The 64,601-nt window shown below is 43.0% G+C and overlaps 1 protein-coding gene across 2 annotated transcripts; it reads left to right on the top strand.

The window, feature by feature from the left end:
* Positions 1 to 6,616: 6,616 nt before the first annotated feature.
* On the top strand, positions 6,617 to 46,108 carry CA13 (carbonic anhydrase 13). 2 transcript variants are annotated; one of them, XM_027561630.1, is made up of 7 exons: positions 6,617 to 6,711; positions 11,796 to 11,993; positions 22,144 to 22,262; positions 29,324 to 29,419; positions 30,696 to 30,758; positions 31,275 to 31,430; positions 43,930 to 46,108. In XM_027561630.1, the coding sequence occupies exons 1-7, from the start codon at positions 6,675 to 6,677 to the stop codon at positions 44,047 to 44,049; spliced, it is 789 nt and encodes a 262-aa protein (XP_027417431.1). In that variant the 5' UTR covers positions 6,617 to 6,674; the 3' UTR covers positions 44,050 to 46,108. The 2 variants fall into 2 exon arrangements, with proteins under 2 accessions (XP_027417431.1, XP_027417432.1); XM_027561631.1 differs by lacking the exons at positions 6,617 to 6,711; positions 22,144 to 22,262 and having other exon boundaries at positions 11,797 to 11,993.
* The last annotated feature ends 18,493 nt before the right edge of the window (positions 46,109 to 64,601 follow it).

Below are 64,601 nucleotides of genomic sequence, written 5' to 3'. Positions count from 1 at the left end.
CATTTCTATACACCCATTATATCAATCAATACACTGCCAAGGACACAGTAGGTAAGGAGTATGGAGACTTAGCAGTAAACGTTGGCTCAATAAGTGAAAAACCCTTCACCAATACAATTTCTAATTAATCTTTTAACTACTCAAAAGAATCTGTGTTTAGACAGTTTAGAACATCTCCTGCCTCTCACAGTTGGGAGGCTCTGGACAATCACATGTGGCCGGAAAAACCTATTCACGCAGGCTAGAGGATTTCCAAAGGAGTTTGTAGGTTGAAACACTGTCGCTCTTTTTTCAGAGAGAGGTAGTGGGGGACAGCCCCCCTGTGAAGTCAGAGGTGTAGGTGAGAGCACAAAGCAGAAAGTAGGCAGACTCTGGTTTGGGGGTAGATGCTCGAGAATTTCCAGGGAGACTCCTGAGGCTTGATCCCGCCTTTGCGTATGCCAAGCCTCCTTCCTCATGACCTTTGCCACGGGCGGAGCTCACTCCCCACAGTTCTCCATAGTGGCTGTACTAGTTTGCATTCCTGCCAACAATGCAAGAGCGTTCCCCTTTCTCCACACCCTCTCCAGCATTTATTGTTTGTAGACTTTTTGATGACAGCCATTCTGACCGGTGTGAGATGATACCTTATTGTGGTTTTGATTTGCACTTCTCTGATGTGAAGAGCTGACTCATTTGAAAAGACCCTGATGCTAGGAAAGATTGAGGGCAGGAGGAGAAGGGGACGACAGAGGATGAGATGGTTGGATGGCATCACTGACTCAAGGGACAGGAGTTTGGGTAAACTCCGGGAGTTGGTAATGGACAGGGAGGCCTGGCATGCTGCAGTTCATGGGGCCTCAGAGTTGGACACGACTGAATGACTGAAATGAACTGAACTGAACTGATAATGAGTGATGTTGAGCATCTTTTCATGTGTTTGTTAGCCATTTTTATGTCTTCTTTGGAGAAATGTCTGTTTAGTTCTTTGGCCATTTTTTGATTGGGTCATTTATTTTTCTGGAATTGAGCTGCATGAGCTGCTTGTATATTTTGGAGATTAATTCTTTGTCAGTTGCTTCATTTGCTATCATTTTCTCCCGTTCTGAAGGCTGCCTTTTCACCTTGCTTATAGTTTCCTTCATTGTGCAAAAGCTTTTAAGTTTAATTAGGTCTCATTTGTTTACTTTTGCTTTTGTTTCCATTACTCTGGGAGGTGGATCATAGAAGACCTTGCTGTGATTTATGTCAGAGAGTGTTCTGCCTGTGTTTTTCTCTAGGAGTTTTATAGTTTCCGGTCTTACATTTAGATCTTTAATCCATAAAAATGGAATGTTTTCTTTATGTTTACATAGAGAAATAGGAGTTAAGAAGGTTCTTTTCCGCTTAATTTATGTGGAATGCAAACATCACAGTGATAAATATAACCAAGCTGGTGCAAATGATATTCAACACTTGATTTGGATATTTTGAGTATGTTGGCTATCTCCTGCACAGCACAATGTTGATTGTTCTCAACTAATGTCTGATTTTGATCGCTATCAACTTCAACAGGACTATCTGACCTGCCAGTGAGAAATCTTCAGCATGAAACTTCACAAACCACTTTTGACATGTTTGATCAGTCATAGCACCTTCTCCATACACAGCAGAAATCTTTCTTAAAATTTTTGGTTGCATTTTTATCTTTCTTGAAATAATGAAGCATAATATGCTGAAAATGTTACTTTTTTCTTCCATCTTCAATATTAATGGCTACACAAACACTCACCAATTTTGATAATTTTTAAAATGTATGTTGACACAATTCAACTTACAAAATTGTTTCAAATGAAGTTAAAGACAACCAAATGGTACTGTATGAAGTGCTGTAAATGAAGTCAAAGACAACTAAGTGCTACTACAGCCATCTTACAAAAAAAGTGAATGAAACTTTTGGCCAACCCAATAATTTTGGAACCTGTCTTTTTTAAAAAGAGGAATGCAAAGTTGCAAATATAAAATCAGGCATTCAGCCTTACAAGAGGTCCATAAACTATGAGCTATAAAGTTTGTTTTCTTAGCTTCCCTGTCATTGTGGTATTATTGCTTTCGGCATCAGTGAACAGAATATTCAAATCCAGTACCACAGTGTTCATCTTAGCTTTTGCATTTCATATTTGTATTAGCCAGAATGAAAATCAATGTGGAAAACAATATATTTATTTATTGGTCTTAACATAAGAAGTGTACACAAAAATGATTTCTCAATTACAACACTAACAGTATGATCAAAATTAAATCTGGCAGTAAAGTTCAAGACTGTTTTGTTGTTCTTCTTAGTATGTAATATATTCTACTAAGGATATACAACCAGAGTACTCTATTCAAAACATACTTTTTTTTCTGTGTCATTACATTATCACATTAATATACAGTTAAGTTCATTAGTTTCTTCCAAAATTCAATTTTAGGTTTTGCTTTTTATCTTTAATTTTTCTGAAAATATAAAACATGTATGACCAGAAAGTTAAAAAGATGTACTGAGAAATCTCACTCTCATCTCTATACCTACACCCCATCCTCAGCCATCCGCTATAGGGAACTGTTTTTGGTAATTTGTGGTTTATACTTTTTTTTTTTTTTTTTAGAAAATTTGCAAATATGTATGTGTGGGTGCATGCTCAGTCCGTCCATCCTATAGGACTCTTTGCAACCCCATGGACTGTAGCTCACCAGGTTCCTCTGTCCCTGGAATTTCCCAGGCAGGAATACTGGAGCAAGTTGCCATTTCCTTCTCCAGGGGATCTTCCTGACCCAGGGATTGAACCCATGTCTCCTGAGTCTCCTGCACTGGCAGATGGATTCTATAACATTGAGCCACCTGGGAAGCCCATGATTATTTTAGTATCATTTACTAAAGAAGGAAAATACAATAGTTTTATATATGTTTGTGTTAAAGTGAAAGTCACTCAGTCATGTCCAACTCTTTGCGACCCCATGGATTATATAGTCCATGGAATTCTCCAGGCCAGAATACTGGAGTGGGTAGCCTTTCCCTTCTCCAGAGGATCTTCCCAACCCAGGAATCAAATCCTGGCCTCCTGCACTGCAGGCAGATTCTTTACCAGCTGAGCCACCAGGGAAGCCCAAGAATACTGGAGTAGGTAGCCTATCCCTTCTCCAGGGGATCTTCCCAACCCATGGAAGCCCTGATAGCTCAGTTGGTAAAGTAGTTAAAGCTAAAATCTTTAGAAGGTCAGCCTCTATCATCCAGCAGATGGTTGTGAGAATACCATTCCCTAAGCTACAGATGAAATGGTTGGATAGCATCACCGACTCAATGGACACGAGTTTGAGTAAGCTCTGGGAGTTGGTGATGGACAGGGAGGCCTGGCATGCTGCATGCAGTCCATGGGGTTGCAAAGAGTCGGACACGACTGAGTGACTGATCTGAACTGAACTGAAGCTACAGATAACCAAGGTATGAGCTTATGAGTGTGATAAGCCCCTTATTTTCCACTTGATAGTGATCCAGAATGAAAGAGGAGGCTTGAAGATGCAATCAACCACTGATATTTTTTAATGACAAAAGGCAGGTCAACTGTCATTTACACGTAACGTGTCCTCACCCAGAAGTTCTGCTGATAGTACTTTCCTGGTCTTGACAGGGCTTTTAGACCGGCCCATAAACAGCGGTGTCACCCCACACAAATCTAAGGTTGACGGCGTGGCAAGACACGGCCAGTCCCACGCATGACCTATGAGTGGTCGACAGAAAGATCAACGTGCTCCGTGACCTACTCTTTCCCATCACTTCCTTTCAGTGTAACTACCCAACCTAACCCAGATAGTCTGAAATTCTTTTCTTTTTTTAAAGATAAGAAAATGTAGCATACTACATACATTCTTTTGCACCTTTGCTTATTTTTCCTCTTCTTTTTTCCCCCCCATTGGATCTGTCCCAGGACTCACCCTGTCTCTGTTCATGGAGATCTTCTTCATTCTTTTCAAATATTGACAGTAGCTGATTGTGCGGATGTTCTGCGGATTATCTAACCAGTATCTGTAAACGGCAGTCTGATTCCAATGGTTAGCTTGCTCTTTTGGAAAACTGGATAGAGTACACAATAAATTCAAGCCAGAGGACACTGTGAACCTAAGCAGTGAAATGAACAATTTGGGAAGGATTTTAAGCCCACTAATTGGAACTTCTTTAACAATTTTGGTCCATTCATTCATTTATTCATTCATCCAAGGATTATTCTTGAGCACTAGGAACTGACCAGATAGACCATCATTAACCTTGAAGTGCCAGGTCATCTGTGTTGCTGGAAACGGGGACACCAAGCTCCTTACAGAGAGGATCCTTGAGTTTGTAAAATACGAGACAGTTGATCTGAGACAAGGACACCATGAGAAGGTGGCTTATGGAGTTTTGAGCTTTCACAATCTTCTTCACAACATTCATAATATCCCCAACTATATCTATAGTAGACTTAGGGCACTTAGCTGAGTAACCCAGACTTAACTTTTCAAGACAACATTCTTAAATAGGTTTAAGATACTTATATGTATCTTACACATGTATATGTTATAAATACTTTTATATCTTATATACACCCATGTATGCGTCCTAAGTCACTTCAGTTGGGTCTGACTCTGTGCGACCCTGTGGACTGTAGCCCACCAGGCTCCTCTGTCCATGGGATTCTCCAGGCAAGAAGACTGGAGTGGGTTGTCATCCCCTCCTCCAGGGGATCTTCCTGGCCCAGGGACTGAATGCACATCTCTTGCATCTCCTGCACTGGCAGGCAGGTTCTTTACCACCAGCACCACCTGGGGAGTGAAAAGTGAAAGTGAAGTTGCTCAGTCGTGTCTCATTCTTGAAACCCCATGGTCTGTAACCTACCAGACTCCTCCGTCCATGGGATTCTCCAGGCAAGAACACTGGACTGGGTTGCCATTTTCTTCTCCAGGAGATCTTCCTGGCCCAGGGATTAAACCTGGGTCTCCCGCATTGCAGGCAGATGCTTTACCGTCTGAGCCACCAGGGAAGTCCCTGTATGTACCCATATATGTGTGAATATTGTCTTCTGTGGTGAAAAATGAATATCGATTAGACCTTATTCTTGCAAGTCTGGTTCCTATTATATTAGTGGCATAAATGAATCCAGTTATGCCACAGAATATGGAATACGAAAGCCTTGGCCTTCTCCTAGGTGCAAAAGAAGCATCGTTTATTGTATTTCGTCGCATTCTCTTCTATGCCGCTGCATTCTAGCCTCATTAAGATCTGTACAAGCAGAAGGAGCCACTGGCTGACCACAGAGCATCTACCTCAAGTCCAAAGAACACTTCAAACCGGTCCTTAGTTAGTGGTCCCTGAACAATGAGCGGTTTCCTAAAGCTGGACCTCCGGGGACCTGCCATTACCACTTTATGCAGCAGCCACGTGGATGGCAAGAGAAAATGAAAGATTTTCAAACATTCTTTTATGCAGTGAGTGAGTGAAAGTCGCTCAGTCGTGTCCGCCTCTTTGTGACCCCATGGACTACACAGTCCATGGAATTCTTCAGGCCAGAATACTGGCGTGGGTAGCCTTTCCTTTTTCCAGGGGATCATCCCAACTCAGGGATGGAACCCAGATCTCCCGTATTGCAGGCGGATTCTTTACCAGCTGAGCCACAAGGGAATTCCAAGAATACTGGAGTGGGTAGCTTATCCCTTCTCCAGTGGATCTTCCTGACCCAGGAATCAAACCAATGTTTCCTGCATTGCAGGCAGATTCTTTACCAACTGAACTATCAGGGTTTACCCAAGGGTCATGCCAATTAGGGGCTTCCTTGGTGGCTCAGATGGTAAAGCGTCAGCTTGCAGTTGGGGAGACTGGGTTCGATCCCTGGGTCGGGAAAATCCCCTGGAGAAAGGAAGGCTACCCACTCCAGTATTCTGGCCTGGAGAATTCCATGGACGGAGGAGCCTGGCGGGCTACAGACCATGGGGTCACAAAGAGTCGGACACGACTGAGAAACTTCACTGCTACTGCTGCTGCTAAGTCGCCTCAGTCGTGTCTGACTCTGTGCGACCCCACAGACGGCAGCTCACCAGGCTCCCCCATCCCTGGGATTCTCAAGGCAAGAACACTGGAGTGGCTTGCCATTTCCTTCTCCAATGGATGAAAGTGAAAGTGAAGTCGCTCAGTCGTGTCCCACTCTTCGCGACCCCATGAACTGCAGCCTAGCAGGCTCCTCCGTGCATGGGCAAAAGTACTGGAGTGGGGTGCCATCGCCTTGGGGTTCATGCCAATTACGAAGCTCTTTGCATAAATCTGTTCATAAATTACACTGCATTTGAACATTAAGTGAAACTGCATTAAACAGCCCGGGGGATTCCCCGGTCCCCGACGGCCCTGGGGCAGCCCTTCCCTTCCAGCAGGACCCCTGCTCAGAAGCAGCCCACCGGGCAGCCTTCCCCTCCTCCCTCTCCGTCTCTCCGTCTGCTGCCCCCGCCTCCCCGCCGAGCACAGTCTCTCCCCCTGGATCAAACCGACCGGACGGGCCCCGCGCCCCGCGCCCGGCCGCGGCTCCAGGGCGCCCCCAGCTGAACCCCGACACGGCCCCGGGGCGGGCGGAGCAGGGCCGGGCGGAGCAGGGCGGGCGGGGCCGCGGGGCCTGGAGCCGGGCCGCCGTCCGCTGGCTCCGCCGCAAGGGGCCATGTCGGGGTTCAGCTGGGGCTACGGCGAGAGCGACGGTGAGCCCGGAGTGGATGGACGGGGTTCCGCGCGCCCGGGGGCTTCTGGGGTCCTCCTTGGAGACGGCGGCGCTCCGCGGAGCCGAGCGCGGGGCCGCAGGGGGCTGAGCGCGGTGCAGACGCGGACAGCGCCGGGGACCGCGGGGGGCTGAGCGCGGTGCAGACGCGGACAGCGCCAGGGACCGCGGGGAGCTGAGCGCGGTGCAGACGCGGACAGCGCCGGGGACCGCGGGGGGCTGAGCGCGGTGCAGACGCGGACAGCGCCAGGGACCGCGGGGGGCTGAGCGCGGTGCAGACGCGGACAGCGCCGGGGACCGCGGGGGGCTGAGCGCGGTGCAGACGCGGACAGCGCCGGGGACCGCGGGGGCGGGGGGGCGGGCGCTGCGGGAGTCTGGACGCCGTGTAGACGCGGACAGCGCCGGGGGTGACCCCGGTCCACACACCCCGGCCCCCCACCTTCAGACGCGTCCGCTCCCTGGCGTTCGACCAGCGGAGAGCTGCCCCCAGCAGTAACCAGCGACCCGTCAAAGGCTCGCAGTTCACAACAGATCTGACGGCAGACTTCTATGAGCTGAGGACAAGCTTGCTTTTTTGCTCCTTTAAACTCGTTATTCATTTAGGGGAGGCAAATCATGGCCAAGATGTGACAATATACTTAAGAAATTTTAATGACTTGAATCGCAGCACTGAGATTTAAGTTGTCTTCCTGGCCACCAATGCCCCGCAGGTTTCTTAATAGCTGTTACTATTAACTGTTCCCCCAGCAGCCTGCAGGTAGTTGTCTGGAACTGCTGATTTTAGCAAGATTTTAGGTTCTTTTTGAGAAGTGAAGTTATATTTTAAACTACTTTTCCACGCTTTTTCTTTCTCCTTCCACTCATTCTTGCAGAGACTGGCGGTTAGCAACGGATCATTGATATTTTAAAGCGTTGGTCAAAACATGTTTATTGGTGGGAGCAACAGTTAATAATATGTATACTTTTCTTCTTGTATATTCTAAGTTATCAAAAGTAAACTATTTTTTCTTATTTTTATATTAAACTGATTATTTCAAATAGCCATTATGTGCAAAGTGACACCAAGAAAGTCTTACTCTCAATATTAGATCTGTGAATAATAATAGTAATAATACTTTCCTTGGATCAACATGCATATTATTGAGCAGTAGTATACACTTAGTTTTATAGAAAGCTTACTTTCACAAAGAAACAGAAGAGTTTCATTTCTAATTGTAGCATTTTTGAGACTATGATAAACTTGCCAGTTGAAAAATGGCAGCAAGTGAGAGTTTTAATAATGAAAAATATATTTAGGTGGATTTCTCTTTGAGTGAGACTACAATTATAGTCTTACATTTTGCTAATCTTCAATTTATGTTTGGGAAAATTGAAATTTCTTTTAATTTCCCTCTGCTGGAATAATTTTTCTTGTTATTTAATAGTTGGGTGGCTGCATGCTCAGTCCTGTCCAACTCTTTGCAACTCCAGGGACTGTAGCCCACCAGGCTCCTCTGTCCATGGGATTTTCCAGGCAACAATACTGGAGTGGGTTGCCATTTCCTACTTCAGGGGATCTTCCCTGTTTAATAGTTTCTAGGTGTTAACAGTGCCCTCACTATGATTAGGAAGGGAAGGGTATTTTCAATCAATGAATATTGATTACTCTTTAATAGGTTAGAAAATATTGGTTCCAGTGAAGTGCATCTGAAGTTTTAAAAATCCATCTTAGAAATATGTGAGGGAGATTAAGAGGTACAGACTTCCAGTTACAAAATAAATGACTCATGAGGATGAAATGTACAGAGTGGGGAATGTGGTGAAACATCATGTCATGTTTTTGTGTGCTGAGAGATGGTAATTAGACTTATGGTGGTCATTTTGAAGTGTATAAAAATATCAAATCGCTATGTTGTGTACTAGGTACTAACGTCGTGTTGTAGATAAATTATGCTTCAGAAACAAACAGGCGTATAGAGAAAGAGGCCAGATTTATGGTTGTTACCAGAGTGAGTGGGAGCGGGGAACTGGATGAAGGTGATCACTCCAGTTATAAAATAACTGAGTACTAAGGATTTAATGGACAACATGATACATATAGTTAACATTGCTATATGTTATGTATAAAAGTTAAGAGAGTGAGTCTTAGTTCTCATCACAATGAAGACATATTTTGTCTGCTCTTTAATTCTGTATCCATATGAGGTGATTGATGTTCACTAAACTCGTGGTAATCATATCATGGGTTATGTATTGTAAGTCAAATTGTTATGCTGTACACCTTAAACTTACATAGTGCTGTATGTCAATAGCATCTCAATAAAACTGGAGGAAAAAATTAAAAATTGAAAGCATAAAAGAAAGATCCTTTGTAGAAAAGCCATTAACAAGGAATTATTTTATATTTCCACTAAGAATTGTAGGGCTGTTCTCTGCTTTTGACTTCCCAGTGGCTAAGACAGTGAAGAATCCACCTGCAATGCAGGAGACCCAGGTTCCATCCCTGGGTCAGTAAGATCCTCTGGAGAAGGAAATGAAACTCCAGGATTCTTGCCTGGGAGATCCCACGGACAAACAAACCTGTTGGGCCACAGTCCCTGGATTTGCAAAGAGCTGGATACTACTAACACTCCCTGATTTTAAATTCAGTAGCTTTCTGAGGACCACGCCTTTAAGTAGATCAACTTTGGCAAAATCCCATTCATATATTGTTTCCTGACTGGGCAAGTTCTGTTGCTTGTTTTCAGTTTAGACTGGCAAAAGCAGTGAATGCAGAGATTAAAGGAAGCAAACTGGAAATAGTAGCAATGATAAATGGAACATCAGAAGGGGAGGCATCAGAAGATGCCACCACCTTCACAGACGACTGAGAACTTCTTCCAGGAACCTTTGACAATTTTATTAGTTTGGTTTAGGAAACATGACAGTCATGGAAAACTACACATCTCCAAGGGTCTTCAAAAGTTCCTGAATCAATGAAAGAACTACCATGTATCTCTACACCTGTGTTTAGATGAGTTTCAAAGTTGCACGTTATGGAGAATTTATAAAAGAGGAAGGGGCGTTTTTAAGAGGCAGGGAAATGAACATACCATCGTGTTTAATAGATAATATTGACTGATGCAAAATGATATTATTTTTGTTTTATTTTGGTTTTCCTCTGTTTTAAAAAGTAGTTCTGGCTGTAAAGAACTGGGAATAGAAGCATAAAGGGATTAAGAGTAGAAAGAAACTCTTTCCTAATTAGAAAAATAGTTAACAACATACTATGACACATGTATATTTGAAGTCTGATTCTCAATAGGTTAATGCATACTTGAGGGCAGTGAAATAGAACATTTTTTTTTTTTCACATTGGAAAAGGACTGGCTTGTTTATAAAAAGAGTGCTAGAAAGGTGAATGACAGTACCTAGTAAATAAGGAAATGTAGTACCTTTCCTCAGAAAAGGCGATGGCACCCCACTCCAGTACTCTTGCCTGGAAAATCCATGGACGGAGGAGCCTGGTAGGCTGCAGTCCATGGGGTCGCTAAGAGTGGGACACGACTGGGAGACTTCACTTTCACTTTTTACTTTCATGCATTGGAGAAGGAAATGGCGACCCACTCCAGTGTTCTTGCCTGGAGAATCCCAGGGACAGAGGAGCCTGGTGGGCCGCCGTCTATGGGGTCACACAGAGTTGGACACGATTGAAGTGACTTAGCAGCAGCAGCAGCACCTTCCTGTAATAAGATGTAACCAAAGAATTTTGGTTTTCAAGTTGCTTCCAAGTCCAAAGTGTATGATTCATAAGAGAACAACGTCTAAGTTATGTGTGTGGTTCTGTATTCGTGTTCTGACTTTTTATACCTGATGCATGTATGAAGTAAAGAATTTATATTATCTCCTTTGCAAAGAAGATGAATAAGAAGGAACATTTGATTTAGACTGAAGCTGTTGATAACTCTGATATATTTGCACTTCTTGAAATTTCATTCTAAATCTTATCTTTAAAAAAATATTTTGTGTTGTCAGTAGCAAATGCTTAATTCATTGTCATGCTGTGTCATTTTAGTAAGTACTTGAGTTTTAGAAAAATCAAGTAAGTTGCTTAGTGAGCAGGGAAAAGCTTAGTCAGCAGCCTTTTCTACTGGCCTGGTAGAGGTTGTGCAAATTGCAGGCAGAGGAGAGAAGGTGAGAAGAACCTCTAACCTGTAAAGTCTGGAGGCTAGCTTGGAGCTTATTTGAAGTTGCGTCTTGCTGTTGATTTTGGTTCACCTCAATTTACCAAACATGCTTAATTTGGGAACTTAATGCAATTTTGACTATAAATGCAGAACTGGGATGACAGTTGTTCCTTGGGTGGGAACTCAAATGTAGTATTGGCAAAACAACCGTGGAAGGACCTTCTGGAATATAGAAAGAGAAATAAATTGTTACTTGACTCTATTGCAGAAAACCAACCATATTATATTTCCTGATATGGTGGAGTCATTTTATATGGATTATACTATGTGAAAAATTTATATATTTCCTTAGTTTGTCTGTTGCACATTATTTACAGGAAATTAAATTGAGGCCTTGGTGATACCCAGGGATACAGTGAATGAAGAGAAGTGGGAAGAACATTTGAAAGAACGACACCCTTTCTTCACTAGACCGCTTTCTCCGCGACGTTAGTTCTTTTAGCTCATGAGCCTGGCCTGTGGCATGGTCACAGTTCGTTCCTGGAGCTGAGACTGAGTCTGGCTGTTTTCAGTGATGAACTGTGCTGTTGTTTTTAGTTTGATAGAAGGCATTTGCAAAGTACTTTATGAAATTTACATACTCTTTTGTCAACAAGGGTGAGTTTAACTCTGAAGATGAATTCAGGCAAACCAAGAGGTTTGCATACTTATAATAAAGTATGCAATAAAGTATGCAAGACCAAATACTTGATCTTGTAAAATGAAGCAAAACAGTTAGATGTTAAAGTCCTGAAGGTAAAGGTCGTTGTTTACTCATCTGTGTGTTTTCGTCAAAGTCAAGTACAGCATGTGGTACTCAACAAGCCTTTGGTTGAACGAAATAACTTACTGCTTCCTTTTTGCCTGGTCCTGTGTATTGAAGGTCCTGTTCATTGGAATGAATTTTTCCCTATTGCTGATGGGGATCAACAATCTCCGATTGAGATTAAAACCAAAGAAGTGAGATATGATTCTTCCCTCCGACCTCTTGGTATCAAGTACGACGCCAGCTCAGCTAAAATCATCAGTAACAGTGGCCACTCCTTCAATGTTGACTTTGACGACACAGACGACAAATCAGGTTGGCGTTACCTTTTCTTTTTTCTTGCTTGGGGGTGAGGAGTTTGAATGATTGGATGGTGCGTTCTTCTTCTCTTTTAAAAAATTTCTTTATTTTTAATTGAAGGATAATTGCTTTACAGGATTGTGTTGGTTTTTGCCAAACATCAGCATGAATCAGTGGATGGCTCATTCTTATCTTCCACATTTGAAACACTTGTGTGTTCCTTGTTAGTGTTCTGCTAGAACTTGTAATAAAGTTGTGTTTGATTAGTTCACAGGATAAGGTCTTATTTATTCACATTGTGAATAAATAATGGGCCAACCGGAAAAAAAAAACAAAAACTAGTATATTTGTTAACTGAATGAAGTAGAAAAGAGCGTTTCCTGAAAACGAACATTTAATCCTCCTTCAAGTATACTTCTTGCCCAAAGAATAGATGATACCAAGTTTAAAAATAGATGAAAGAGAAAATTAGAGAGAATCATATTTTGGAATACCTTTAAAGGTTTCTGATAATTTTTTAATTTTATTTTTAGTCTAACGTTAGGATGATGCTGTATTTATTAATGAAAAATACAGTTAGATTATAAAAATCCTTATTTAGAAGTCTTCATGCATTCGTTATTTTGGCCTTGCCACTTGACTTGAGGAATCTTAGTTCCCCAACCAGGGATCACACCCAGGCCCTCTTCAGTGGAAGCCTGGAGTCCTAACTACTGGACTACTGGGGAATCCCCCATTTAGTCATTAAGCTTAGATTTAGATAAGTAATAAGGTCTTCATGTGTTTATATAATGTTACGTTGTTAGCAAAAATGAAACGCCCATTCCATTTCTTCCTCATCTTTCTTAACTTCATAAAAGTGATTCATTTTCATCAGAACATTTTAGTAAATGTGTAAGGGAGGGGAGAAGCAATGTCACTTTTTACATTTATTAAATTGTATTTCAAGCCCTCAACTTTATGAACCCATATTAACAGACATGATTGATGTGGTAGGTACACTATAGTAGTCCAAGGTTTCTAAGTACAAAGTTTATACCCCCTATAGTAGTTTGATACTGTTTATGATATCTCAAGCAAAAAACTGAGGCTATCCATTCCGACTTTTAGAGTAAGAACTGATTAGCTTGTACTTCATCATAAAAACCTTAGTTATGAAAAATTCTTCCTCTAATTTGTGCGGTGATGATCTGGGTCTTCTCACTCCCTCTCTTCCCCTCTCTCTTCCTCTCTCATTTTCCCTCTACCTTGGGTTAATCAGTGGAATCAGTTTGTCTGTTTCCACCTTTGACACTGGGTCTGTGATGGGTAGCACGTGCCTTCACCCATAAGCGAGGGTCTCACTGCTATCTAATGAGATTACCAGGGTTAACTGGAAATCACCATAAGGGGCTTTGTATTCCTCTGATCCAGAAGCTGCATAAATATAGGTCATGATTCTCATTCTTTTTTTTTCACGATAAATGAGGGGGATGTTTCATGGTGATTTGAGGGGTTAAATTATTTAAAAGGTGGAGACCACCATAGCTAATACAAGCGATAAAAAACACAGATACTTCTGTAGCAGGTCACTTTAATTTGAATAAAGCAGTTTCCATTTTGTAAAGAAGCAGTTCTTCCCCAAGCTAACTCTGAATCCCACCAGTCACAGAACCACAGGCAGAAAGCTTTCTGCACAGTCCTGGCGGGGCTTCTTTGGTTGGGCTGCTGCACAACCAAGGTTAACCTGGGGGAGCTGCCTTTCAGAATTTTAATGGTCCTATAAAAGGGGGACAGGTGGACACGAAATTCACCCAGGAAGGAATTTCAGAGGAAGAACTCCTATCGGCCATAGTAAGGGAAATAGTAATCAGATGAGGAAAGACCAGAGTGCTCTCACCGGAGCGTCTGGTTTTTCTGAAACCAGACAGGATCCCGTCTCTCTGGGAATCTCACCTGGCTGGCTCCTCCAGTCAGGTCCTGGAACATCCCCGACCTCCTTCCTACAGAACTTCCCACACTGCATTGTGACTGCCAGCTGTTTCTTTCCACTCAGCTAAAATGAGCAACAGCCGTGTCTTACTCATCTACCTAGCATGGCACCTAGCACAGAAAGTAACCAATAAATGTATGTTTCAGTTAAATTGAAGTGAAATGAAGTCGCTCAGTCATGTCCGACTCTTTGCGACTCTGTGGACTATAGCCTACCAGGCTCCTCTGTCCATGGGATTTTCCAGGCAAGAGTACCGGAGTGGTTGCCATTTCCTTCTCCAGGGGATCTTCCCAACCCAGGGGATCAAACCCAGGTCTCCCGCATTGTAGGCAGATGCTTAACCATCTGAGCCACCAGGGAAGTTTCAGTTAAAAGCATATTTTTGGGGGATGATTTTTTTGGAGGATATGGAAAATACCGTGATACGGCATTATGCTATATGTAGGCGAAGGTGGTGGGCTTAGTTGCTCAGTTGTGTCTGACTCTTTGTGACCCCGTGGACTGTGGCCCGCCAGCTCCGCTGTCCGTGGGGATTCTCCAGGCAAGAAAACTGGAGTGGGTTGCCTTTTTCTTCTCCAGGGGAACTTCCCAACCCAGGGGTTGAACCCAGGTCTTCTTCATTGCAGGCGGATTCTTTACTGTCTGAGCTGCCAGAGAAGCCCTATATAGGCAAAATCTCAATAAAATTATAAACCACCAGCAATCAATTAATATTTACCATTTGACACATAAATAGCTTAAACATTGGTGGATTATTCATTGTTCAAACATTGAATTTTTTATAGGCTGTGATACTAATTTTGAAATTTTAAAAGGTGAAATAGCTCTTAGAATATAGTAAATAACAGCCCTGTCATGACAAAGGGGCTCATGTAACTCAGTGAAGCTGTGAGCCGTGCCATGCAGGGCCACCCAAGACAGATGGCTCGTAGTGAAGAGTTCTGACAAAACGTGGTCCACTGGAGGAGGGAAGGGCAGCTCATTCTGGCATTCTTGCCACGAGAACCTTATGGACAGTCTGAAAAGGCAAAAAGATAGGACACTGAAGATGAGCCGCCCAGGTTGGGAAGTGTTCAGTATGCTACTGGGAAGAGTGGAGGGCAATTACTAACAGCTCCAGAAAGAATGAGGCTGCTGGCCCAAGGGGAATTGATGCTCAGTCATGGATGTGTCTGGGGGTGAAAGTAAAGTCTGATGCTGTAAAGAACAGTACTGCGCTGGAACCTGGAATGTTAGATCTGTGAATCAGGGTAAACTGGAAGTGGTCAGGTAGGAGATGGCAAGAGTGAACATAGATATGTTAGGAATCAGTGAACTGAAATGAATGGGAAATGGAAAACTTAATTCAGATGGCCATTATATCTACTGCTGTGGGCAAGAATCCCTTAGAAGAAATGGAGTAGCCATCATAGTCAACAGATGAATCTGAAAAGCAGTACTTGGGTGCAGTCTCAAAAACAACAGAATGATCTCGGTTAACTTCCAAGGCAAACCATTCAGAATCACAGTATCCAAGTCTATGCCCCAGTCACTGATGCTGAAGAAACTGAAGTTGACCAGTTTTATGTAGACTTACAAGACCTTCTAGATCTAACACCAAAAAAGATGTCTTCATCATAGGGGATTGGAATGCAAAAGTAGGAAGTCAAGAGATACCCAGCATAACAGGCAAGTTTAGCCTTGAAGCAGAGCAAAGGCTAACAGTTTTGTCAAGAGAACATGCTGGTCATAGCACATGCCAAATGCCCTTTTCCAACAACACATGAGATGACTCTACACATGGATATCACCAGATGGTCAACACCAAACTTAGGTTGATTATATTCTTTGCAGCCAAAGATGGAGAAGCTCTATACAGTCAGCAAGAAAAAGAGACCTTGAGCTGACAGTGGCTGAGGTCATGAGCTCCTTATTGCCAAATACGACTTAAGTTGAAGAAACTAAGGAAAACGACTAGGTCATTCAGGTATGACCTAAATCAAATCCCTTATGATTATACAATGGAGGTGATGGATAGATTCAAGGCATTAGATCTGTTAGAGTGCCTGAAGAACTATGGACAGAGGTTTGTAACATTGTACAGGAGGCAGTGACCAAAACCATCCCAAAGGAAGAGAGATACAAGACGGCCAAGAGGTTGTCTGAGGGGGCTTTACAAAAAGCTGAGGAAAGAAGAGAAACAAAAAGCAAGGGGGAAAAGAAAAGATCGACCCAACTGAAGGCAGAGCTCCTGAGAATAGAAAGAGAGATACGAAGGCTTTCCTAAATGAACAACGCAAACAAATAGAGGAAAACGATACAATGGGAAAAATTAGTGATCTCTTAAGAATACCTGGAAACATCAAGGGAACATTTTGTGCAAAGATGGGCACGATAAAGAATAGAAATGGTAAACAGAAGAGATTAAAAAGAGGTGGCAAGAATACACAGAAGAACTATACAAAAAAGTCTTAATGACCTGGATAATCACAATCGTGTGATCACTCACCTAGAGCCAGACGAATTCTGGAATGTGAAGTCAAGTGGGCCTTAGAAAGCATCACTATAAACAAAGCTAGTGGAGGTGATGGAATTCCAACTGAGCTATTTCAAATCCTAAAGATGATGCTGTGAAAGTGCTGCACTCAATATGTCAGCAAATTTGGAAAACTCAGCAGTGGCCACAGGACTGGAAAAGGTCAGTTTTCATTCCAGTCCGAAAGAAAGGCAATGCCAAAGAATGTTCAAACTACCATACAGTTGCACTTACTTCACATATTAGCAAAGTTATGCTCAAAATCTTTCAAGTTAGGCTTCAGCAGTATGTGAACTGTGAACTTCCAGATGTACAAAAGGATTTAGAAAAGGCAGAGGAACCAGAGATCAAATTGCCAGCATTCATTGGACCATCGAAAAAGCAAGGGAGTTCCAGAAAAACAGCTACTTCTGCTTCATTAACTACGCTAAAGACTTTGACTGTGGATCACAACAAACTGTGGGAAATTCTTAAAGAGATGGGAACACCAGACCATCTTGCTTATCTCCTAAGAAACCTGTGTGCAGGTCAAGAAGCAGCGGTTAGAACCAGACATGGAACAACAGACTGGTTCCAAACTGGGAAAGGAGTACGTCAAGGCTGTATATTGTTGCTCTGCTTATTTAACTTATATGCAAAGTGACTCAGTGCTGTGCTAAGTCGCTTCAGTCATGTCCAACTCTTTGCTACAGTATGGACTGTAGCCTGTGAAGCTCTTCTGCCCATGGACAGAGGGTTGCCATGCCCTCCTCCTGGGGATCTTCCTGAACCAGGGATCGAACCCACATCTCCTGTGCTGGCAGGTGGGTTCTTTACCACCAGCACCACCTGGGAAGCCCTATAGGTAAAGCACATCCTGCAAAACGCTGGGCTGGATGAATCACAGCTGGTATTACGATTGATGACTGACGTGAGAAATATCAACAACCTCAGAAACGCAGATGACACCACTCTAATAGCAGAAAGGGAAGAGGAACTAAAGAGCCTCTTGATGAAGGTGAAAGAGGAAAGTGAAAAAGGAGACTTGAAACTCAAAAAACGAAGATCATGGCATCCAGTCCCATCACCTCATGGAAAATAGAAGGGGGAAAAGTGGAAGCAGTGACAGATTTTGTTTTCTTGGACTCCAAAATCACTGCAGTCAGTGACTGCAACCATGAAATTAAGAGACAGTCGTTCCTTGGAAGGAAAGCTATGACCAACCTAGACAGTATATTAAAAAGCAGAGACATTACTTCCTGACATAAGTCCATCTAGGCAAAGCTATGGTTTTCCAGTGGTCATGTATGGATGTGAGAGTTGGACTATAAAGAAAGCTGAGTGCCGAAGAGTTGATGTTTTTGAACTGTGGTGTTGGAGAAGACTCTTGAGAGTCCCTTGGACTGCAAGGAGATCCAACCAGTCCATCCTAAAGGAGGTCAGTCCTGAATACTCATTGGAGGGACTGATGCTGAAGCTGAAGCTCCAGTACTTTGGCCACCTGATGCGAAGAACTGACTCATTGGAAAAGACCCTGATGCTGGGAAAGATTGAAGGCAGGAGGAGAAAGGGATGACAGAGGATGAGATGGTTGGATGGCATCACCAACTCAATGGACATGAGTTTGAGTATGCTCCGGGAGTTGGTGATGGACAGGGAGGCCTGGTGTGCTGTGATTCATGGGGTCGCAAAGAGTCGGACACGACTGAGCAACTGAACAACAAAGGAACACCAGTCACTTGGTGGATTCAGTGGTTGTAGTTTGATTTTTCAACTCTAAAAATTGTCAGTGTCTCAGTTATAATCCTGTTATCTAGTTCTAGGTAACTGCCCAAAGTCAACCAAGTGTACAGGATCTCAAATTACACATTAAAAAGGAAGAAGAAGCAGGAGCAGTTATGGGGCGTGTGAGCACACCTTAGTCATGCTCTCCCACCCCTTCCCAGCCAAGATACAGAGATGGCGCTGCTCATGTGTTCCTACCCCAAACACAGTTGCTGGCCCACTGTAAGCTCTTAAGGGTTGCTGTATGAATGAGTGAGCGGAGAGTAAGTTGACGTGCATGTGCTCAGAGCAGAGGAAGCCAGACTTGTGAAGACTTCCTGGATCCAGAAAGAATTCAAGCCCCAGCAGCTGGGACCATTCCTGTCTCCTCTCTCTCTCTCTCTCTCTTGCTATAATCCTGGTGGATTTGTGCTCTCTGTTTCCTCTTTTCCTAGATTCCAACCAAAACATAAGCGTGCTGTTCATTTACTTTTACTTCAGGGAGCTGTTCGCCCCACCACGACCAGGCCACGACGTTCATTAGATTCTCCGGGTCCTAAGACTTTGCTCTTTAGCCGTGCCCCGGCTGATTCAGTAGCATCCTTACGGACTGAAGGTTGTGAAGGAGTGCTTCTCTTTCTTACTTTATAAGGTTCACTGACCCGGGCACTGTCATCCACACTGGTTATCCAGGAGAAGGAGGTCAGTGCTGCCCTCAGGGGAGTTGTATTCTAGCGAGATAGACGGTAAATGCGTTAACAGATAAGTGTTTTGATTAAAAAAATTTTTTTTTTAATTTTGTTTTGCCAGCCTTGCTTGTCATTTTGGGCAACTGACTACTGTGTGCTAACAATTTAAAAAAGTTAAGTTCAACTGAATAATGTGTACGTTTCTCGTTGGTCTTTGCAGCATATAGCAAATGACTGATTTCTATCTACTAAGTTATTACAATTTCCCAAACTTTAAAATTAACCCGGCTTTCTTAGTCAGTATAGACCTCTTATATGAGTTTTACTTGAAATAGTTTTTTAAAATTTTATTGGAGGCATATATACATGTATAAGGCTTCCCTGGTAGCACAGATGGTAAAGAATCTGTAATGTGGGAGACCTGGGTTTGATCCCTGGGTCTGGAAGATCCCCTGGAGATCATATATATATGATTTGGGTGAAATAATTGCTAATTTTAAAATTTAAGATGGCAACAATAATATATTTATTCATCTAGGTTGAAAAGTAAGATGAATAATTTGACTTCTGCAAACACTAAATCAGCCTCATTAAAAATAATTTTTGTCACCATTATTTATCTTATAGCATTGTTTAGCTGTTTTCTTATAAACCATCTCAACACTTGTGATGAGCCTTGGTATTTGGACTCATTTTTTCCCACTCTGTGTTTCTTCGGTAGAGCACTGCTCCTCGAGCATGGTCTTCGTGATTAGACATTTGCTGACTATAGTCCCAGGTTGGACATTTTAATCGAAACAAAGTCCAGATACATATAGAGTAAGGCGGTCTCCATTGCGTAACTAAGCAGAGTTGTGCTAATCTGGCTTTTAGACCCTGGATTCAGAGCAAGCTTTCAAGAGATCACCCAGTGTTCTTGGACATTCCCTGATAGCGTGTGTGTGATTTTTATATCACTGTCGTTTCCTGAGCCAGCTTGTTTGCATCTTCTTCCAAAGTTAATTCTGCATTGATCCCTCAGGCTCTCTCATCCGCTTTTTATATGTGAAGGAAAGACTTCATGGTTCGGCTCAGGTCTTATGCAACAGCAAGGGAAAAAGAGACAATAGGAGTGTTGATTTCTTTTTGTTTGAAATGCCGCTACATCCATGCTGTATGGAGTCACTTAGGGAAATGTGCCTTTTAAACTAATTTATCTGTGAATCATCCTTGAAACTGTTTGTCTACATACAAATAAAATATTTTATTCATTCCTTTGTCAAATATTTACCACTCATCTCCCCTGTGATGGTTACCCCGCTGGGTGAGGGTGTGGCAGGGACCCCAGCAGACAGCCTCTGTCCTCCTGTCCAGTGGGAGGTGAAACTACAATTTGCTCTTTGTGTCAGAGTAACAGAAGAGTGAGCTCTAGAGTGTGGTGTAAGTGGTTCTCTCTTCCTTCTGTTTTTCAGATGGCTCGAAACACAACCATCTTTATCTATCTTAAAGAAATCTGGACATAAATGAATCTAAAGGAAGTCCCAACCATTCAGTCTTACAAAAGATTTTATTACATATGCCCCCAATTTGTTTTTCCTTAGGCAGTTTTGGGGATCGTAGAAGTTAAAGAACATTCAGTCCAATCTCCTAATTAAAAATAGTCAAACAATTACAAACAGACAAGAGCTGAAGCCCATAGACGCACGCTTAAGTGAGTTTTGAAAGATGGCACAGTTTAGTTGCTGCTGCTGCTGCTAAGTCGCTTTAGTCGTGTCCGACTCTGTGCGACCCCATAGACAGCAGCCCACCAGGCTCCCCCGTCCCTGGGATTCTCCAGGCAAGAACACTGGAGTGGGGTGCCATTTCCTTCTCCAATGCATGAAAGTCAAAAGTGAAAGTGAAGTCTCTCAGTTGTATCCGACTCTTGCGACCCCATGGACTGCAGCCCACCAGGCTCCTCCATCCATGGGATTTTCCAGGCAAGAGTACTGGAGTGGGGTGCCATCGCCGTCTCCGATGTATGTGTTAATATACAGTATTTGTCTTTCTCTTTCTGACTCACTTCACTCTGTATAATTGTTTTGTCTTTTATTTATTGTTGTTTGTAGAAAACTTCATGATGCTGCTTAACATCTTTTGCTGCTTATATGAGGTGGCTCATTCTTGATGAGTTTTGAGATATATATGTATATATATTTCTTCTGAAGAGGAGGGTCATTTAAATTAGCTACCGTTTAAGGCTGTACCTCACAGATCCACACTCAAGCCTATTGGTGTTGATGAAAGATTAGTTGTGCTTTTGATGTAATCAGCCTACCCTGCTTTCTTATCCTCACATATCCTTTGAAGATTTGCCCAATAAAGATTAATTGGGAGGAGACAGGTTAGGACTGTTTTCTACTAAGAAGCTTATACTTAAGATATGATTCTGTTGGCATGGTTTTAGAGATCATATGTGTTGAGGCAAAGGACTAAAATATACTCTGCCAAAGTGACAAAGATGTGATGGATTAATTTAAAAGAGTTAATTTTGTTTTGTATTTCATGTTTCTCCAAGAGGATGGGATTCGAGTATAGAAGATGTGTTTACTCTGCCAGTTTCTGTAGTGATCGTAACCACAGTGAAAAAGCAGCCACAGCTAACGTGTCTGGCTTGCTGCCTCTCTGCCAGGCAGTGATAAGTGCTTTGCCTCCAGTTTTTGTTCTGTTTTCACAGCAGCATTAGGAGGAGGTATACTCTTCTTGAAGTTATAGACATAAAAGCTGAGGTTTCAAAACTAGAGGATGTGTGCAAGACGACCCAGTAAATAGAGTGTGAGCCCAGGACTTCTAACACTGAGGCCTGTTCTCAGACTGGAATGCTGGGCTGGTCTACCGAGTTCAAGGTGGGCCTCTTTACACTTCACATTCTTATTTAAACAGGCTGACAGCCTCCATTTCACAGAACAATTCTTTACCTCGATGAACTCCCAGTTTTTCTACTTTCTAACCAGCATGTCTGTTTCCCAGGTATTCTGTCTCCCAGGCATCTGATTTCCCAGATATTCTGTAAAAATCTATTGTGGATTCTCTAACCTTTTAAAACACTTGGTTTTATTCCTTGCATACCGAAAAGTTGTATTCTTGTCAGCAAACTGAATGACACATTTATAAAAAAAATCCCTTGGAGGACATGGAGATGTTGAATGATCCAGGACGATGCTGTGGCTTGTGGACATTCACATGTTTTTCTTTCCTGCTAACAATTTGAACTGTATTGATGTGTAGTTCTTCGTGGGGGCCCCCTCACTGGAAGCTACAGGTTACGGCAGTTTCACCTTCACTGGGGGTCCACTGATGATCACGGCTCTGAACACGTGGTGGACGGCGTGAGGTACGCTGCAGAGGTGAGTCAGCAGCCCTGTATTCGTGGCCCAGAGTTGTTCCCTTCTGTTTTAGTTTGATTTTTATTTCCTATTGGAATATAGTTAATTCACAATGTCATGCAACTTTCAGGCATACAGCAAAGTGATTCAGTGATGCACGAGCATATATCTGTTCTTTCCCAGATTCTTTTCCCAAGTAGGTTATTGCACAGCATTGAGTAGAGTTCCTTGTGCTGTACAGTAGGTCCTTATCATTTAAAAATTTGATTGGAGTACGGGAGTACAGTTGTTCCAGGATGCTGTTAGTTTCAGGTGGTTCAGTTATACATATTCACGGAGCTTGTCTATGTGATGGGATTTAAGGGACGCACGAGACAGCTCTCCTTACACCAGATTCGTTTATCTCCGTGGCTGAAATTGCTTTATTATGTCAGCATGAGAGTTTATCAACATGAGAGCCACAAATTTGCCCCTTCTGAGCCTTAAAGCTTAGGGTTATTGTGCCCGTTTTAGAAATGAATAAACTGCAGACAGATTAAGTGGAAGGAAGGGAAAGAAACATTTGTTTCAGGCCCAACTGTGTACACACATGCAAAGTCCATATTATAGAGTTAATTGTAAATGGCAAAATTCCTTTAGGGACAAAAAGTAAAGTCACAAACTCTCCTGAACTCTACCTTACCTCTACAACCTCAAGTATTAAAATGCAGTCTCTGTTAATTCTTCAAGTCCTTGGTATGAAGTGTTCATTGACTTGTTTTTTTCCATTGGGGAGTTACTTCCTTTCCTTATACCTGATATTCATTAATTATATTCTGCTTTTTCTAATCCTCTGGTTAAAGGATAAAGCATAATATTCTTTAAGTTTTAATTAAATATTCTTCAAGTTTATAGTTAAATATTGCTAACACCTAGTTTTACCATGAGATGAAAGTGAATCATTGTATGATTCAACCAAAGCTACTTAAGTGAAAATATATAATGCGTCAAGGAAAGTTATGACCAATCTAGATAGCATATTCAAAAGCAGAGACATTACTTTGGCAACAAAGGTTCGTGTAGTCAAGGCTATGGTTTTTCCTGTGGTCATGTATGGATGTGAGAGTTGGACTGTGAAGAAGGCTGAGCGCTGAAGAATTGATGCTTTTGAACTGTGGTGTTGGAGAAGACTCTTGAGAGTCCCTTGGACTGCAAGGAGATCCAACCAGTCCATTCTGAAGGAGATCAGCCCTTTCTTTGGAGGGAATGATGCTAAAGCTGAAACTCCAGTACTTTGGCCACCTCATGCGAAGAGTTGACTCATTGGAAAAGACTCTGATGCTGAGAGGGATTGGGGGCAAGAGGAGAAGGGGACGACAGAGGATGAGATGGCTGGATGGCATCACTGACTCGATGGATGTGAGTCTGAGTGAACTCTGGGAGTTGGTGATGGACAGGGAGGCCTGGCATGCTGCGATTCATGGGGTCGCAAAGAGTAGGACACGACTGAGCGACTGATCTGATCTGATCTGATAATGCGTCTTGTAAGTAGTCTCAGCAAGACAGAGCAATGTTACCAGCCATGTTCAATTTTTCTTCATTTTTTCTCTTAATTACTGAGTTGTGGAGTTGAGGTATGCTTTCATAGCCCTGCTGATGACAGAGATTCAGATTCAGACTTCTTTCCAGTTTTCTTTTCCCACTGGCGTGCACAGCTGCTCTCTGAGACCATCAGTCGAAGCTTCCTTTTTGCCTACTAAAGCACTTTTGTTTGAGGCTGAGTGCTTAGGGTATGTGACCTGCCCTGTCCCTGGGCTGGAGGAATAAAATCTACGTTTAAAATGGACAAAAAAAAAAAAAAAAAAAAGCCTGGAATGTGGAAAGTGGGACTCCTGAATCTGTATGGCGTCTCAGTTTATATCACCTACTGAATAGTTTTCGTGTTTGCTTCCTAGAGTTTTGTGTTCTAAATTTGACATCTTCTTCTAAATCTCAGAAGCTTTGTGGGGATTGAGAGCTGGCTTTGCATCACTGTCGTAATTTTCCTAAGTCAGGCAAGTTAGTCGCATTGCTTTATGGTTAAGCCTTCTAGCCTCCTATACTTGAAAGCACACTCTGAGAGAGGCCGACTGTGAGCTGGCAAGTGGCCTCCTGAAAAGGGCTCTCAGATCCTGCAGTTCTCCAGCGGCTCAGAGTCCTGACTTGTAGAGCAAGGACCATCTTGTTAGGTTTTCCTTCTTGACGTGGCTAAAGCTTTGACTGGAATTTCATGCTGTTCTTAGTGTGTATTTCAGGCTGTTTAGTTCATCTGCTCACGCATGCGCTCATTCATTCATTCTTTTGAGATCCTAGCGTGTCCCCAGTCAGGGCCCACTTACCCGCGCTCATCATGAAGGGAGTACTGGGAATGAGGAGGGGTGGTCAGGGAGCACTTCCTCACGGTAGAGGTTTCTAACCGCAGGCCTGAAGGAGGAGCAGGAGTGAGCCAGGCAACGCGGAGAGGGAGCTGCAGAGAATCGTGCGTGAGCACTCGGGGCGGGGAACAGTATCACCGATTATCACACATTTGAGAAACAGAATGGCCGGTGTGGTTGGAGCATGAAGAACAAAGCGGGGTTGTCAGGGGTAAAATCAGGGAGGCCGGAGGGGCCTGATCGTTCGCAGATGAATCGTGTACGGATCGCAAACACTTTCAGTGCAGCGGGAAGCCGCTGACTGTCTTTGAATCAAGAGGTGGTCATCTTTGTGCTTTAAAAATACCAGTTTGAGCTACAGTTTGAAAACGGATTGGGTTGAAGCAGAGGTGGGTCAAGGGAGTCAGTGAGGAGGCTCTGGGGGCAGTTCCAGGGAATAGAAGAGGGTGCCCTTGGAGCGTTGGCCGGCGAAGTGCTGCTTCCTTGGGGTTTGGTGATTGATCGGAGGCGAGGGGGAGGCGGGGGAGGACTCAGTGTTTCTGTCGAGAGACAGGAAGGCTACTGGAGGGAGGGGCGGTCTGGGTCAGACCTCGGGGTCGGGGGTGTTCAGGGCTGACAGTAAACAAGTAGATAAGTCGTATGCGGTAAGGTCTTTAACAGGAACACCACATGATCTGGTGGAGTGACTGGGTGCTTACAGAGGGCCTCTTTGGGATGACATGTGATCATCTTTGAGACTGAATGGCCGGAAGAAGCCACCTGGAGGAGATCCAGGGAGATCTTTCTAGTGACTAGGAACAGCCGGTACAAAGGCTCTCAGGCAAACGACGAGGTTGGCATGTTCAAGAAGAGAGACCTTGGCTTCCAGGATTAGAGCGAATGAGAGAAGTTGTAAGTCATGTCCCAGAGAGGCCACCGGGACCACACCGCATCGGGCTTGGGGGCTTAGCAGGCAGTTTGCAGTTTATCTCTGTGTAGCAGGACCAATCAGTGGAGGGTTTCGAGTAGGGCAATGGCATATTCTGGTCTATACTTTATAAACTATAACTAGCTGCTCTGTGGCAAAGAGGTTGGGCAAACGTGGAGGAAGCAGGGAGGCAGACTAGAAGGCTGTGAACGTGTTCACATGCGCAGTGATGGTGACTTGTGCCATGGGGTAGTGGAGGTGAAGAGAGTTAAACACGTGCGGGATATGTTTGGGAGGTAAAATCCCTGCTACCTGTCCAGGAGAAGGGCGTCCAGACTGAAGGAAAGAAAAGAGAACTCAAGCCAAAAGACTATGGCTTGAGCAGCTGTGAGGATGGTTGTGCTTTTTGCTGAGACGGGAAAGCTCAGGGAGGAGCAGGCTGAGACAGGAATTAACTGCTGGGATGTGTTAATTTGGAAATGCCTCAGGCTTGGCTTCCCAGGTGGCTCAGTGGTAAAGAATCCGCCTGCCAGTGCAGGAAACGTAGGAGACTGAGGTTTGATCCCTGGGTGGGGAAGTTCCCTTGGAGAAGGAAATAGCAAGCCACTCCAGTATTCTTGCCTGGAGAATCCCGTGGATAGAGGAGCCTGGCAGGCTACAGTTCATGGGGTCACAAAGAGCCGGACGTGACTTAGCAGCTGAACAGTGACAACATAGATATTCCAGGCTTGCGTTCAAGTAGGGTGCTGGATACAAACCTGGGTCTAAAGAGGTCAGAGCTGCCCGTGGAGGCATTTGGGAGCCATTTGCCTTTGATTTCAGTTCAGAAGTATCCCTTTGTGCTTGGCTATAGAAGTGATTCCAAAGAATTTCCTTAGTTTCTCCAGCTACTTTTGTACCTAACTTAAGGATTATTGTCAAGTTGTATCCTCTTAAGAAATAAAAATATGAAGAAACAAATGAAAGGGAAAACCATTTAAAGCTGTGAGGGAAAGTCGCTCAGTTGGGTCCGACTCTTTGCGACCCCATGAACTATACAGTCCATGGGATTCTCCAGGCCAGAATACTGGAGTGGGTAGACTTTCCCTTCTCCAGGGGATCTTCCCAACCCAGGGATCGAACCCAGGTGGATTCTTTGCCAGCTAAGTCACAAGGGAAGCCCTTTAAGGCTGTAACCTATATAAAAAGTTTAATTTGGAGCCTAATCTAATGATTTGTGACATTACAGAGATTAAAATAATCTAAATCATGGAAGACTTTATCTCGAGTTGCATATCTATTAATAAAAAAAAGTAGGCTAATAGTCCATTGCATATTTAGAACTTTATCTGATTATAATTTATACCAAATATATGATAAGCAGATTATGTAGTTGATAGTAAAATTATGATTTCAACATTAATGGGGACTTTCATCATCATGAGCTCATTTTATGTATCCGTATGCAATTTAAAAACACTAAAGTTGAATAATGCTGTTATTTAGAAACTGCTTTTCATTAGGGGAGAATCTTATTCCCATTTATACATCGGCTGCAATGACTTTTTGTCATTCAGTTCAAATCACTGTGGCTGTCACTGTTCGGAAATGTGCGTTTGTTATTTGTTTGAGGTTCAGTTCATCTATGAATGCTAGTAAAAGTTGTGTCAGTTCCCCTTAGGTGACACTTGCAGTTAAGCAAGGTGTGTGGGAGCGAGAAGGACTCGTTTGAAAGAACAAAAGATTTCTCTTGCTTTAGTTTCCCATAGCACTTCAAACACTTGTTGCTTTTTAACCAGTGGAAAGATGATAGACGGATTCACGTCTCCTCAGCGGCACGTTCCTTTTCTAGTCCTCTGGGGTTGTGAACCTCAAGAGGGCTTTTCACATCTGTCTGCCTCTGCTCTCATCTCTTACCAAGTGAACTGCTGTGCTGCCTTGGCGCCGGCTCAAACAGCTCCAGCGTGCCTGCCTGCCGCTCCCTCAGTGTGGCACAGCGCTGGTCGCCCGTGAGCCGATGGACTTTGCTTCATCATCCGATGCTTTGAGGCGCTTTGCGCTTCCCCCGACTACCTCAAGTCAGCGAGGAGCAGGGCACCGCGAGAATCCGAGAATCCGCGCTTGTGTTTTCTGTCTGGATATTCCAGTCTGCCTTGATGGTTTCTGGGCGGTGCACTATTTTAAGTTGCTATAGTTCACAGTTTAGGAGAATTCTTATTTATCTTACAATCCTCCCGTATTAGTTGCCTGTAAGATGGGAAGTTATGGTTAAAAGAACGGATAAAACCATTCCCTTGAGGGTACTAAATCCTCTCTGTAACAGCTAGAAGGGTGATCTGTGCAAGAAACCCTTCACAGGCGTTTGCTCCCTGAGCGCCAGAAAGGCTCCTTTGACGGAGGTCTTACCTGAAGCCATGCTTCAGGGAGGGTCCCTGCTGAGCAGGGCCGAGCTGTGACCGTGGCCGAGTCAGGTGGGTGCCTCGCGGCCCTCTGGCTTCTGCCTCAGTTTGTCCTTCGCTTAGCCAGGAATGAAGATCCTCCAGGAAGGGTTTTCCGCCTTGCTGTCACTCTACAACCCTTCACACTTGTTTGTGAGTTGGGGATTCTGCACTGCGCCCCACGGTGGGACACGGAGCACACCTCTGGAGTTTGCAGTCAGCCGCTGCTGCGGGGGAGCTGCAAGTGGGTGAAGCCTGTCTTCTAGAGTGCCAGGCCCTCCACCTGCTTGTCTCCCCGATTTTCCTTTTCCCCTTGTCAGTGGCAGCAGCTGCCTCTGATTTTCTTCCTGAGATGCCTCTGTTTGGAACACCCTGAGGCCTCTTTTTCCTGTTAAAACTTCCTCTCAGCAAAGAATTTGAACATTCATAGAAAGTAGAATATATGTAACTATTGCTGGAAACAATTATAAAGGTGAATTTACATTTTCAAGCCATAAATAGTCTTAAACTTTTAAGACTTAAAACTTTTCATGGACAACTGAGCACTGCCCTTAGTAGCAGGATTGTGCCCGATCACCTTCTTCACAGGGTTGACTTCCCCACCCATCTGTGAGTGTGAGCTTGTGTGCTGGACTCAGCCACCAGCGGGGGTCTGACGGAAGGCTGCACAATTGTAGTTCCATCTGTGGACGTGGGTGTTTTGAACTGTGGTGTTGGAGAAGACTCTTGAGAGTCCCTTGGACTGCAAGGAGATCCAACCAGTCCATCCTAAAGGATATCAGCCCTGGGTGTTCATTGGAGGGACTGATGCTGAAGCTGAAACTCCAATACTTTGGCCACCTGATGTGAAGAACTGACTCTTTGGAAAAGACCCTGATGCTGGGAAAGATTGAGGGAAGGAGGAGAAGGGGATGACAGAGGATGAGATGGTCGGATGGCCTCATCGACTCGACGGACATGGGTTTGGGTGAACTCCGGGAGTTGGTGATGGACAGGGAGGCCTGGCGTGCTGCAATTCATGGGGTCGCAAAGAGTCGGACATGACTGAGCGACTGGACAGAACTGTGGACGTCGGGGAGCCCCAAGTCTTTTGGAAGCAATGGTTGGAGATTTTGGGGGCTAGAGAGGCTTGGCAGGATGCTCCAGAACCTTCTATGATGTAGACCTCAGCACAGGACACCACAGACCAGCTAAGCGACAGGGTCCTTCCCTTGTGTAGTTTTCAGACCAAAGTAAATAGGAGGATTCTGTCCAAGGTTCTCGTGCATAGGACAGGAAGATATATAGAAATGTTTTATTTGCATTTATGTTTTTAAAGGTGTCTAAAAAATAATGTTTGAATTATGTCCTGTTCCTCCCTTTCAGCTCCACGTTGTTCACTGGAATTCAGACAAATACCCCAGCTTTGTTGAGGCAGCTCATGAGCCAGATGGACTAGCTGTCTTGGGAATATTTTTACAGGTGAAAAAAATCCATTGATTTCGTTTTGAATAACTAGTCAGTCGTGTTGGATAAAGAGTTTCATTGTGGAGTAGATAGTCTACCACTTTTTATTCAATAATAGTAAACTTGTTCTAGGCTTACTGTTTTCCTTTTGAAGTGAATATTCACATTTTATGTTAGTTTATGGTCCATCTAAGGGCCCAGAACTACCCTAGGAGGGTTGTCTTATGATTCATCTTATTGTCCACGGATCAGTTTTATGTAGCTGCAATAACAATAATATCAGAAATATTACCTAATAGCAGAAGTGTTACACTGATATCTTGAGAAGGCAATCTTTATGATAGGCTCTTCCTGATTGCTCAATATTCGGAGATACAGCTTAGGGTAAAGTTCAAGTTCCTGATTCTTGAAGCACTAGTTTGACCACTAGTTTATTATGGTTTATTATCCCAAACGCACTGATCGATTTTAAAGATTTCTTTGTGTTTTCCTTTGTCTGGTATTCATATGAGGTTAGACAAGTGCCAGTGTCCTGATACCTGTGCAAGGGCTGGGCGGCTCAACCCCCACTGTGCCAGATTCTTTAGGGTGTGCCCTTTCGTGATGCCAGCAGCTCTGTGTGTGGTATAACTCGTTGCACGGGGGCTGGGGGAAGCCGGGGGCAGAGAGGAGACCAGCGTGCACAGCAGCAGCTCCTTCTTTGGGTCCCCAGGTCTGGCGGTGGCTGTGAAGGCCAAGTGGGGAAAGGCATTATACTTGAACCCTGAATGACCTAAAACCTTCAGGTAATTCAGGACACCCCAAACAAAGGAAAATAAGTACGTATATATTTTCTGAAGGCTTCTCCTCATGATGACATAGTCTGTTGATTCAGAACCTCAAGTCATCTTAAAAGGAAAGTGGGAGATGTTTTCCTCTAATGTTTGATGTCACCAAGAATCAGGGTCTGAAAGTCACATCTAGTTAAACAGTGCAGGTATTATGGAGGAGTTTCCTAAGCAAAGTTTCTCTCGAGAGAACCTGTACCCTAAATGTTCATAAAGCTGGAAGAATGTGAAGCTATTACTTCCAGCTTTGGAATCAAAGGTATGGTTCAGCCAAGGAGCCCTGTAATATTATCTTGTTTAGATTTTTCTGGTGTGATACGGCTGGCAGGTGAAAGAGAGCCTCATTATAGAACAATCACTGCTTGTTCTCAGCTGACTTAGGGTTTAAAAAAAAAACAAAAAATAGGGACTGAAATGGAGTGAGTCAGACAGTAACCATTTCTTTTGCAATTTCATGTTTTCAGATTGGTGAACATAATCCCCAACTGCAAAAGATTACTGACATTTTGGATTCCATTAAAGAAAAGGTAAAGTTAATTACTGTTTACCAGTGACTAATATGTTCCCTGTTTTCTCCTGAATTCTCTTATCTTCTGTTAGACTTTGACGTAGCATATGCTGCAGGCTTGGAAGCGGGTTTGAAACATCCTTGACCAATAGAGCGGAAGTAACATTGCCACTTATCTCTTGAAAATTATGACAGGATCTTAAATTATCTAAAACAATAATGTAAATTATTAAAATTTACATTAAATTTTATGTAAATTATCTAAAATTTCTAAAATTATCTAAAACAAATAATGTCATGCCACTTACATTAAAAAGAAATCCAGCGCTGCTTAAATAAATCTAAGTGAGGTGCTACTTCATCTTCAATTTTTAGAGTAAGGCAGATAGTTTTTTTAAAGACCTAACAGCAGATACTAAATCGTTCCATGAATTACAGAATTCCAGTGAAATAGCATTTCACGGGTATTTATTTTTTTGAGGTCTGTGTAAAGCTTTCCCACTGTCATTTATGAGAATTCTTTTTTCTTCCTCAGGGTAAACAAACTCGGTTTACGAATTTCGACCCGGTATGTCTACTTCCTCCATGCCGGGATTATTGGACATATCCTGGCTCTCTTACGGTCCCACCTCTTCTGGAGAGCGTCACTTGGATCATTTTAAAGCAGCCCATAAACATCAGCTCTCAACAGGTACATCGCTTCCTCCACGCTGACCCTGATTCTCTAGAGGGGCTGAATCGTGTGTGTGTGTGTGTGTGTGTGTGTGTGTGTGTTTCAAACCCTGCCCTTCATTTCTGCTGTTATGAAGCCTGTGTTTTCCCTTCATTAGTCAGATGAGTGGTTGAACCCAGTGAGGTTTCTCTTTTCTTATTTGACCTTCTATGATTAGATTATTTCTTTCCCATTTCCTAGAAATGTAATGTGCAGACAGGCATGGATGGACGTGACGTGCCCCCTTGCGGGCTCTGCTCTTTCTTCTCTTGTGTGGTCCGAGGTATTAAAGGTCTGCGATACAAAAGGGAAAATCAGGAGCGAGTCTTCCTTCAAAGGGCGACATTCTCCTTTTTGACCTTGGTGTCTGGACCTGCTCCTCCTGCAGATTTCACGTTCAGAAAGGGAACAGTGAGGACAGCCGTGGGCCCAGCACTCTGCCCTTGCTAGATTGAGGAAATCCGTCTGATCTTTTGGCTTTTGTTGACAAAGCTATTGTGAAGCTGGCTGAGGGGCTTTAAAGCATTTGCCTAGGAGCTGTGGGTGGCCGCCTGTGCTCTTCCTGGGAGCAGATTTCCTCTGATCAGGCTCCCGGGGTCGGTGGGCCCAGCAGTCTGCAGGTTCAGTGTGTCTTTGATGCTTAGAGACTCCAGATAGAGCTGTGATCCCCCATCGTGGTGGTTTAGTCACTCAGTCGTGAACCACTCTTCGAGACCCCGTGGACTGTAGCCTGCGGGTCTCCTCTGTCCCTGGGATCCTCCAGGCAAGAATACTGGAGTGGATTGCCGTGCCCTCCTCCAGGGGATCTTCCCGATCCAAGGGCCAAATCTGCATTTTCCGGGGAAGCCCACCATGGGACTGACCAATCTGTTGGGTGATGCTGTTTGCCTAATGGATTTGGTTTTGGTTTTGTTATTGTTTTCTTTTTCGAATTATATGCTGCGAAATCTTGGCAAGAACACAGCCTGGTAATTTTTGCAGCTAATGATGTTACTCCCGTTCTGGGCTGACCCACACACCTAACTGATTCATCTTTCCCCTAAGCAAAGACTAGAGTTGGTTCACCTTTACGAAGGTTGCATCAGATAACGTTTCTCCTTGTGGTGTTGAATCATCCAACTTCTGTTGACCTCGTGTTTAGGATGAAAGCCAGATAATAATCTGGCTCATACTTATTAAAATATTTTATAAAAATCTGGGTAGATAGCCAGAGCTTGACTGACATGGAAATTCCTGTGGGTTTTTTCCATCATAAATTATAACGTGAGTTGCACCATGAGAAAAGTGGCCTTCATGGACTCAGCGGCCTTGTTAATGCAGCTCACTTTTCTCCCCTTCATGCACTAAGTGGTTTGCTTTTACTTTTCTTTATTAAATTTGAACAGGTTAATAGTAAGAGTTAACAAGGTAGTAATAATAAAGGAATCGTGTTTTTTCTCACATTTTAAGAATTAATTTATCCATTAAAACCATTTGGAAAATATATATTTTTAACCCACCTGTGATTTGGAAAAGAAAATATCAAAATATTATTTAGTCATATACAATACATGCTATGCTATGCCAAGTCACTTCAGTCGTGTCCGACTCTGTGCGACCCCAGTGACTGCAGCCCACCAGGCTCCCCCGTCCCTACCTAATCAAAAATAACACCCTGCAAATGTAGGAATGACTGCCTAGATGTGAATTCACTATTGTATCTCACTTTAATCATTAACATTAATTATTAATGTAGCTCTTATGCAGTTTATAAAATAATAGCTGTATGTTAGAACTTTAGTGTGAGCAACAATTCATTTTGAGGTTCCATTTGTTAAGATTAATTATTAATGTGGTTTTTATGCCGTTAGAGTTTATAAACTAATAGCTGCACTTTAGACGTTTAGTGTGAGTGATAACTTATTCTGAGGCCTTCACTGAAATCTGCTGTGGCAGGAACACTGACAGACATTTTCAGTCAGATTGAAATGATTATTTGAGTAGTAATCACAATTATTATGATGACTGTAATAGCTTAGTAATCCAAATTATTATGGTGATTTTAAGATTTAAAGAATGAAGTAAAAGATATTTTAAAAGTTCAGTACCATGTTAACCATGAGAAAAGCATCAGGCAGTGCCCAGTTCTCAAAATATCTGATCAATAATCCTCAAAACTGACAAGGTTGTGAAAAACACAAAAGACTGTCATAATCATGAAATACTCAAGCAGACAAGACAACAAGTATGAATGTATTTCCTGATAGGATCCTGGAACAGAAAATGATATTAGGTAAAAACAGAAGAAATTGAAATAAAGGGTGGATTTCAGTTAATAATATTTGTACTGGTTCACTAATTGTTAAAAATGTACCATAGTAATGCAGAATGTCAATGACAGGGGGCACTTCTGTGTGAATCCTTTAAGAGTGAAAGAAGGGAGAAAAAAACAAACGGGAAACTGAATTGTGGGATGTACAAGAATTATTCTATCTTTGAAGTAATTCGGTAAATCTAAATCGGTTCTAAAATAAAAAAGCAGATTTTAAAATATTCCAACACATGAGAGGGTTGATAAGATTATTTAGTTGCTCAGCTCTTTTGTATAAAGTAAAATGAAGGTCCTTTTTGTGTACACCACTGACTTGAAAGTTACTTTACTAAAGGTAATTTTTAATATCAATTTTAGCGGTCCTTATTTTAGAAGAATCTGGAAAATATTGTTTTTATTTCATTTCCAATTCCACCATATAACGTCACTAGTTGTGAAGATTAAATCCTCTTTTTAGTAAGTTGGTGCCGATTTTTTCAACGTTTTTTTCCTGATTCTATTTCTTGCCAAGTCACTGTTTGACCTAAAGGGCAAATCAGATGGTTTCCATTTCATTTTTCTTGATTCAAGTCCATTTTTCTCCCTAGAGTCATTTACTGAAATGCTTGATTTAACTGCCAGGCCAGTAAAAAGATACACTGTTTTTGATACTTCTGATAACAGATCTGTCATCCTTTGGAAGGCTGACCTCTCTTGCCACATCTCTGTGGTTTATCCCAGATTATCTAAATTGGCTTCCTCATTTGCTGAAATTTGATGTGCAGAATTTAGTTCTGAGCTCCTTTTTTTGAAAAAAAAAAAGATCTTTGTTGTTTATTATGATATTTGCATCCAGTAAGATTCATACATTTTAGTATGCAGGTGGGGATTTTGATTATTGCAACAACTACAACTGCCATCCAAGTATGGAATAGATCCCTTGGCTGAAAAAGTTTGCTTGTGCTCCTTTATATTCCACCTTCTTCCTCACGCATGCCCCAGGCAATGGCTGAGATGTCACAAGAATTTTGTCTTTTTTAGAATTTTATTAAAATGGAATCATATAGTACACAGAGGTAAAGAATCCACGTGCCAGTGCAGGAGACGCGGATTCCATCCCTACGTCAGGAAGATCCTCTGGAGAAGGAAAGGACAACCCATTCCAGTATTCTTGCCTGGAACATCCCATGGACAGAGGAGCCTGGTGGGCTACAGTCCGTGGGGTCTCAAAGAGAGACGTGACAGAGGCTGAGCGTGCTCACACACACACAGGACACGGACTTCTGTGTTGGACTTCATTTCACAGATGGCACCCCACTCCAGTGCTCTTGCCTGGGGATGGACAGAGGAGCCTGGCGGGCTACAGTCCACGGGGTCGCAAAGAATTGGACATGACTGAGCGATTTCACATAATATTTTTAAGATATATTGATTTCCTCTTTGTTATTGAGTAATATTTATGGGCCTTCCAGGTGGCGATCGTGGTAAAGAACCAGCCTGCCAAAGCAGGTTAGATAATAAAGAGATGCGGATTTGATCCCTGGGTTGGGAAGATCCCCTGGAGGAGGGCATGGCAGCCCACTCCAGTATTCTTTCCTGGAGAACCCCATGGACAGAGGAGCCTGATGGACCGCAGTCCATGGGGTCACAAAGAGTCAGATAGGACTGAAGCAACTTAGCACGCATGCATGCAGTATTTATGGTATGGATACAGCATTCTTTTTTAATCTGTTCACTAACTAATTAGCCATTGGGTTGCTTCCAGTTTGGGACCATTATAAATAGCAACTACCCATGTTTAGCTGTTAGGAATAATTGGCATATACACTTCCATGTGGACCCGTATGTTCACTTCCTGTGGCGATTTCTAGCACTGGGTTACTGGGTCACGTCTACTTTTATAAGGGACTGCCTTGCTGTTTTCCAATGTGACTCTTCCGTCTTCCATTTGCACCAGCAATGCAAAAGATTTCTAGTTTTTCTACATCCTTGTTACACTTGGTTCTGTAAGTAATTTTAACTTTTAGCCATTCTAGTGGGTATGTATCACGTGTGTGATTTTTGATTTGTATTTATCTGATGACTAATGATGGTGAGCACTTTTTCATATAATTATTGATTATGCTTATATCTTCTTTTGGGAAATATTTGTTCAGATAATTTGTCCACTTTAAAATTGGACTGTTTGTCTTCTCATTATGGAGTTGCAAGGGTTTTTTTTTTTAATACAATCTGGATAAAAGCCCTGTTTTCAACATATGCTTTACAAAACTTGTCTTTTTTGCCCCCACCGTGTCTTTTGAAGAGCCAAAGTTAAAGAAAACCTCTTAATCTTGATGAAGTTCATTTTATCAAAATACCTTTTATAGTGTGTGTTTTGGTGTCCTATTTAAGAAATCTTTGCCGAGCTATATGCCACAAAATATTTTTCCTACTTTAAGTAATAGTTTTAGCTCTTACCTTTAAGTCTTGTATTATTTATGAGTCAATTTTTGTGTATGCTATGCTCCATTCTCTTTCCTCTCCTTCTGATATTCTTTTTTACATTGAAGTATAGTTTGCTTACAATATTGTATCAGTTCCAGGTGTACAGTGTAATTATTTAATATTTGTTTGTGTTCTGTGTAAAGTTGCTGTGAAGTGTTGGCTATATTCCCTGTGCTGTACCTTATACCCTTGTAACTTCTTTATTCTGTGCTACCTGATGGTTTGTACATCTGATCACCTTCACCAGTATCGCCTCTCCCCCACCCTTCTACTTTCCATAACCACTAGTTTTTTCTCTGTATCTGTAAATTTGTTTCTGTTTTCTTATATTCATTCATTTATTTTGTAGATACAAATATGAGTGTAAACATACAATATTTGTCTTTCTCTGACTTATTTTTCTAAACATGATACTCTCCAGGTCTATTCCTATTGCTGTAAATGGCATTTTCATTTTTAATGACCAAGTAATATACTATTGTGTATGTGTGTGTATACACACACACACACACACACACCATATGTATATATGTACCATATATAATATACCCCACACCTTTATCCATTCATCTCTTGATGGACTTATAGATTGCTTCCATATGTGATATTCTAATTATGCATACATTTGACCTGTTCAAAACAGATCCTCCAAGACTCTATTAGTTTCAAATTTTTTTTTAAATTTCTGCTCTTCACAATGGATGCCGGGCTGGTTGAAGCACAAGCTGGAATCAAGATTGCTGGGAGAAATATTAATAACCTCAGATATTCAGATGACACCACCCTTATGGCAAAAAGTGAAGAGGAACTAAAGAACCTCTGATGAAACTGAAAGAGGAGAGTGAAAAAGTTGGCTTAAAGCTCAACATTCAGAAAACTAAGATCATGGTATCTGGTCCCATCACTTCATAGGAAATAGATGGGGAAACAGTGAGAGACTTTATTTTCTTGGGCTCCAAAATCACTGCAGATGGTGACTGCAGCCATGAAATTAAAAAACGCTTACTCCTTGGAAGGAAAGTTATGACCAACCTAGACAGCATATTCAAAAGCAGAGACATTACTTTGCCAACAAAGATCTGTCTAGTCAAAGCTATGGTTTTTCCAGTAGTCATGTATGGATGTGAGAGCTGGACCATAAAGAAAGCTGAGTACAGAAGAATTGATGCTTTTGAACTGTGGTGTTGGAGAAGACTCTTGAGAATCCCTTGGACTGCAAGGAGATCCAACCAGTCCATCCTAAAGGAAATCAGTCCTGAATATTCATTAGAAGGACTGATGTTGAAGCTGAAACTCCAATACTTTGGCCACCTGATGCGAACAACTGACTCACTAGAAAAGACCCTGATGCTGGGAAAGATTGAAGGCAGGAGGAGAAGGGGAGGACACAGGATGAGATGGATGGATAGCATCACCAACTTCATGGACGTGAGTCTGAGTGAACTCCGGGAGTTGGTGATGGACAGGGAGGCCTGGCATGCTGCAATTCATGGGGTTGAAAAGAGTCGGACACGACTGAGCCACTGAACTGAACTGAACTGAACTGAGTCTGACTTCACTGATTTTTCTTTCTTTGATCATGTTTACATTTTCTTGATTCTTTGTATGTTGAGTAACTTTGTATTGCAACCTAGATGTTATGAACATTAAGTTGTGGAGATTCTGGATCTGTTGTTTTTCTCTGATGACTACTGTTTCCTTTGGATTCAGTTCAGTTCAGTCACTCAGTCGTGTCGGACTCTTTGCGACCCCATGAATCACAGCACGCCAGGCCTCCCTGTCCATCACCAAATCCCAGAGTTCACTCAGACTCACGTCCATCGAGTCAGTGATGCCATCCAGCCATCTCATCCTCTGTCGTCCCCTTCTGTTCTTGCCCCCAATCCCTCCCAGCATCAGAGTCTTTTCCAATGAGTCAACTCTTCACATGAGGTGGCCAAAGTACTGGTGTTTCAGCTTTAGCATAATTCCTTCCAAAGAAATCTCAGGGCTGATCTCCTTCAGAATGGACTGGTTGGATCTCCTTGCAGTCCAAGGGACTCTCAAGAGTCTTCTCCAACACCACAGTTCAAAAGCATCAATTCTTTGGCACTCAGACTTCTTCACAGTCCAACTCTCACATTCCATACATGACCACAGGAAAAACCATAGCCTTGACTAGACGAACCTTTGTTGGCAAAGTAATGTCTCTGCTTTTGAATATGCTATCTAGGTTGGTCATAACTTTCCTTCCAAGGAGTAAGCGTCTTTTAATTACATGGCTGCAGTCACCATCAGTAGTGATTTTGGAGCCCAGAAAAATAAAGTCTGACACTGTTTCCACTGTTTCCCCACCTATTTGCCCTGAAGTGATGGGACTGGATGACATGATCTTCGTTTTCTGAATGTTGAGCTTTAAGCCAACTTTTTCACTCTCCTCTTTCACTTTCATCAAGAGGCTTTTGAGTTCCTCTTCACTTTCTGCCATAAGGGTGGTGTCATCTGCATATCTGAGGTTATTGATATTTCTCCTGGCAATCTTGATTCCAGCTTGTGTTTCTTCCAGTCCAGCGTTTCTCATGATGTACTCTGCATAGAAGTTAAATAAACAGGGTGACAATATACAGCCTTGATGAACTCCTTTTCCTATTTGGAACCAGTCTGTTGTTCCATGTCCAGTTCTAACTGTTGCTTCCTGACCTGCATACAGATTTCTCAAGAGGCAGATCAGGTGGTCTCGTGTTCCCATCTCTTTCAGAATTTTCCACAGTTTATTGTGATCCACACAGTCAAAGGCTTTGGCATAGTCAATAAAGCAGAAATAGATGCTTTTCAGGAACTCTCTTGCTTTTTCCATGATCCAGCAGATGTTGGCAATTTGGTCTCTGGTTCCTCTGCCTTTTCTAAAACCAGCTTGAACATCAGGAAGTTCACAGTTCACATACTGCTGAAGTCTGGCTTGGAGAATTTTGAGCATTACTTGACTAGCATGTGAGATGAGTGCAATTGTGTGGTAGTTTGAGCATTCTTTGGCATTGCCTTTCTTTGGGATTGAAATGAAAACTGACCTTTTCCAGTCCTGTGGCCACTGCTGAGTTTTCCATATTTGCTGGCATACTGAGTGCAGCACTTTCACAGCATCATCTTTCAGGATTTGGAATTGCTCAACTGGGATTCCATCAGCCAAGAAGGAATGCAAAAACCATGTGGGTATCTTTGCACCTGTGGTTCTCAAAGTTTGGGGTATGCAAGAATCACCTGACAGGGCTTCCCTGGTGGCTCAGTGAAGAATCCGCCCACCAGCGCAGGAGACACGGGCTCAGCCCTGATCCGGGAAGATCCCACATGCCTCGGAGCAACTAAGTCCGTTTACCACGACTACTGAGCCTGCGCTCTAGGGCCTGCGAGCTGCAACTGTGGAGCCCGCGCGCCCCAGAGCCCTGCCCTGCCATGAGAGAGGCTGCGCAATGAGAGGCCCGTGCACCGTAAGTGGAGAGCAGCCCGCTGGCCACTGCAATAGAGAAAGGCTCACAGCAACGAAGACCCAGCACAGCCAAAACCAGATACATAAATAAAGTTATTTATATATGTAAAGAGTCACCTGAGAAAGCCATGTGGGTCCTTGAGCCTTATTAGAAAACTGCTTTAGTGGTCTGAGATGAGGTCCGGGAATCTAAAGTTTTAAGAATAACCCCAAAGTCTTTTCATTCGGATTCTCTGGGTCCCCCTCCCCACCCTCTTCATAAGACTGCCTTAGACTGGGACCTGTGTGTGGAATAACAGGAGACGATTTAGAAAGATGATTTGGAACCAGGTGGCCAAGAGGCTTAGCAGCCATGCTCACAAGTTTGTTTTGGGGCCTGAATAAAGTTCAAAATGTCATATATGTTAGAGATATATTTTGAAATGTTTCTACCTGAAATGATAGTTGAAATTGGCTTCAAAATAATACAATGTGGGCAGGATTCAGAGATGGAGAGAGAGAGTGGGTGAGAATCTGGATGAAGCAGAATCGGCCATGTGTTGATGACTGCTAAAGCTGGGTGATGGTTTATTATGTTGCCCTGTCCACCTTTGCATATGTCCGAAAGTTTCCATAATAAAAAGTAAACAAGAAGAGATCAGAATGAAATGGTGAAAAAACACAAAAAAACAAGAAAAGCACTTAGAGATGCAGAGTAGTGCTGTGCTTAGCGCATGTCTTACTTACCAGATGGTTCATTTGTAAGTTCCTCACCTTTAGAATAGGATAATAGTATATTATTGATAGGGTTGTTCAGGGGATTAAATGCAATCTGTAATGTGAAACACTTAGCATAGTACCTGGCCCATCATATTTTATAAGAGAGCTTATTTTTATTATTACTCAACTTTGGCAGGCAATGGACAGCTATTAAAAACATTTGAGCCCGAGAGTGACTAATCAAAACTGTTTCCAAAGCATTAGAAAAGCTGTTTCTGGTTACTGGGGTTACTACAGAAGAAATGTAAGCTTTCGGTATTAGAGCCCAAGAAAACAGTAAGACTGGTCAGACCTTCCTCAGCCTTCCGACTGAGCTGTGGAGGTTCTTGCAGGAGCTGTGAAGATGCTGTGTCAGCCTTAGGAACAGAGGGACAGCTTTTCTGCTGGAATGAAGCCAGAGGCCTGGGGAGGGCAGGGGGCCAGTAGCGGCCAGTCAAGGGGCTGCATTTTGCAGCCAGTGCGGCAGTGGAGAACCCCACAGCCAAGAGAAACCAGTGTAAGCAGGGCCTGGGAGATGCAGGGTCTACCGAGCTGGACTAAGTGACTGGGAGGGCGAGCCAGAGCCAGAAAGGGAAGGAGCTTGATGAGACATCAGGATGGGCTCAGAGACTTTCAGCAAAATGAGCAACTGGTCAGAGAAAGATCCAGAGTTAAGTTCCAGTTCTAAACTGATGAGGCTAAAACACTGCAGAGGTAGGGAGCCACTATCAGTGTGCAGAGGCATTGAAGAGGGCTAAGGGTATATATTGGGCTTCCCTGGCGGCTCAGCAGTAAAGAATCCTCCTGCAATACAGGAGATGAGCGTTTGATCCCGGGGTCGGGAAGATCCCCTGGAAAAGGAAATGCAACCCACTCCAGTATTCTTGCCTGGGAAATCCCATGGGCAGAGGAGCCTGGTGGGCTACCGTCCATGGGGTTGCAAAGATTTAGATACAACATAGCAACTCAACAACAACTTGACTTTCAGTTCACTTCAGTTCCTTCGCTCAGTCATGTCTGACTCTTTGCGACCCCATGAACCGTAGCACGCCAGGCCTCCCTGTCCATCACCAACTCCTGGAGTCCACCCAACTCATATCCACTGAGTTGGTGATGCCATCCAACCAGCTCATCCTCTGTGGTCCCCTTCTACTCCCGCCTTCAATGTTTTGAAGCATCAGGGTCTTTTCAAATGAGTCAGCTCTTCACATCAGGTGGCCAAAGTATTGGAGTTTCAGCTTCAGCATTAGTCCTTCCAATGAACACCCAGGACTGACTTCCTTTAGGATGGACTGGTTGGATCTCCTTGCAGTGGGGACTCTCAAGAGTCTTCTCCAACACCATAGTTCAAAAGCATCAATTCTTGTGCGCTCAGCTTTCTTTATGGTCCAACTCTCACATCCATACATGACTACTGGAAAAACCATAGCCTCTGCTTTTTAATATGCTCTCTAGGTTGGTCATAACTTTCCATCCAAGGAGTAAGCATCTTTTAATTTCATGGCTGCAGTCACCATCTGCAGTGATGTTGGAGCCCCCCCCAAAAATAAAGTCTGTCACTGTTTCCCCATCTATTTGCCATGAAGTGATGGGACCAAATGCCATGATCTTAGTTTTCTAAGTATTGAGCTTTAAGCCAACTTTTTCAACTCTCCTCTTTCACTTTCATCAAGAGGCTCTTTAGTTCCTCTTCACTTTCTGCCATAAGGGTGGTGTCATCTGCATATCTGGGGTTATTGATATTTCTCCCAGCAATCTTGATTCCAGCTTGACTTTACCAGATAATTACTTATGTCTCATCTTGCTTTTGCCATAGTGATGTGGTCTAATGAAACATGAGTAATGCCAAGTTGTAAATACTCCTCATATCTCTACTCTTTGAAAAGACACCTCAAAATATCACTGTGGAAACACATGACTGCTTGTATATGATACTTGAACTTATCTCCGTAGAGCGTGGTTATAAATTGTTGCCTATTTATTATGAAGGACAGCTATCGCCTCTGTCTCCTATCCTGGCTAGTATCGTAAGAGAACTATTTTAGGCTTTAGATAAATGGTAAGGATGGAAGCCTAAGTGACGTGTCCTGGTCTGAATTTCTGTGACTCTTTGATTAGATGACTATCAAAGCTTAGAGAATAGAAGCTGTTTTCAACAGTTTAATAAAGCTGTGCACACACAAACAGCAAAACAGCAAAAACTTGCTCATGTGGCAATATGGTTTTAGTGAATGTTTTTGAGACAGCAGAATTATTCAGATACTTTACCCAACTTTCATTTTACTACTATAAACCTGTCCTTAATCTTAGTAGTGTTAAATCACCAAGGAATTGCTGAATAACTCATAAACATGCTTATAACATAAACTTTTCAACAATTAAAAAAAGTGACATAGAATAATATCTATTGACATGCAAAGGATATATATTAAGTGAAAAACTAAGGTTTCAGACGAGTAAATATATTGAGCTTATTTTGCACGAAAACTTTCAAATGCGAACACCAATGCATAGTGTTTATACACAGAGAAACTTCTGGAAGGGTATACTCCATAATGTGAACAGTGGTTAAATTTTGTGACATGATTACTAGTAATTTCTATTTTCTTCTTGACACTTGTGTACTATATGAAATTTATAAGGTAAGTAAGCATTTTGTTGCGTGTGTGATAAGAAAAAGTAAACCTTTGTGTTGAGAAATATGCCTGTATCACTTAAATTGTATTGAAATATTGTCAGCAGTTGAAGGACTGGGCTTTTCCCCTAGTTAGTTGCTTATAAGGCGCAGTTATGGTGAGGGATAGATCACTTTTATAAAGTCCATAAAAGGTGAACATTCTATAGGATGAACAGCACGTGGTTCCCATTATATTGGAGTGTTTTAAATGTTGAGTGTAAATACTAAGAACCGATGGCCCCTGTTGAGGTAATCTAATCCAATGCTTCACTTTATAGCGGAGGAAACTGAAGACTAAAGACAGTAAGTGAATTTCCGAGGTCACACAGCTCGCGCTCGTGGCAGAACTAGGAGTGGGACCCCTCCTGGAAAACTCTTCCCACTCTCATTCTGCCACTGGAGGTCACATTTTCTGATTTCTACATATGTTGTCTTTAAACCACATCCTGACTGTTTTTTCTCCCTTATTTGATCTTCAAATGAAGAATGCTTCTATACTTATTTTTGAAGCCATAGAAATTTGTATGATGGACATGTTTGGGTGAACTCCTGGAGTTGGTGATGGACAGGGAGGCCTGGCGTGCTGCAATTCATGGGGTCACAAAGAGTCAGACATGACTGAGCGACTGAACTGAACTGAACTGAAGACTCTAGCAGAAGAGTTGCATTATGATATATGAGCCATAACTTAGAAAATTTTCATTGAAATACATTTAATTCCTAGTAGAAGAAAGCTTATAAGCTTCTTAACTTTCCAATCAGGGCAGTTCATTAACGCTGGTGTGACTTTCTCTGCTAATAATTCTCCTCTTTTCTTCAACAGCTGGCCGCATTCCGCACCCTCCTGTGCAGCAGGGAGGGTGAAACGGCGGCTTTTCTGTTGAGCAATCACCGTCCACCACAGCCTTTGAAGGGCCGAAAAGTGAGAGCCTCTTTCCGTTAAAAGTCGTGGCCAAGAGACCACCCCAGACACGCCTGTGGAGAGAAAAGAAAACAAACACAAAACTCCCGACTTTCCTAGAATTGTAATTTATGGGGTGACGTTTATGGGGTGACATAGCCGTTTTGCTATCAGCTTGTGCCCAAAGAAAATCAGATCTTTTGAATCAAACTGACTTAAGTCACCTGTCTCAGATTCGCACTCTTAGGTTTATAAGCAGCAGACACTGTTTGATGTGTATTAAAGCCTGTGGAATACATCTGTTTCCACCTGTGTGACCGCATGGCGGGCATCGTAAACCTCAGAATGTGTTAGGAATCGTCTCTTGCCCTAGAGGCTGATCAGTCACATCTCTCAGTGGTGTTGGTGATATACCTAAATTCATTCCCAGAATAATAGGATTGTGGTACCTTTTTCTAAACAAGTGATTCTGCTGGATATCTTGATATCATTCCAATTCATAAAAGTAGATACTATTTCCTTTTCAAGTGAATTTTCATTTGGATTATGTTGCTGGTTTTCACTGCAGAGTACTTCTAATAAAACAAACAGAATGAGAGCTATGGAGACATGGGATATAGTGAATTAAAGCATCTATTCCACAGCTCAAGAAGAGCCCATCCAATTTTGGAGAGGACTTCCCCGGGATATAAGTAGCTTTTAAACTTTAATGCCTTACACCACCTATCTCATTCACTTGGTGATGCTAATAATAAACTGGCTAATAATTGATCAGACACAGTGATTGTCAGTATATGGCATAAGCGGTGTTTATGACGTGGTTTGAAACTGATGAGGTGCCACTGATGAGGGCAGGCAGAGCTGCCCATGGGCTCGAGGGACAGACTGCCTAATTTTGACCTGTGTTTTGGCAGCAGAGCAGACAGCAGTCCTGTGAAGATCATTGTTTTATCAACTAATGGGGAAAGTTACTTGAGTCTCAAATATTTGCTCAGTCCACAGTCCCATTGACCCATTTCCATAGCAACACCTGTCTCCCCTGACACACGTGTCCCTCCATCTCTTAAGCAGTTTTGTAAGCTGGCTCTTGACATTCACTTTAACCTGTTATCTCACATATCTTTGCCTGGTTTTGGTGAAGAAGAAACGGAGAGGTCCTTCTGCTCTTTCTGGTTCAAACAGAGTGACTCTCAGCATTAACTTAATAATCAAATTTAAAACGAACACATACTCCACTCTGCCACCTTCTGAAAGGAGTTAATTGAGTTTCCTTAATTGTGATGATTTGTTTCAGACACCCATCTTCCTCTGGATATAGATTTTCATAATTGAAAGTATCCAGTAAATTGTGTAATAAAGACATATAAATTTGAATTAAGATGAGTTCCTAAGACGAAAGCTCCATTGATTTTCTTTTTCACTTTACATTTTCTAGCTTGAGGCCTTGTAGGAGATTGACATATAATAAATACATAATTAATTGAATATTTAAAAACTTTTATTTTGTATGTTTGGTAATTATCTTGCTGCTTGCAACCAAATGCACTGTTAATTCATGTAACAAGTAAAGTGCAATTTATCTCTTGAAAATTATTTTCTTCTTAAAGGAATACTTATTAAATCTACCTGTGTATCCAGAAGTTCTAATGGCTTTAGAAAGACCGGTGTTGAATGAATTTCTTTAGTTTGGCAAGACATGCTGTCTCCCTCACTAGTACTCTAGTGAGTCAAAGAAGTCTGTTTTCTCAGAGAAAGTAACTAGCATGCAAGACAAGGATTCTAATTACTGTGTATGAGCGTTACCACTTTGTAAGTCACGGTTCCTGCCACAGTATTCCACCAGTTCTATGCTACAAATTGGACTTTAGTAGACTGAAAAAGTCTGCACAGCACTGATTTCCTTGAAGATTGTCTGATAATTTATCTCTCAGAGGCAAAAGGTCTAAGTGTTATCCAAAATTGTTATCTTGTGGAAAGATTAAAGAGTTGTAAATACTAATATTTTGTTTCCCACCTAGATTGGATTTATATTTGTTAAGCATTTTGTATTTTAACTTAAATTGGATTCAATCGTAATAAAGATAATGAGACAAACTTTGAACTTGTTTATGCAAGATACAGAATGAAATTACACTTTTACACTCTGTATTTAGAAGGCAATTTCAAATCCACAGAAAAATTGTAAACACCTTTGTTTTTCCCTCTGGATTTGAGAGGAAACTTACCAACAGGTTACTGCATCATCTCAGAAACTGTAGTGTATATTTTCACAAGTTAGGACATTATCCTACAGAACTGTGTGTGTGTGTGTGTGTGAGTGTGTGTGCGTGTGTATGCTCAGTCACTCAGTCATGCCCAGCTCTTTGCAATCCTATGGAATATAGCCTGCCAGGTTCCTCTGTCCATGGGATTCCCCAGGCAAGAATACTGGAGTGGGTTGCCATGCCCTCCTCCAGGGAATCTTCCCAACCCAGGGATGAAACCTGTGTGTCTTATGTCTCCTGTATTGGCAAGCAGAATCTTAGCATTGCACCACGTGGGAAACCCTACACAACCGTCAGTTCAGTTCAGTCAGTTCAGTCGTGTCCGACTCTTTGCGACCCCATGAATCGCAGCACACCAGGCCTCCCTGTCCATCACCAACTCCCGGAGTTCACTCAGACTCACGTCCATCGAGTCAGTGATGCCATCCAGCTATCTCATCCTCTGTTATCCCCTTCTCCTCCTGCCCCCAATCCCTCCCAGCATCAGAGTCTTTTCCAATGAGTCAACTCTTCCCATGAGGTGGCCAAAGTACTCGAGTTTCAGCTTCAGCATCATTCCTTCCAAAGAAATCCCAGGGCTGATCTCCTTCAGAATGGACTGGTTGGATCTCCTTGCAGTCCAAGGGACTCTCAAGAGTCTTCTCCAACACCACAGTTCAAAAGCATCAGTTCTTCAGCACTCAGCCTTCTTCACAGTCCAACTCTCACATCCATACATGACCACAGGAAAAGCCATAGCCTTGACTAGACGGACCTTTGTTGGCAAAGTAATGTCTCTGCTTTTGAATATGCTATCTAGGTTGGTCATAACTTTCCTTCCAAAGAGTAAGCGTCTTTTAATTTCATGGCTGCAGTCACCATCTGCAGTGATTTTGGAGCCCCAAAAAAGAAAGTCTGACACTGTTTCCACTGTTTCCCCATCTATTTGCCCTGAAGTGATGGGACTGGATGACATGATCTTCGTTTTCTGAATGTTGAGCTTTAAGCCAACTTTTTGACTCTCCACTTCCACTTTCATCAAGAGGCTTTTGAGTTCCTCTTCACTTTCTGCCATAAGGGTGGTGTCATCTGCATATCTGAGGTTATTGATATTTGTCCTGGCAATCTTGATTCCAGCTTGTGTTTCTTCCAGTCCAGCGTTTCTCATGATGTACTCTGCATAGAAGTTAAATAAACAGGGTGACAATATACAGCCTTGACGTACTCCTTTTCCTATTTGGAACCAGTCTGTTGTTCCATGTCCAGTTAAAACTGTTGCTTCCTGACCTGCATACAGATTTCTCAAGAGGCAGGTCAGGTGGTCTGGTATTCCCATCTCTCTAAGAATTTTCCAGAGTTTATTGTGATCCACACAGTCAAAGGCTTTGGCATAGTCAATAAAGCAGAAATAAATGTTTTTCTGGAACTCTCTTGCTTTTTCCATGATACAGCGGATGTTGGCAATGTGATCTCTGGTTCCTCTGCCTTTTGTAAAACCAGCTTGAACATCAGGAAGTTCACGGTTCACATATTGCTGAAGTCTGGCTTGGAGAATTTTGAGCATTACTTGACTAGCGTGTGAGATGAGTGCAATTGTGTGGTAATTTGAGCATTCTTTGGCATTGCCTTTCTTTGGGATTGGAATGAAAACTGACCTTTTCCAGTCCTGTGGCCACTGCTGAGTTTTCCAAATTTGCTGGCATATTGAGTGCAGCACTTTCACAGCATCATCTTCCAGGATTTGAAATAGCTCAACTGGCATTCCATCACCTCCACTAGCTTTGTTCTTAGTGATGCTTTCTAAGGCCCACTTAACTTTACATTCCAGGATGTCTGGCTCTAGGTCAGTGATCACACCATCATGATTATCTGGGTCGTGAACCATAGTATGGCTAAAATAGCTATGAGATTCAGTTCAGTTTAGTTGCTCAGTTGTGTCCGGCTCTGTGCAACCTCATGGACTGTATCATACCAGGCTTCCCTGTCCATTACTAACTCCTGGAGCTTGCTCAAACTCGTGTCCATTGAGTTGGTAATGCCATCCAACCATCCAACCATCTCATCCTCTGTTGTCCCCTTCTCCTCCTGCCTTCAATCTTTCCTACCATTAGAGTCTTTTCCAATGAGTCAGTTCCATGAGGTTAACCTTGCTTTTTTATCACTGCCTATGCCATTTGAAAGTAACTCAATCATTTCAGTTCAGTTCAGTCACGCAGTCGTGTCTGACTCTTTGCGACCCCATGGACTGCAGCACGCCAGGCCTCCCTGTCCATCACCAACTCCCGGAGTTCACCCAAACTTATGTCCATTGAGTCGGTGATGCCATCCAACCATCTCATCCTCTGCAGTCCCCTTATCCTCCCACCTTCAATCTTTCCCAGCATCAGGGTCTTTTCCAATGAGTCAGCTCTTCACATCAAGTGGCCAAAGGATTGCAGTTTCAGCTTCAACATCAGTCCTTCCAATGAACACTCAAGACTGATTTCCTTTAGGATGGACTGGTTGGATCTCCTTGCAGTCCAAAGGACTCTCAAGAGTCTTCTCCAACACCACAGTTCAAAAACATCAATTCTTCTGCAGTCAGCTTTCTTTATAGTCCAACTCTCATGAAGTGATAAATGGGTCCTTTCCCCCAGGGAGAAGGAAGAACAGAGGTCGGCAGATGTGGTACCCAAAGTGGAGCCGGGAAACCTGGCCTGTGCAGGACAGAGACGCTTGTCCACCGGATCAGCGGGTCTTCCGTGTGTAGACATCGGCTTCTGACCACTGTGCTCTGTCTCCTGTTGAGCTCTCAGGTTCCCGGGAAGCAAGGTGTCTCGGTTAGATCTTGTCCTCATCTCTTTCAGCCTCCTTCGGATTTGTCCATCAACCAGTGTGGAGTGATGATGCCTACTGGTCACAGGGCCATGTATTTATGGATGGCTCAAGAAGCATTTGTTGAAAGAATTAACCAGTCAACACACGAATGGATAACTGCTCTGACTCTGTGTAAACTTCGCACATCCTGAAATGTGTCCTTCCTCAATAAACTGGCAAGTGCCCGTAAGTTAGTGATCTGTACTCTGTGTGTGAGTTGCTCAGTCATGTCCAACCCTTTGTGACCTCATGGACTGTAGCCCGCCAGGCTCCTCTGTCTGTGGAATCCTCCAGGCAAGGATACTGGAGGGGGTTGCCATGCCCTCCTCCAGGGGATCTTCCTGACCCAGGGATCGAACCCGGGTCTCCCCTATTGCAGGAAGATTCTTTACTGTCTGAACCACCAGGGAAGCTAAAAATCCAAGCAATTTGTTCTGTAAAGGGAATGTTACTTCACCAGTTGTGAAATTAAGCCAAGATAAATGTGTAGGGGCTATAGGTTATATCGTTGTGTTGTAACTAAACGGGACACCCTCTCCCCAGGATGTGCTGTGCCTTGTCGCTCAGTCGTGTCCAACTCTTTGTATCCAGGTCTTTCACACCGCAGGCGGATTCTTTACCATCTGAGCCACCAGCGTCCCCAGGACGGTCTCCAGACAGGTTCTTGCCAAAGCCAAGGTTCTCGCCAAAGCCAATGTTCTCATACCTCTCCTGCAAGTAAAACCTTCTACTGCCCTCAGCTGGACGACTAGAGAATTGCCTTCCATAGCACATGCTGCAGACCAACGGCACTCAGTCTGGTCTGAAGACCCCTGAGGGTTCTGAGACAGTTTCAAGGGGTCGATGAAGTCAAAACTATTTTCTGGATTTCCCTGGTGGTCCAGTGACTAGGACTCTAGGCTCCCCACATCAGGATCCTGGCTTCAGTCCTTGGTCAGGGGACTAAATCCCACATGCCACAACGGAAGATCCCATGTACCACCAAAAATATGGAAGATCCTAGCACAGCCAAATAAACCAAACAAAACAAGGACTTCCCTGGAGACCAGTGGTTAAGACGTCACCTTCCAAGGCAGAGGGTTTGATCCCTGGCCAGGGAACTAAGATCCCATGTGCTTCACAGCCAAAAAACCAAAGCATTAAAGAAAAAAAAAAGGAAGCAATATTGTAACAAATTCAATAAACAACAAACAAACAAATGAACAACAACAACAAAAACCCAAAGAAAAAGAAAACTATTGCCTAATTGTCCCAGGAAGCTATCTGCTTTTTTCACTTCTGGACACTTGCAACGCTAATGCAAAAGCAATGACATTTAAAACTGCTGGTTTCTTAGCATCAGGGTTGTGACTGTAAATAGTATTAGTAGTCATACACGTGCATGCGTGGGTGCTAAGTTGCTTCAGTTATGTCCGATGGACTGTGTGTGGCCCACCAGGCTCCTCTGTCCATGGGATTCTCTAGGCAAAAATACTGGAGTAGGGTGCCATGCCCTCCTCCAGAGGATCTTCTTGACCTGGGGATCGAACCCACGGCTCTTGTCTCCTGCATTGGCGGGTGGGTTCTTTACCACTAGCACTGCCTGGGAAGCGCATGTACACACGTATATATGCATTACTCACATAGAAAAGGTAAATGGTAGTCACATAGTCTCACATTTGACATAGGATTAATCACTTAATTTCAGGTACTTCTAGATTTATTCTTCCTAACATCAAGTTCAAGGTCAAGAAATTTGCATCAATTTCTGTTTAGGTGCTGAAGGAACAATGTAATTTTTTCTAAATTTAGGTTAACTCCTTGAATTCAAGCCCACACTACTTACTGTAGTCACTCAAGTTATATAGTAGTTCCCTGGCTTCTGCTAACAGAAATTTTCCTAAGACTTTTTCCTCCTAGTAAACTTCTCTTCCTTCTGTTCTAAGTACTCAGTTTGGAAAAATTCTTTCCAGCCCTTTCTCTTTTTCTGATTGGATGTTTCTGAATGCTTTTGACCATGACCTTCAAGTTTCCTTGCCACATCCTTTCCTAACCCCGTCTTTTACATTTAACAATCCCCTTTCCATATCTCCTTCAATTCCACCCTTAGGGAATTATCTCTCCAGGGCTTCTATCTTCCAGTTCTTGCTTCTCCTCTTGGAAAAGAGTAGCTGCCTTGGCAGGTTAGTTACGATTCTACTTTCTTGCTGGGTCATAGCAATACAAGGGAGAAGGCAATGGCAACCCACTCCAGTACTCCTGGCTGGAAAATCCCATGGACGGAGGAGCCTGGTAGGCTGCAGTCCATGGGGTGGCTAAGAGTCAGGCACGACTGAGCGACTTCACTTTCACTTTTCACTTTCATGCATTGGAGAAGGAAACGGCAACCCACTCCAGTGTTCTTGCCTGGAGAATCCCAGGGATGGGGGAGCCTGGTGGGCTGCCGTCTATGGGGTCGCACAGAGTCGAACACAACTGAAGCAACTTAGCAGTGGCAGCAGCAATACAAGAGGGTGATGTGCGACCAGGTGTTGGCCATCACAATACTTTCCTAAGAAGTCTCCGGAGCTTATCTGCCTTGACGGAACTCTCCAGGTCTAGTCACAGGGCTCAGCTCTGGAAGGTCTGAAACCCAGTTCTTCACAGCAATGAATGCTTTTTTCAAGTGCACACCCACAATAAGTGAGTTTGCAAGGCTCTTATATAAAACAAAACTCAAGTTATTAATTTAGGAAGAGTGACACGAGCCTTACCTTAGCTTGGGATATTCAATCAAGCTGGACCTTGAGTACAGTCCTGAGCTGGGTCATTCATTCAAGGGACGTTTACCGAGTTCCACTAGGAAGGCTACCACACACAGAAAACTGAATCAAACGTTTGCTTGGTGAGTATGGAACTCAGAACAAAGAGTAAGTAGAAGCAGTAAGTGTTTCATATGACTAGACCTGGAAAGGCATGAAACATCCAAGTCCCTAAAAGGGTGCTTTTAAAAATGAGACCATAATGATAGAATTTTGTTGGTTGTGTCTACACAGCACTGCCTCTAAAATACGGATAGTTTTGGCAGAAGGACTTTGGTCTGCTGGCTAATATTTTCTCAACATTGGGTCATGCTTGGATAAACTTTATTAATATGCGCCTCTGCAGTTTTCCTTTTTTCTGTTCTTTTCTGACTAATCAACCTTTTCCCCAGTTGGCACATTTTTTTCTGGACAAGTCACATTCACTCAAGTTAGAGTTTAAAATCTGAAGGCCACTCTGCCCTTTAAGGAGAGTTTTCAAATGTCTGCTCTTATTCATAATATATAGATTATAAAATCAAACTCATAGAGCTATTTAGCTGATACGTAAACTTTTAAACTTATTTTTCTTATTCTCAAGGATTTTTCTTTTCCCTTGGAAAGTCTCAGTAAATCTTTTAAGACTAACAATGGTATTATTTAAATCTATTTACTGAATAGATATAAAAGAAAACAAAAAATGAGACAGCATACTAAAAAGAATTCAATATATCCTGTTTCTTCATTTTATTCTGTTTTATTTTTATGGTGATTTTCTCCTAGGGAAACAGCATTTTATTTCAGTTCAGTTCAGTCGCTCAGTCGTGTCCTACTCTTTGCGACCCCATGAATCGCAGCACACCAGGCCTCCCTGTCCATCACCAACTCCCGGAGTTCACTCAGACTCACGTCCATCGAGTCAGTGATGCCATCCAGCTATCTCATCCTCTGTTATCCCCTTCTCCTCCTGCCCCCAATCCCTCCCAGCATCAGAGTCTTTTCCAATGAGTCAACTCTTCCCATGAGGTGGCCAAAGTACTGGAGTTTCAGCTTTAGCATCATCCCTTCCAAAGAAATCCCAGGGCTGATTTCCTTCAGAATGGACTGGTTGGATGTCCTTGCAGTCCAAGGGACTCTCAAGAGTCTTCTCCAACACCACAGTTCAAAAGCATCAATTCTTCAGTGCTCAGGTTTCTTGATAGTCCAGCTCTCACACCCATACATGACTACTGGAAAAACCATAGCTTTGACTAGATGGATAATTTGTTGGCAAATTATTTTATTGAAGTGTAGTTAATTTGCAATGTTGTGTTAATTTCTACTGTACATTAAAATGATATGTGTATATTCTTTTTCATATTCTTTTCCATGATGGTTTATCACAGGGCTTTGCTGTTATTCATTCTGTATACCATTGCTTTCATCTCCTAATCCCAAATTCTCAATCCACCCCTCTGTCCCCACCTTGGCAAAAGCAGTTCTATTCTCTGTGTCTGGGCGTCTTCTGTTTTGTAGATAAATTAATTTGTGTCATATTTTAGATCTCACATAAAAGCGGTACCGTATGGTATTTGTCTTTCTGACTTAAGTCACTTAGTACGCTGATCTCTAGTTCCATCCATGTTGCTGCAAGTGGCATTGTTCCATTATTTTCAATGGCTGCATAGGATTCCGTTGTGTATCCATATACCACATCTTTTGGCATTCACCTGTGGATGGACATTTAAGTTGGGCAAACTTAATATGTGATACAGACAGATGCACTGTTTACTCAGTTGGCCAAGATGAGAAACCAAAGGGTGAAATCAGGGATATAGATGGGAGGCATCGACTGTGGTAAATACAAATCAGACTATTCACAATTCTGTGACTAAAGATTTCACATGTATAAAGACTTTTAAAGACAATTTTCAGGTATGCTATACAATAAAGTAGAGAAAGTCAAGTCAAGAAACACCTGGGGTAACAGGCAAATTTGGCCTTGGAATACGGAATGAAGCAGGGCAAAGACTAATAGAGTTTTGCAAAGAGAACACACTGGTCATAGAAAACACCCCCTTCCAACAACACAAGAGAAGACTCTATACATGAACATCACCAGATGGCCAACACTGAAATCAGATTGATTATATTCTTTGCAGCCAAAGATGGAGAAGCTCTATACAGTCAGCAAAAACAAGACCAGGAGCTGACTGTGGCTCAGATCATGAACTCCTTATTGCCAAATTCAGACTTAATTTGAAGAAAGTAGGGAAAACCACTAGACCATTCAGGTATGACCTAAACCAAATCCCTTATGATTATACAGTGGAAGTGAGAAATAGATTTAAGGGACTAGATCTGATAGATAGAGTGCCTGATAAACTATGGACGGAGGTTCGTGACATTGTACAGGAGACAGGGATCAAGACCATTCCCATGGAAAAGAAATACAAAAAGCAAAATGGCTGTCTGGGGAGGGCTTACAAATAGCTGTGAAAAGAAGAGAAGCGAAAAGCAAAGGAGAAAAGGAAAGATATAAGCATCTGAATGCAGATTTCCAAAGAATAGCAAGAAGAGATAAGAAAGTCTTCCTCAGTGATCAATGTAAAGAAATAGAGGAAAAAACAGAATAGGAAAGACTAGGGATCTCTTCAAGAAAATTAGAGATACCAAGGGAACATTTCATGCAAAGATTGGCTCAATAAAGGACAGAAATGGTATGGACCTAACAGAAGCAGAAGATATTAAGAAGAGATGGCAAGAATACACAGAAGAACTGTACAAAAAAGATCTTCATGACAGAGATAATCACAATGGTGTGATCACTCACCTAGAGCCAGACATCCTGGAATGTGAAGTCAAGTGGGCCTTAGAAAGCATCACTATGAACAAAGCTAGTGGAGGTGATGGAAATCCAGCTGAGCTATTCCAAATCCTGAAAGATGATGCTGTGAAAGTGCTGCACTCAATATGCCAGCAAATTTGGAAAACTCAGCAGTGGCCACAGGACTGGAAAAGGTCAGTTTTCATTCCAATCCCAAAGAAAGGCAATGCCAAAGAATGCTCAAACTACCACACAATTGCACTCATCTCACATGCTAGTCAAGTAATGCTCAAAATTCTCCAAGCCAGGCTTCAGCAATACGTGAACCATGAACTTCCAGATGTTCAAGCTGGTTTTAGAAAAGGCAGAGGAACCAGAGACCAAATTGCCAACATCCGCTGGATCATGGAAAAAGGAAGAGAGTTTCAGAAAAACATCTATTTCTGCTTTATTGACTATACCAAAGCCTTTGACTGTGTGGATCACAATAAACTCTGGAAAATTCTGAAAGAGATGGGAATACCAGACCACCTGACCTGCCTCTTGAGAAACCTGTATGCAAGTCAGGAAGCAACAGTTAGAACTGGACATGGAACAACAGACTGGTTCCAAATAGGAAAAGGAGTTCGTCAAGGCTGTATACTGTCACCCTGTTTATTTAACTTATATGCAGAGTACATCATGAGAAATGCTGGACTGGAAGAAACACAGGCTGGAATCAAGATTGCTGGGAGAAATATCAGTAACCTCAGATATGCAGATGACACCACCCTTATGGCAGAAAGTGAAGAGGAACTAAAAAGTCTTTTGATGAAAGTGAAAGTGGAGAGTGAAAAAGTTGGCTTAAAGCTCAACATTCAGAAAACGAAGATCATGGCATCTGATCCCATCACTTCATGGGAAATAGATGGGGAAACAGTGGAAACAGTGTCAGACTTTATTTTTCTTGGCTCCAAAATCACTGCAGATGGTGACTGCAGCCATGAAATTAAAATACGCTTACTCCTTGGAAGGAAAGTTATGACCAACCTAGATAGCATATTCAAAAGCAGAGACATTACTTTGCCAACAAAGGTCCGTCTAGTCAAGGCTATGGTTTTTCCAGTGGTCATGTATGGATGTGAGAGTTGGACTATCAGGAAAGCTGAGTGCCAAAGAATTGATGCTTTTGAGCTGTGGTGTTGGAGAAGATTCTTGAGAGTCCCTTGGACTGCAAGGAGATCCAACCAGTCCATTCTGAAGGAGATCAGTCCTGAGTATTCTTTGGAAGGACTGATGCTAAAGCTGAATGAACCTCCAATACTTTGGCCACCTCATGGGAAGAGTTTTCTCATTGGAAAAGACCCTTATGCTGGGAGGGATTGGGGGCAGGAGGAGAAGGGGACGACAGAGGATGTGATGGCTGGATGGCATCAGAGACTCGATGGACGAGAGTTTGAGTAAGCTCCAGGAGTTGGTGATGGATAGGGAGGCCTGGCGTGCTGTGATTCATGGGATCGCAAACAGTCGGACGTGACTGAGCGACTGAAATGAACTGAATTGAACTGATACAATAAACATCTTTGGGATCCAGGAGACTCCTGCAGCCCTGATCCCAAGGGGTCTCTCAAATAACATTTACCTCACCGTGCCTTTTCCTCTTGTCATAGGAACTCTGCTATGGGGGTGTGGGGTTTTCCAGCTGCCACTCAATTCTGAAACAGAGCATGGAAACAATAATTCTTAAAGCTCCTTTTATTTGCTGTGTGGTCAATATACTTTCTGGGTTTTTCTTTTAGAAATGGGAACCTGGACAAATGAAGCTTGAAGTGCTGCTTCCTCAAACAATGGAAGGTTCTGTCGTGCTTTGGAGCTACCCAGAAGCATGCTCTTTGGCTGAGTATACTCACTTATCACTAGAATTTGAGATTTGAGCCCCAAGTATTCTTTCACATTATAGAAAAAGAAAATCCAAATCTGGCTTTGCAACCAATACTAAAGAAAGGAGGAAGCAGGGAGCTCTACTTACTGTCTTCATTATGAGGATACACTACATTTCTATCCAAGCAAAGAAATCTCTGTCGCATTTAATGAAGATGATTCCTTTTAAAAAATTAGGAAGATTGACAAGGTTATGAGACATATTCTTTTAAAAATATTTTTAATAAAAGAATTATTTCATATACATCTCCAAACTGCTAATGTTCAATAACAGTTCATTCTTGAATTAGTCCCCATAACTGATGATGTGTAGATGTGTCAATTAATCACCAGGTTAGACAGTATGCTACAAATGACTTGGTAAAACTTAGTCACCTTCTATTGTTGTGTAATAATTTCTTATGTGTGGGCTTAGATGTGAATGTTCTGCAATGAAGTCATAAATCAAAGCCCCAAATTGTCTGTGCTCCTTCTCCCCAACCTTCCTTTAATCTCCTGTAGTCTTGGGGCAGAATCAGAGAAACACTATGTTCCTAATTATGAAATTAATTATTTACTAATTAATAACTAATTAAAAACTAGACATGGATATACATACACACATACATGTATATACATACACAGGCACACACATATACATCTATACACACACACACACACACACACATACACAGTCCTGAAAGTGAAAGTGTGGGTTGCTCAGTCGTGTCAGACTCCATGTGACCCCATGGAGTGTTGACTGCTGGGCTCCTCTGTCCTTGGAATTCTCCAGGCAAGAATACTGGAGTAGTTTGACATTCCATGCTCCAGGGGATCTTCCCTACCCAGGGATTGAACTGGGTCTCCTGAACTGCAGGCAGATTCTTTACTTCCTGAGCCACCAGGGAAGCCCTACATGGACCCCTATACACATGCACACACACACACACACGTGTGCAGGCATCTCTTCACTTTTTTGAGACACACCTCCTGCTTTCCTCTGTCCTTTCCAGCTGTATCTTTCTCATCTGGTCTTCTCTCTACTTCACTCCCTCTGTGGGTGAGTTGTTTTCTTGTTCCATGACTTTAAGCAACATTTAAATATACTAATGATACACAGGCCTGGCGTGCTGCGATTCATGGGGTCACGAAGAGTCGGACACGAACTGAGCGATTGAACTGAACTGAACTGAATGATACACATATGTGTATTCCAGCCCCAACCTTTCCTCTGCACTTCTAGTTCATATATCAACTGCCTGTAGGGCAGCTTCACGGGGTTTCTGCTGGACACCCACAGCTGACACGTCCACACAGACCCCTGTGCTTCCCTGCACCTTGCGCTCTCCTGGGAGCTTTGTCCCAGGGAGGAGCACCACCAGCTCCTGCAAACCCACAGTCGTCTCTCAACCCTCTCTCTCAGACCACGTCGGTCTCTCAGAAGCCCTGTGGACTCTCCAGTTAACACTCCTAACTGGCTCCCTGCTGCACTGCTGCCACCTCCTCCCTGCTCCACAAAGCACCGGAGGAAACCTTAAAACAGAAACCAACAGGTCAAAGTGCTTCGTTCCATCGAGCTCCACGCTGCAGGGACTCCCTGTCACTCGGAACAAAAGCCCGAGTCCTCGCAAGGCTGGGGGCCCCGTGGCACCGGGTGCTGGCTGCCTCTCTCTCCACTGCCCCTTCCTGCTACCTACGGTCCCCGCTGCCCACACGCCCCTGTGCTTCCTCCAACAGGCCTTTCAAGTCCTGACATCTCAAGGTCTCTTCACCTTTAAGGCCCTCCTCTGGATCTTCTCACGGATCACCCCTTCATTCATCCACAGGTCACCCCCTCAGAGAGGCTTTCCCTGATCACACTGACGTAGCACCCATCAGTCTCTTTCGCCTTACTCTGCCTATTTTCTCGTAGCACTTAATATAACAAAATATTGTTCAATTCTAATGTCATCTTCTCCTACAAGAAGGTTAACCTTCTTAGGGACAGGGGTTTTACTTTGTTAACTAGTGTTTTGAGCCCTGAAATAGTTGTTGGTACGTGATAGACGTAATAAATATGTATTTGATGACCAAATGAATATTTTTTCACCCAGATTTAAAATAAACATAGTCAAACTGTGCCAACTTGCAACTCGAAAAAGAAAATTCTGACGATCTGACGCACAGCACTGTGCTACATATGATACGTTTCAAAGTTGCTGAGGGACTAGACCTTAAATGCTCTCACCATGTAAAAGAAGTGATGATTACATGGCGTGAGAGAGGTGTTAGCTCAGGCAATATATGAGTATATCAGATCAACACATTGCACATCTTAAAATTATACAGTGTTGTATGTTAACTATATCTCAATAAAAACAAGTAAAATAACACCATGATTCACAATATAATCTTTAATTTTCTGGAGCAGTTTTGTGCTTCTGTAGAAGACTGAGTGTAGACTTACAACTATATGTCAGCTTGGGATTCATATACAGTGTGCAGTATTCTTTAAAACACATTTCTCAAGATTTAGCAGTCTTACATCATGAGAAATGCTGGACTGGAAGAAACACAAGCTGGAATCAAGATTGCCGGGAGAAATATCAATAACCTCAGATATGCAGATGACACCACCCTTATGGCAGAAAGTGAAGAAGAACTCAAAAGCCTCTTGATGAAAGTGAAAGAGGAGAGTGAAAAAGTTGGCTTAAAGCTCAACATTCAGAAAACGAAGATCATGGCATCCGGTCCCATCACTTCATGGCAAATAGATGGGGAAACAGTGGAAACAGTGTCAGACTTTATTTTTCTGGGCTCCAAAATCACTACTGATGGTGACTGCAGCCATGCAATTAAAAGATGCTTACTCCTTGGAAGGAAAGTTATGACCAACCTAGATAGCATATTCAAAAGCAGAGACATTACTTTGCCAACAAAGGTTCGTCTAGTCAAGGCTATGGTTTTTCCTGTGGTCATGTATGGATGTGAGGGTTGGACTGTGAAGAAGGCTGAGCGCTGAAGAATTGATGCCTTTGAACTGTGGTGTTGGAGAAGACTCTTGAGAGTCCCTTGGACTGCAAGGAGATCCAACCAGTCCATTCTGAAGGAGATCAGCCCTGGGATTTCTTTGGAAGGAATGATGCTAAAGCTGAAACTCCAGTACTTTGGCCACCTCATGCGAAGAGTTGACTCATTGGAAAAGACCCTGATGCTGGGAGGGATTGGGGGCAGGAGGAGAAGGGAACGACAGAGGATGAGATGGCTGGATGGCATCACTGACTCGATGGACGTGAGTCTGAGTGAACTCCGGGAGTTGGTGATGGACAGGGAGGCCTGGCGTGCTGCGATTCATGGGGTCACAAAGAGTTGGACACGACTGAGTGACTGATCTGATCTGAAGGTGTGAGTTAATACAGTAATGCATATACATATATGTGCACACACTATTTGCAATAGTGCTTTTAGTACTTTGAATGGCTTTTGCAAGTTTTCATGCAATGTATGAGTGTATAAATCTTACTGTCAAGTCGCTGATTCCCTCCAAGATCCTCCATTATAGTTGAATGGATGATGTATTTCCAACTCAGGTGGTCACTTTGCCCTGGACACAGAACAATGTGGCTAGTGTGAGAGACACACTGAGAGACGACCTTCCGGAATAATGCTGCTTGAGTGAGAGGCACACTGAGAGAAAGGAGAGAAAGGACACGGAAGAGGATGCGGAGCAGGGAAACATGTTCTTGCAGTAAACCGTCCATATCTGAAAGGGAGAACATTTGGTGAAAGAAAAAGAGTATTTTATCAGGAATTAAAAAAAAAAAATCTTTTGGGGGAAAAATTTGTGCGAGGAGAATCTCCCTAAAAAAGGAGGAAGGCACCAGACCTGTTCCTTTTTTAGCCCCCAGATGGTGCTGTTGGAGAAGGAGAGCGATAGGATCCCCTGGGAGTGGGGAGGCTGCAGGGAGACCGCCCATCCTGGGCCTCCTTCCCATCCCATACCACCCATCCTGGGCCTCCTTCCACCTCCTGGTGCAGGATTCCAGTCCCTGCCACAGGCGCCCCCTCCTTTAGTTTTTAGTATGAGACTGAGTGTCTCCTTTTGTACTTGTGTTTAAGTCAGCTCATACTTGGTGTCCTTAATTCCCTCTCTTTGTTCTTACCTCCTCTTCTCCCTTCTCCCACAGGTACATCTCCAGGCTACTGTGCCCTCTGGGTGCAGCCCTGCCAGCTGCTCTGGGTGTCTCTTAATCCTCTGAGGACTGTACAGATTCCACTGCGCTGCCTCTCTGCCCCTGCCAAGGGAGCGAAAGCTGAGGAAGCACGTTAACAGTAAACATTGGATGTCCCCGCCCTCTGCAGTCTGCCTTTACTAGCCCAAAACCAGGGAAGCGGCCTCAGTGTGCATGACATTTTCCTGGAGTCAGGCCTGCTCTAATGCTGAGCCGCAGCTCTTCACTTCTGTAAATATGTCATCCTTTATTCCTGGTTTGTTTTTTTTTTAAATGAATGGCATAAGAACAGCACCGTGAGTGCTGTTCTCTTCCTGTGCAAAAGGGACGGACTAGGTCAGGGATCTGTAAGCAGTGTTCAGGACGCATCAGCAGATATCAGAAATTTACTTATTAAAAGTGTTCTTATCAGACGGCCACTTATGAAGGCATTTGTCTCATTTTTACCATGTTGTCCTTCTCTTTGCACCACCTCAGATAGCTCAGTCAGTAGAGAATCCACCTGCAATGCAGGAGACACCCATTGTATTCCTGGGTCGGGAAGATCCCCTGGAGAAGGAAACGGCTCCCCACTCCAGGATTCTGGCCTGGAGAACTCCAAGGACTGTATAGTCCAAGGGGTCGCAAAAAGTCAGACACCACTGAGCAACTTTCACTTTCACTTCACAGTCTTGTTGAGATTCTTGGAGATAGGCAAGTTAGGAGTTAGGAGACCAGCTGGTATTCTTTCTTCAGTCCGCATTCTCTTCTGTATCAAAGCATCATCCCTGCCTTCAAGGCTCAGAGATCTTTCAAGGCAGTCTACCACCTTGCTCAGCCTGGCTTTCCTCCCGCAGATCCCCATATATCCATCCACAGCACACACACCTCCTCTCCTCCCAGCCATTCTTATAATTCAGTTCAATTCAGTTCAGTCATTCAGTCGTGTCCGACTCTTTGCGACCCCATGGACTGCAGCATGCCAGGCCTCCCTGTCCATCACCAACTCCCAGAGTTTACTCAAACTCATGTCCATTGAGTCAGTGATGCCATCCAACCATCTCATCCTCTGTCATCCCCTGCTCCTCCTGCTTTCAATCTTTCCCAGCATCAGGGTCTTTCCCAATGAGTCAACTCTTCGCATTAGGTGGCCAAAGTATTGGATTTTCAGCTTCAGAATCAGTGCTTCTAATGAATCAGTTCAGTTCAGTGGCTCAGTCATGTCCAACTCTTTGTGACTCCATGAACCGCAGCACACCAGGCCTCCCTGTCCATCACCAACTCCCGGAGTTCACCCAAACCCATGTCTATTGAGTCGGTGATGCCATCCAACCATCTCATCCTCTGTCGTCCCCTTCTCCTCCTGCCCCCAATCCCTCCCAGCATCAGGGTCTTTTCCAATGAGTCAACTCTTCGCATGAGGTGGCCAAAGTACTGGAGTTTCAGCGTTAGCATCATTCCTTCCAAAGAAATCCCAGGGCTGATCTCCTTCAGAATGGACTGGTTGGATCTCCTTGCAGTCCAAGGGACTCTCAAGAGTCTTCTCCAACACCACAGTTCAAAAGCATCAATTCTTCTGCGCTCAGCTTTCTTTATGGTCCAACTCTCACATCCATACATGACCACTGGAAAAACCATAGCTTTGACTAGATGGACCTTTGTTGACAAAGTAATGTCTCTGCTTTTCAATAGGCTGTCTAGGTTGGTCCTAACTTTCCTCAAGAATCTTTTCCAACACTACAGTTCAAAAGCACCAATTCTTACAATCAGGGGAATTAAAAAACAACAACAAAAAATTCACAAAAAATGTCTACAAAAAGGGAGCATAAGTAGGATTTTTCTAGTCATAAAATTCTAGAGATATCAGATCACTACTTTCTCATATAAGAGAAAAGTGTTTTTCAAAAAAATTTTTTTTTACCAAAAAGATAAATGCTTTTGAAAAGCCTTCAGGGTTTCTGGCCCTACCTTCCCACACTGTATCACCTGGGGTTAATCTGAGCTTAAGTGCGTTTTTAGATCTGAGGTTAAGACTGTGGCTGCCCAGGGGCATGACTCCTCATCAGAAGGGAGGGGGGAGTTTAATGGCTTGTGAGCACCAGCAAGTGTCTCAACTTCTTTAGGTCTCATTTTGCTAACCCCCAAAAAAGGAAGAAAAAGGGATTCGACCCAATGAGTTGGTTATGCAATATAGACAAGAAGAGGCACTTAAGGGAGTCATCACAGGGAGACTCAAGAATGAACCCAGTCTGTCAGCCAAGGAGATGCAACAGCAATCTCGGAGTTCCAGATTCCTTTTAGACTCAGACACTAGATGTCACTGCTGATGTTTGCTACTTTCCAAGTGGAGGTTAAAAAAAAAAAAACGGTCTAAAGGAAAAAGAGGGATGGGGGCGGGGATTGCTTTCTTAAGAACGTGAGCCCGGAAGCATTTATTTAAATACCATAATAAAAGTGAGTCAGCTTTAAAAAAATCATGACTTTAATCAACATATTTAGACATCAACTAAGCCACTTATGGTTTGCTGATTAACCAATTCAAGTTGGTACAAGAATAAATACTGATACTATATTTAAGATGCCACTGCTTCTGATGTAAGCTTAAAGCAAGGGAATCAGCCTCAGAAATTAGAGGCTTGGATGAGACGATGGCGGGGGAATGTTAGCAAACAGATGAAAAACAGAAGTTAGAAAAACAACAAGACATAAAACATCCTACTGATTGTATTTATATAACAGATGTCATATAAATATAGATCTTCCTCTTTCCACTAAAAATGTAGTCAATGTACTTAAATATCGAAGCCTTGTTTCGAGTACCTTCTCTGGTCTGTATGTGTGTAGAACATCAGATTAAATGAAAATAATCTAAAGCAAAAATTCCACGATTCAGTATACACCCAAGAAGAAAGAAGTTTCATGTTGTGCTGATTTTGTTAATTGCATTAGAGGTTTGAGAGGGAAAAACAATTTTAATCAAGTATTAAAAAGAGAGGTGCTTGGAAATCTAGAAGCTTCTGCAGTGGTGGAGAGTCTTAGATCAGCGGTGGCCTTCCATAGAGAGCGTGGCTGACATTTACTGCATTTAGCGAAAGAGAAGGGAGATGGGCAGCTGGCTAAATCTGAACGCTTCTCTTTTGCTATCACTTTACCTCAAAAGTTTTACACCTGAATGTTGTTCAGTCGCCAAGTCATGTCCAGCTCTTTAAGGGCCCACTGGAGTGTGCTGTGCTTGACTCTCCCGGCCAGAGTACTGGAGTGGGTTGCCATGCCTTGCTCCAGGGGATCTTCCCCACCCAGGGGTCGAACCCAGGGCTCCCGCATGGCAGGCGGATTCTTTACCAGCTGAGCCATCAGTCCCTTACACCACTTGCATGTAAGGGACTGAGGATATCACTAATGGTGGTTAATATCTATCAAGCCATTGCTTTATGCTCTGTACACAAATCAACCCATCTGAGGCTCACAGTAACCCCATGATTGTCATTGTACAGATGAGAATGCTGAGGGAAACCACGTTAATTGCCTAAAGCGTTAGGGCTCCTCAGAGACATTGATAAAATACATTTCCATTAAGTCTAAAACAACCGTGTAAGAGTAGACCCGGAGAAGGGAATGGCAACCACTCCAGTATTCTTGCCTGGAGAATCCCATGGACAGAGGAGCCTGGGGGCTACAGTCCATGCGGTCGCAAAGAGTAGGACACGACTGAGTGACTAAGCACAAGATAAGACCAGTTATGTTCCCCACCTACCATCTTTCCAATCGTCTTAATTGCATGCATTTTATGCAGCTGCATGTATCTGCGTGTGCATCATGTGGCTGAGCTCCTCTCTACTCA

The sequence above is a fragment of the Bos indicus x Bos taurus genome, chromosome 14 (genome assembly GCF_003369695.1).
Source record: "Bos indicus x Bos taurus breed Angus x Brahman F1 hybrid chromosome 14, Bos_hybrid_MaternalHap_v2.0, whole genome shotgun sequence".
NCBI classification, from domain to species: domain Eukaryota; kingdom Metazoa; phylum Chordata; class Mammalia; order Artiodactyla; family Bovidae; genus Bos; species Bos indicus x Bos taurus.
This window is presented reverse-complemented; position numbering and strand designations above follow the sequence as displayed.

What these genes read in the sequence shown, in the direction of transcription:
- CA13 (XM_027561630.1), top strand. Translation starts at nt 6,675, where the DNA reads ATGTCGGGGTTCAGCTGGGGCTACGGCGAGAGCGACG. An exon ending in GGGCTACGGCGAGAGCGACG is followed by an intron (nt 6,712 to 11,795) that starts GTGAGCCCGGAG and finishes TGTGTATTGAAG; the next exon opens with GTCCTGTTCATTGGAATGAA. An exon ending in TAAACATCAGCTCTCAACAG is followed by an intron (nt 31,431 to 43,929) that starts GTACATCGCTTC and finishes TTTCTTCAACAG; the next exon opens with CTGGCCGCATTCCGCACCCT.